Below are 63,720 nucleotides of genomic sequence, written 5' to 3'. Positions count from 1 at the left end.
ATGGATAGTTGATACCTGTCACAACACAGCATTTTATATACTGTTAAGTGAAACTGCAATACAATCTAAGTTTATTTTGGGAGTGTTTGCTGTATCATTGGATTTAATGAAATGTTTAGAGGTGCAGTAGGCATGACTTTGAGTGTATAATGAAAGAAAATGCAAAATGCTTATTGATTCATGATGTGGTTTCATCTTAGCTTGGGCAAACCATGAAGTATTTAGTACATAGTAGCAAAATATTTACTATTGGAGCTTGAAAAGATGTGAGTTCTTTGTGTGCAATCTTTCATTTATGCGTGTGAGAGGGTTGTCTTTTTTTTTAATGTCTTTACATTGTAGTACTTGTTTTTCTTGTTGGTGGTGTTTGCTTATTTAATACATTCCATCAAGGAGAGAAATTACATGCTGTTTTTTTGTTTTGTTTTGTTTTTTGTTTTTTTGTTTTTCCCCTAGGAAGTGTGTCTTGGGTTTTTCCCTTATTATTTTCGTTACTTTTTTTTCCCTCTTTTGTTTTTGGTGGTGGGGATGGTTATGTTTACATGAAGTTGCTTTTACAACACCAAAGACTTAATCATCCATTTCCTATATAGAAGGTAGCTACTTTTTTGCATGGACCTCAAGTATATTGTAGTATAGAGGTGGAATTTAAGGAAAGGTATTAAGCAGGCTATGTTTTAGCTTATGGGCAAGTAATAAATTGTATCATGTATCTTGAATGTATCATAGATAAGCTGCTATATAACAATCTCCACTTCAGATAGCTGTGAAATTAGGTGATTAACTAGCTGTTACATAACCTAATTTCTGTATAAGTCTAATTACATGAAATAGAAGTTGGGGTTTTGATTTTTTACTTTGCTTTTCTGTTTGGAGGGTAGTTGTTACTACTGTATTGTAAATGATGGAAAAGAATTGCATATGTTAAAAAAATAAATAAATAAACAGAAAAAAATAAATAAATAAACATTAAAAAAAGTTTCCAACAGATTCTATTAAGAAATGAAAAATATTGTTCTAGTCTTTCATTATCTTGTAATCTTATTCTTTTTGTAAAGTTTACTTATTTATTTTGAGAGAGAGAAAAGCACAAACTGGGAAGAGGTGGAGAGAGAGAGATTGAATCCCAAGCAGGCTCTGCACTTTAGGGCTAGCCTGATGCAGGTCTCAAACCTACAATCTATGAGATCATGACCCCAGCCAAAATCAGTCTTAACCGAATGAGCCACGCAGGTGCTCCTCGTAATCTTATTCTTGCACATACCTTTTCATTTGCCTCCATGTATATATGCTATTTTATGCTTTTATTTCTTATTTAAAAAATATTTATTGATTTTGAGAGAGAGATAGAGAGACAGAGAGACAGAGAGAGTGCAAGTAGGGGAGGAGCATAGAAAGAGGGAAAAGAGAATCCCAAGCAGGCTTTACTCTGTCAGTGAAGAGTCTGATGGAGGCTGGATCTCACAGGCATCCCACTTTATGCTTTTAACTTATCATACTACATATATTTATGAGGTCAATTTTTCATTTTAACTTTGTAGCTCAGTCCAAATTCAGAAAATAAATCAAACTTAGAATTTACTTCTTGTGAATTGAATAAATGAAGATAAACCGTGTCTGAGTAGAGAAGGTGAAATATTGGAAAATGTTGACTTTCAGAATCATTATAAATTAATTAATATTCAATGCATTACTCAATAGTATCCAGTAAGACTATGGATACTATGGAGATAATTAATATGACAAAGGATTTCAAAGTTTTACCAGGAGTAAATAATAAACAATATTGCAAAGTAAAGATGCAAACAGAAATGAGAGGGATCAGCCATTGTAGTTATTAAAACATTTTATTGAGCTACACAAATTCAAATATTTTACTTGTGAAAGAAACACACACAGGATTTCATCAACCCAAAGACCTCTCTAAAGCTATTCCTTTATAGTCACACCAATTGCCCATTGCCCTATCATCCATAACTCCTGGAAGCCACTAATTTGTTTTCCTTTTCTATAATCTTGTCATTTCAGTAATGTTACACTATAACCTTTTGAAATTGGCTTTCATTTCTTTCTTTTTTTTTTTTTTTAAAGATTCTTTAATGCTTATTTATTTTTGAGACAGAGCGTGAGCAAGGGAGGGGCAGAGAGAGAGAGAGAGAGAGGAAGACACAGAATCCTAAACAGACTCCAGGTTCTTAGCTGTCAACACAGAGCCCTATGCAGGGCTCGAACCCATGGACCACAAGATCACGACCTGAGCCAAAGTCAGACGCTTAAACTGACTGAGCCACCCAGGCACCCCTGAAATTGGCTTTATTTTCATTCAGCCTAATGTTTTTGAGATCCATTCAAATCGTTGTGTTTGTTCCTTTTTATTGCTGAGTAGTGTTCCATGGCATGAATGTACAACAGTTAGTATAACCCTTCACCTACTGATGGACATTTTGGATGGTTCCAATATTTGGAAATATTGTTTTCTTTCCATCACCTTCCTGTGGGTTATTTGAACACTCCTTGGAATTCCATTTTGATTTATGTATAGTGGTTTTTTTTCTGGTTAAAAAATATTTTAATAGTTGATTGTCAAATTGGTTTCCATATAACACTGAGCGCTCTTCCCCACACATATCCTCTTCCATTACCACCACCTCCCTTCCCCCTCTCCCCCTTCAACTCTCAGTTCCTTTTCAGTATTCAATAGTCTCTCAGGTTTTGCATCCTTCTCTCTCCCCAACTCTCTTTCCCCCTTCCCCTTCCCCTGGTCCTCCATTAGGTTTCTCCTGTTCTCCTGTTAGACCTATGAATGCAAACATATGGTTCTTGTCCTTCTCTGCCTGACTTATTTTGCTTAGCATGACACCCTCGAGATCGATCCACTTTGCTACAAATGTATAGTATTTTGAGTGCAGCTTTCTGTAGAGCTTTTAGAGTGTTTAAAAAAAATACTATGGGAAATAGATAAAATATTTCAGAAGGGAAATAGAGCATTGATAAAAAAAACAAAAGAAATTGTAGATGTGTATGTGTCATAAATTTATTCCACATACAAATTTTATATATTCCAATTCCTAGCTCCTATTTCTCTATCTTTTCTCCTGGTAAGTCTTTGTTCTTTGTTGCTGGAGAAGATCATCGGATGGGGTCCATTAGTGTCCAGTTTTAAACATTTCTGTGTTCATATTCTAAACAGTAGAATGCAAGGTAGGAAGATTAGGGAAATTCTGTCATCTACTAAAGGAGTAATTTTCATATTTCAATCATAAATATTCAAATTTAATAAATTTTAATTCTTTTTAATGATAGGGATGTTCTTTTCCTCCCCCTTTTAGAATGGAGAACTGAAAGTCTCAAACAAGTGTTATATTGTCAAAGATGAACATTGTTGATCAGCCTAAAGGAAAATCTTATAGGTCATATTTCTCATGCTGTGCTAAATGGATAATTACAGGGAAAAGTTTCCTGACCTTAATAGGTATAAGTGTAGAAACATCCTAAGAATGTCATAGGCGATAAATATATCATCCATGGGAATAGAATGTAAACTATATAGTAGATGATTTAGTTTTTATATGTGGCAAATTCCTTGATGCATCTGCAAACAAGTTCTACCAGATTCAGTAATTATATTTTATATGCATTTATTCTTACTGAGAGATTTTATAATCCATTTGAAATAGTTTGCTTCATAAATCACACACCATGCACTTTCATAATATCATAAGGATATACTCAAACAATAGCCTTCTGTGGACAACAAATGCTTGTTTTCTTTATGTTGGCATTAGATTTTACTGTTTATACTTTACCAGTACTGCAAGGATCACTGTATTCTTCAATGGTGAATTCCTCTGAAACACAAAATGATAAGACAGAAAGAGTGAAGACATTCAGTAATAGGCTTATGGACAGTTAATTACAAATAAATGGTAAACTAAGAGAGAAAGTTTAAAGCACAGTTATGGAGCTGATGAAAATGAATGACTTCTGTACGAAACCATGTGGGATTGGTGAAGGGGGCAGGAAGAGAAAATTGGGCTTGGATACAGAATTTGGGTCAGGTTTCACAAATGAAAGGTTGTCTTTCTTTGGACACTGTATAGCCTTCTTTGCAGCTGGGTTCTTCTTATTGGAGTTGTACGTTTCTCTCTAAACTGTTTCTAACTCCAGGAAGGAGTAAAGTTTAAATACTACTAGCGTGTTATGATGCTGGTAAGTTTCTAGTTCAAAGTCATGAGCAAATGGAAGAATTTCCTGATATATTACAGAGTTTCCCAAATTTTGTGAGACTACTGAAGGCACAAGCCATAAATGGATCAAACTTTAGAAATCAATACTGAGATACTTTTTAGATATTGCTACTCTTAAATTTCTGGAATAATCCAGTTCAGAACAAATAGCGTTATAGGAGAATTTAGAAACAACTCTTATTGCTTTATGATTGATTTATAAGAATGGTTCTAAGACAAGTTTAGGGGGCACATGAGAGGTTTGCATACAAGAATATGACCATTAAATGACAATAGACTCACGTTCTCTTCCAGTGAACGACTGCACAGTTTTGTTTTCGTTAAGGTGATCCTTTACCAGGTTAGTCAGTGTTTTCTTTTTTCTTTTTTTTTTAAAATAGTTTATTGTCAAATTGGTTTCCATACAACACCCAGTGCTCTTCCCCACAAGTGCCCTCCTCCATCACCACCACCTCTTTTCCCCCCTCAGTGTTTTCTTTTTAAAGCTCAGCGTGTATGAATCCCACTTACCTGTCTCATAATAATCATAGGCTTTTACAGTAGCTGGTTTTAAATTGTTTACTTGGATGTCTTGTTCCACTGAGAAGGAGAAACTCAGAGTTTGATTGGTTATCTGGAGAGACAGAAAAACCAAATTGGAATCAAAGATGAACTTAGTTACTAGTTACCGTCCTCTCTTCTGATGATATCATCAAATCTTATGGTTATGCTATCCATCTGTAACATAACCTATGGGTAGAATGGGGCATTTTGAGACTTGGCTAACACACTCAATGACAGATATAAAAAGGACAAAAAAGATGATTCTATGGACAGTGAAATTTAATAAATTGAACTCAGTTGACTTGTTCATGTTACATTTCCCTCTATAGCTATTTTCTCCTCTTTCACCTGTGTGTATGAAAAACATCATTATCTAGGATCTGGATTGGTGTGTTGGGATATCTGGTAGTGTTCCCACATCTGACAGAGTCACAGAATCTTACCTCTTCAAAGTAAATCAGGACATGGTTGGTGCTCACTTCAGTCCTTTGAATCTGAGGCTTTTCTTGGAGCTGTTGATCAAGAGCATAAGGCAGATATATGAGATGAGGAAATTCCAGGCTGAGAGTACTTTTCAAGTATATATGATCTAATGGGCTGCTCAGAAACATACAAATTGCTAATTGTGATTTCTTCAGGAATAATAGTAACATTTATTAAGCCTTTCTATATTATCTATCATCTGTTTATACCTCTGTATCCCTGTATCTCTGTATCTCTGTATCCCTGTATCTATCTATCTATCTATCTATCAATTAACTACCTGTCAATCTATCATCTATCTAATTTATCTATAACATATATATTTTCCTGATATATGAGAGAGAGAATTATAATTTACATAAAAAGAGAAAAAGGGAGAATATCACATACATATCTATATATATGACATATTTTTATATCATATACATGTATATATGTGTGATATATTTCCCCTTTTTAAAATATATAATTGAAAGATAATTCAGTACCTCTCCACATACCTAGATATCTCAGGACCTGCTGGAGCATCATTAACCATGTCTATGACTTATGTCTTACACTTGAGACCACATAGCAGTGATGGCTCACTATTAAAATGATGTAAACACACTCTAGAAAAGTAATTTTGAGGGAGTAATCCTCTTGAAAACTGAATCAGTAAAACAAAGTAAGGTAAAACTGAATCAGTAAAATAAAATTGAAAAGCATAAATGTCAGCATTTATCATGACTTTGATACTTGTTAAGGGATTCAGGGTTTACCTTTCTCACTGATAATTTCACAGGTATGAAGCCTGATATCATCTTCACATCAACAATGGCCATGTTGGAGCTTGGTCTTTTCCCAATGTAACTATGAAGTCAAGACATAGGGAGAAGGCATTCAAACAAAAATCTTTGGAGTTTATTTAAGACAGAAATCTCCCTTTCTCTTTTATTTCTGGTATTTTCTATCCTTAACCACCAGTTAGCTTCCTTGTCTCCTTTATTTGCTTCTGCTATGGCTGTTTGGAAAACCCACCATTATGAACTCACAATCTGCAGGTATGGCAACATCATATTCTCAATGTTAAGGTTTTCAGTAAGAGTGAAGAACATTTCCTTGTTAGTAAATATTGTAAGAATTACATATACACATAGTGTGATTTTGGAAAATGGAGGTTCCTCGCACAAGAAAATCAATTTCTCAGTATTCTATAAAGGGTCTTACCTACAAAGAATTTACCTAATGTTGATGTGAATCTGGAGTTTTCTGTGAGCATCTACTCCATCACAGTTCTTGGGGAGAGTATCAACCATCAGAGTGAAGGGAACTTTCCTTTCTTTCTTGGGCAGGATATTATATCTCAGGGATGTCTAGAACAAATTTAAAAAAATCTCTTATCTTTGTACTCCAATAGTCTGTCTCTTCTAGATGATTCATATCTCTTCTTAGGACACATTTCCTTTTCCATTTGGAGATTTGTATCTAATTCTTAAGACGTTTTCTCTCCTAGGCAGCATCCCCTACACCCTGGTAGTCTCACCTGGAGGTACACACATCCTGATCCTGATGCTGTTGTACTATATTCCCCTGGGATCTCTGGCAACCTGATTTCCTGAAGCAATAGGCGATTAGCATTGTGTACTTGGAAGTCTTTCGAGAAGGTCTCTGAAGACTTGACAGTGACTACAGCAGCTTTCTCTATTTTGCTGAATGTCACTGCTCCATATTTGGATAGGGCTTGAAGAGCTACCACTGTATCCTGAAAAAAGATGGGGCAGAAATCACAGGAGAGAAGGTAACAAAATCATACTGTAAATCATATCAGCCCTACTCTTTCTTGGAGTTATTTAGTGACAAACACAGACTTGTTATTAATCATAAACTATTCTATGTACTTGGAGGGACATTAAAAAGTTTCCCCATTCAAGTCATTTACACTAAACATACGGAAATTAGACCTAGATATTTGACATAAAGCAGAGGCTATTTTGATAAATTATAAATTTTTATAACAATATATGTGTAAGCATTCAAAGAAAGAAGAATAAATCAGAGCTAGTTTAGTAAGAGATGACTGTGAGGAATGCTAGAAATATGGTTATATATGAATCATGAGAAAGGTTTGTATAGACAGAGTAGATAGGAGTAGTCATATTTACTGGGGAAAGGAAATACCTTGAATAAAATATTACATGATTCAGTTTTTAAATGAAAAAAAGACTTACTTTATCAAGGAAGTAATTTTATGAAATATTACATTAGGAAAATTGATCTATTTTACAGATTAGGGTCAACTAAGGAGAGAAGATAAGAAAGACTATACAGAGGACAGAGCAATAATGAATATATTAAGAAATGAGGCTGGGACCTTTCTGCTGAAGGAGGAATGGAGAAAGCGTGAATTAGAAATATTATCTAATTACTCAACTCCTAGAATATGATTATGTCTACATTTGTATTCATATATTTATTTTTCTTCCCAGAATCTCTCCACAGACCTGAGTGGAGGAAAAGCCCCCATTGGGGTTTTGTTGCTTGGTGATCCATTTCACAATTTTTGAAGCCACAGATAGGTCTTCAGAAGACGGGGTAGGTGAAACAGTAAGATAGGCAAGGAGCAAGTAAGAAGTCATCTCCACTTCAACAGAAGGGGCCCGGGGTTGATAATAGAATGACAGAACTTCTTGAACTTTCTCAGGACGCTGCCAGTGGATTGATTCATCTTTGAAAGGGAAAAGAATATGATCTTAAACTGAAAGAATGACTTTTAAATTTAAGTCATGAATACTCATTATAATTAGAGCTCACCTAATGAACTGATGTAAAAATATTCATCATCAATCAAGCAACTCTTTGCCCAAAAAAGTTAATTTTAATTTTTCAGTGAGTCACATTTTTCTTTGTGTCTATTACATACTTGTGTGATATTAGAGGTTGAACTGTATAATGTGTGAACTGAAAAAATAATCCATGTTGCCTAGATAATTGAAGTGTTGGATCAATGATAATCTTATCATCAATATAATAATATAATGTGATATATGTAATATAATATAATCACGATAGGTCCTCTTCCTTCTTTTGTTCACTGATGATTCTGGAGTTAAATTTTACCTCTTTTCACAGTAGCATCTCTTACCTTTTTTCACAGCATCTTTGTCCAGTGATTCAAGTAGCTCTTTTCGCTTGGCCTGGTTTCCTGCTAGGGCAAAGGCATAGGCCAATAATGCTTTGGCATAGACAAGATTTCCTTGGACCTCTGACTCTGAGATGGATTTCCAGGCATTTTCCAGGCAGAACAGAGCATTGTGGACAACAGGTTCCTATAAAGCAGATGAGAAAAGATCTTTACCTAGCAGTACTAGGCAAATGAATGGTATCCAGGCTAACATCAGATTAATAACATCACAATTCTGATCAGAGAATCATTTCCTCTGCAGCTTCCAAAAGTATCTAGTCTTAAAATATACAAAAATTAAACAATTTAAACACCACAACTCATTCTCCTCAGAGATTCATAATTTCATGATTTGTATTCCTTATATTTGTGAGAGAGGTATAGGGACTGTGCTGGTACATACAGTGATGGCCAGTGGCATCTCCAGCAGAGCAATGGTGATGTAGGCAGAAAGCGTCACTTCGTCATCTACCCCACCCTGTAAAGATCACAGGCAGATATTCTAACATTCCAATATTCATTAGTCAGAGTTGGATAACTCTACTTTGCCCCTTGTGCACTTCTTACTAGAAAGCATCTTTTCTTGTGCAATATGTTTGATTTCCCCCTCTTTCTCTTCCACCCTAAAATTATTGAATCATTTCCAGATCACTTTCCCTCTCTTTTAATAATATATTGGGGTCTTTTGCACTCGATTTTGATCCCCTAGGGAAAAAAAACTAGTTTTTTGTCAGATTTAAGAAGATTTAGAGTCTACCGCCCTACCTCTAATCTATATTACCAAGACTTAAGGAATCCATAGGAGCATCTTTGCTACTACATGTCACTATTTTCAGGGACCAGAACAAAATTAATGGCATCACCTTAATAGCATTGTTTAGTAGTGATCCGGAGCGTTGGAAACACCCATTTTTCTTCTGCTTCTGTGAGAGCCAGGTGAGGGAATCCTTGATGTGTGAGTTATCCACAAAAATGTATGACCGGGCTTGAGCAAAGGACTTGAGTACAAATGCAGTGAGCCTGTCCAGCACAGAAGAGACAGACATGAAGACAATCTCACATTTAAAGCTCACTTTGGGCAAATACATTCAGATATTGGTCTTCGCAACTCAGTGGAGGAAACCGTTGAGGGGATTGTTGGGGACAGGATGTACACACACTAAATTTTTTTTGTTTGTGTGACAAATACCTGAATTTTTTTTAAATCTCTCAACTTTATTGGTTTCTTCAGAGTTGATGAAGACCTTTTTCCTTATTTTCCACTTTTTTTCATGCAAAATGTTTGCACGATAACCCTTTATGTCAGCAAAACTCCCATTTCCTGAATGATTTTTATTACATTATAATATCCTTCTGTCTTTTCCCTCTTCCTTACCTTAATGCATAATATAGAAGCTTCCCTTCCTACCATTCGCATTACAACACTTTCTGCCTTATATTTCCATTTTGGGGGATCTTTATTTTACTGCTATTTCCTGTACTATTGGAGCAGGTGAGTGTTCATACATGAATTTGTGAGATCACATGATAGTGATGACAGACTTGAGGATTATTAAAGGCTAATGCATTCCATGAAACAACTTCAGATATCAGAGAATAAATATATCCAGAATTCCAAAATATAATGAATACACAGTGAGTATATGGAAATGATGACCTTACCAAGTGTTTCCCTCACTTGTACCATAATGTTCTCCAAAGGTGCTGTATGAACCATCTCTATGCTTATAATTCAACTGCTTTTGGTACCCTGAAAAGGAAGTATTTGTAGGTTTATGAAATAGCAGAGACATTGGAGAATTAGTCAGTTTTTCATCAAAACTTGGTAAGGAATCTTAGGAAAATGACTATTTTATCAAAATGTTTCCAACTCTTAATAATGCCATTGAATTTTCTGGTAGTATAGTGGGATATTTTATTGGTTATCATAGCAATAGTGATTTTTAAATCTCAATTGAAGAAAAGCTGATTTGAGTTCAGTGAAAGAACTATTTAGGAAATCAATATTTCTCCTTTTGGGGTAATCTCTCACCACTGACGAGATAGGTGATGGCTTTGGACTTGATACTCTCTGTCAGCTGTCCTGTCTCATTCAGATAGTTCAGGACATAGATGTTAGGGACAAAAAGGATCATATTCTGCTCTCCACAACCATATGGCATCTGAAGAAGATTCTGAAGATTGTGCATTGCAGAGCCTAGTATATCACCTGAGGAATGAAAGACAAAAAAATCAGAGAAACTCAGAGCTGGTCTATGTTGGGATAAGGAAGATAGATTACTAGCTAAGTGTGAGGTCAAATCACATAGAGAGAAGGACAAGAAAGCATAAGCGGTGAAGAAAAACAAGAAATAGGAAGGACAGAGAAGAATAGGGAAAATAAAGTCAATGGTTTAAGGATGGAAAAAAATGAATGGCAGGGCAGATCTTTTCTGATGAACAACATGTCCGGTAAAAGCCAACTGTTAGGATGCCTCCCACCTAGTCAATCTCTTGAAGATGAGAGCACTGAGGGGCAATCTTTGTTACTTTTTAGAGGGGCCAAGGTAGCAGAACATCTATTCAGCCCCCTTTCTAATACACAATGTGATTCTTATCTTAGCACTCTTTCAAACCAATGCCTACAGCCAAAGCCTTCATGAACCATGGCTGGTGAGGCTCCCTGAATGAGAAGAATGAGACAGACAGCTGTTTGCCTCGGACTGGCAGACTCACCCAAAACCGAATATGTCGCCCTGGCAGATCCTTCAACCACATCTGAAGGAACTTTTAGTGACAACTTTTCAGACACTCCAGCTTCTAATGAAAGAAGACAAATATGTATAAGGGAGGTAAAACATGAGAGAAATGTCTTACTTTTGTTTGAAGGTTTCCCCCATTTTGATCAAATTCTTGCCTGCCATTTCTCTTGATCACCATATAATTTTTTTTATGCAATCCAAGTTTCTTGCAGTGAAGTCCTTATTAATTAATGTATGTCTGTGTCAAATATGTATAGCATTCTTAATGAGCACGTACCTTATGTTATGCTTATTTTTAAAAATAACATCTCTTCCATAACTATGCATTAAGTGCATACCATATACTGGATTCTACTTTAAGTGCAATGATGCAACAATTAAAAAAAACTTCCTGAGTTCCTAGAGTTTTCATTTTAATAAGAGTAATAAGATAATAAACAAATATTTAGTGTGATAGATGGTAATAAGTTCTATAGAGAAAATTAAAGCAGAATGTTTATATGGGAGAGCTGGTAAGACAAAGTGAAGTGGCAAGTGGGTGTGTGAAGTAGACTCCCCTCTTCGATAAAATAATAGGTGACTGCAGATTTGAAGTATGTCAAGAGATATGATTTATACGTATCTGGGGGGAAGAGAATTCCAGGAAAAAGGAACAAAAAGTGAAAAGACTCCATAGCATGCTGGCTATGTTCCAAGATGAGACTAGGAGTTCACTGTGGCCAGAGGAGGGTGAGTGAGGGAGAGAGTAAGATATGAAGTCATTGCAGTAGCGAGGATTTGGATGAGACATTGGAGACAAAGGCTGTAACTTTCAGGGACATGAGACATTCTTGGAAGTTGTGAACAGAAGAGGCAGATGATCTGAACTATGCTTTAAATGATCCCTCTTGCTGTCAGGGATCAAGGGAAGATGACCAGGAGACCAGTTAGGGGGTTATTGAGATGATCCAGGAGAGAAAAGACTGGCTAGACATGGTGAGAAGTAAGAAGATTCTGGATAAAATGGAAAGGTGGAGCTTATTTGAAAATAGATTGGGTGTAGAATGTAACCAAGTGATAATGAAGGATGATTCCAAAGTTTTAATCTCAAGCCAGTAGAATAATGGAATTTTTATGATCTGAGATGGATAAAAAATTGTAGGAGGAGGAGGTTTGTGGGAACCGGAAGATGTGTACTTTTGAACATACTGGTTTTGAAATGCCCATTAGCCTACAGGCTCATCAGTGGAGATGATAAGAGGGGAACTGAATACATGAGTCTGAATTAGGAAAGCAGTGAGGATCCAAGTTGTACATTTTGCTATCTCCAGTACAAAGCTGTTATTCATGTTCTGTACTAAAAGAGATTATCAAGGGATGCTTATAAAAAGAGGAGATCTGCACACAAATCATTGTCCTCAAGATGATTCTAGATGGTGCAGAGTTAGACATTTTAATGGTAATTTTTATATGATTGTATTAATGGTATTGGTAAAATATTGGTTTCCTATATATGTTAGTGACTTGAAGTTCTTCTTCAAATCACTTACACGAGTCAGTTAAATTTGAGCACATTTAAACTAGCAATTGAATAATAAATGGTACTCTTGTTACACAGGTATTTCAATTTCTTTGAAAATTATTTAGGGGAAACGTTTGAAAAACACAAATATATTGGAAAGAATTCTGTTCAGTGGTCATCAGCTATAGTTTTCCTTATTAGCCAGAAGCTTTTAGGTAAGTCTTTATCTTCTTTGAGCCTTCGTCAGGAAAAGATTGCTCTGAATCAAATACCCTTATGTTTGCACACGGGAGAGTAGGCTAATTTTTTTCTCCAGAGGAAAACATACCACAGATGGCATTCTAAAGAGCAAGACTTTGGCAAGCAGCAGACCAGGAGAATTTTGTCTATTTTTGACCCTTACCTGATGCACAGAGGAGTGTGTTGAAAGTTTTCTCCTGTTCTATTCCTTCAGGCTTTTCATTGAACAAAAAAAGTGAAAAAGTAAAGTCATATTGAGTGTAGAAACAAAAAAAAACAATCACTCTAAAGGAGAGGAGAAAATGTTAGTAAGAAACTGAGTTACAGAGACATTTTTATTTTGGGGAATGAAATGGCACTGTCACATACATATTAGATCATGCTATATAGTATAGTATAATAAGGCTTCTGAGACCCAGAGGAAGTTTATCCATGTACCTCAACTAATAAGGGCTTCACTACCGTATCCTTCTGTCCAAGCACAGAGGTTGGCACCTCATTTCCACACAATTCCTGAGACTGCAAGGCCTCCACAGTAGCTGTGAAATTCACCTTTCCTGCAGAATAAGATCCTTAAGAGTTAAACAGCGATATATATTGAAAGGTTTCTCTTTTTAAATTTCTCCAGGAGATGTAATGGGTTTCTTTCAGTGCATCATTGTTGAAGGGGGAGAAAAGAACCCTATATATCTGGGTCAGGGTGGAAAGCAAGTCACTACAACATGGGAAGTAGTTGTCAACACATTTATCACTTACCCAGTGACTTTGGAGTCACATCCCAGGACACAGTTTTCTGCCTGTTTCCACAGACACAGTGAGTTGCTTCATCCTTTTTCATGAGGTTGGCTGAGTTGTCAGGAAAGGTTCCCAGCTGCACGATGACCTGTCCCCCGTACCCACACATAAGTGTGAGAAAGAACACAGGCAGAGGGATAATAATAGAGGATAGGGGCTTCCAGAGACCATGCAAACTATTGGATGGGCTTCGAGAAATGGTCAATCAAGGTAAATCCTGTCCAATGCTTTGTAGTTTAGCTGTTGCCAGGAGGGAACTGAAAAACTGATGGGGACTGAGTCATTCCCAGGATTTAGGCTTGTGCCAACACAAGGGAGAGATACTTGCTTTAGTTCAGGGGGAAAAAATAGAAGGAATCAGGTAGAAATAATGTCTGAAATTAGGAATAAACAGAAAATATAAAACCCCAACGAAATACAATGTGACCACCTTGGATGGGTCAGTAGGTTTGCTCTTAGCACCTATTCCATTCCAAAATTAGGCTACATCATTACTCAGCTATTATTTCCTGGGGGGTTACCTAGGAGCCCTAGATAATGAATGGCAATTGTACTCTTGCTTGCTCCCAGAGAAGTGTCCTTACCCGAATGCAGTGGGACAAATAATTGAACACGGTAGCTTTGAGAGTAAAGGCTTCTCCTCGCACCACAGAGTAGGGGAGAGTGAGTTCCACAAAGAAGGGTTGGAACACTTGAAGAGAGGTGATGGGGGAGAGACCCAGCCCTGTGTTTCCAGATAAGCAGAGCGCACTGGCCTTCCACTCAGTGATGGTGTCAGGGACCTTCACTGCCAACTCACTTCTACCTGATAAACTGGAAAAGGGAAAAAGAGGCACACTATGAGTCAATACTGTTTTCAGCACAGGCCATAGCTGATTCTAGAGCATGGTTACTCAGTAACCCAGTGTGGTCAATGCTAAACTAAATACCATTGTGATCAGTGCTAAACTTGGCACTCTTAACAGGTCTCCGGAAATTTTTCTTTTCTTGTTAGATGCAAGGGTAGCTTCCTGCTTTCCATTATTTTAGATATCTCAGGATGAAATTAGAAAAAATTTTGCATTGTTGATCTATGAGATCTATGAACTATGAGCCTAAATGTTTACTAGAAAGAAATGAAGCAGAACTGAAAGGCTCAGGAGTTAAGGGTAATATCAGAATCAAAGAGAAGGAGTTACATCTTGTAAACTAAATTCTGGGCAAAACACAACCTACTCGAGGGGCACCAAGTCCCAGATCCAGGTCTCAGGGAAGTACTTCCGGATTATCTCTTTCACAGGACTGTGTACCATGGATGGAACATTCTCAAGCATTACTGTTGGTAGAATTCCTCCAACACCAGGTGCTCGGTGTGGTAAGAGTTGTGGAAGGGCTGTGGAAAGACAATACAAGGGACCCTATGTAAACCTCATTTTTATCATGAATTTCTTAGTGTCGCCTAGTTTCTCAAGCAGAGTAAGGTCATTTGCTCAGGGAAATGTCTATTATCAGAACAATTTAACCTGCCAACCTCTTAACTTGTTCACTTATCTATTTGTCCTCTTGGAAAGCTAATTCTATGGTTCTTTCAAAGAGTTTGGGGGTAAATGGATATTTCTCTAGAAATGAAAACAAATGTAGTTCTCTGTAAACTGATTATTCAACTGGTAAAGGGAGAAATAAAGAGTAATTTAACACACCAGATATTGCCTTTTCACTGAAATGATGATCACGTGTTCTTCACTTGCCGTGAGACGAAGGAGAAGAATGAATAGTAGCTACAGAAAGGATTTCAGAAACACATTTGTCCTCAACAGTGAATGAGATATGAACACAAACACCAGAACACGGTAGAGTATGTTATAGAGCCCAGGAACTTAATAAAGGACAGAAAATGAACTTTTGAGTGACCAGAGAAGACTTTACCAAGGTAGAATTTTAGATGATCATTGAAAGATGAGAAACAGGAGAATCAAGGAGATATTTGAAGGAAAGGGCTCTAAAAGTATGTACAAGGAGGTCAGAAAGGATACTCCACAGGGAAAAGGGAACAAGATGTCTATTTTAAGGGTTTTTTGAGTAAATAGTAGGTATAGTAGTATAATGAAGTACCATGAAGGTCAAGACAAATAAAGTGGCTCTCTTAATGTAGGTGTTAGCTTGATTTAAATAAAAGTGATACTCTAGAGAGCAGAAGATCTAAAGATCATAGGTGGAAATATATACATATAAGTTAATATACATATTATGTATACATAATATAGTGGGATATGCCTTTTTAAAACTTTATGTACAATAATTCTATGAATTCTGGAAATGGTGACCATCTATGAGAATAAAGTGAGAATAGGGTGATAGTGCCTTTCATAGTATCCTACGTAGATTGAAGTGAAGAAGGACTGGAGGCAAGAAAAGTAAATTAGAGTGGTTTTTAAGATCATTTTGAGACGAGGCACAAGAGTTAGGAGGTGTAACTGAAAAGGAAAAGGTAAGAATGGATAGGTGACAAATACAAATGCAAAGTTTTCACAGAGCCTTACAGAATATTTTGGGTAAGAATATAATGAAACTACTCTGTTTTTAGGTTTTCTGGATCATTCTATCAACATGTTTTCTCTTATGGTTGGAAAGAAAATACACAGTGGTATTAAGAGGGATATGAAAATAAAGTAATAGTGCTTTCCATTTGTTATTATTTTTATTTCTTTATTGAGAGAGAGAGAGAGCGAGTGAGCAGGGGGGTGGCAGAGAGAGAAGGAGAGAGAGAGAAAGGAGAGAATCCCAAGTAGACTCTGTACCGCCAGTGTGGAGCCTAATGTGGGGCTCATACTCATGAACCACCAGATCATGAACTGAGCCAAAATCAAGAGTCAGAAGCCTAACTGACTGAGCCACCCAGGCTTCCCTCTTTTCAGTTATTTTTAAAAAATATACTATTCATGGAATCGTAATTATATTTTTTCATTTATGCTCATAACATATGCTCAGTTATTTATGATATTGTCATTCTGACTTTAGATTTGAAGAGACTGAGCTTTTGAAAGTTTAAATGAGTCTGCGAATTTGCAAAGTCCCATATGATCTACCGCACGAGTGTATGATGAGAACATGTCCGTTGGCTTTTAGTGCACTGCTTTTTTTCTCTATCCAGAATTTTCTTTCTGTTGAGGGAATATTCTGATTTTTTTGTTCTTCTGTCGTCAACTAGAACTTTATTCTTTGTCTTCTTAGGTAAATAATATCTACTGTATTCAAGTATGTGTTACTTTTGTTTTTAAGAAACACTTTAGCACATTTCTTATTAGAAAGTAGGATTCCTGGATACAGAAATATGCAGTGAGAACTTTCCCTAGGCTTGATAGCTATAGAAAAGAATACTCAGAATCTTTTTCAATTTTCCCCATTTCTGGGTATACTCAAAGCATACAAGGAGACCAGTAGTTGATCTGCCAAAAGTTGGATTATTCTATTTTGTTCAACATTTCAAAGTCATTATGACTTTCATGAAAGAATATGACAGAGACAACTTATGTCCATATGATCCTTCACATTTCTCAGCCTTTCTTGTGGTAAGGGCAGATACAACCACTTCCATGGCAGGCCAAAAAAATAATTTCACCGCTTTCCCATGGTAATGATCTTGAATGCCACATTGGAGATAGAGTCACAAGATGAAAGTAGAATGGCTACCCTTAACTCACTGATTGACAAGATGCTGTTCCAGATAGCTATTGGATTCATATGTAGTGTTGTATGAGCAAAATAAGTAAACAAACAAACAAACTGTTATAATCTTAGTCACTGAGATGTGGGAGTTCGGTTGCTATTGCAGTGTAATCTGTCTTATTCTGACTAATTTAGGTGTTGATTCCACACTGGGTAAGGAGGATTTGGAATCACAAGACTACTGAAGGTTAGGACAAAAAATCGGTCAATTTTGATTTCAGAGAGAGAGTAAAAAAAAAACCAATAATGGCTTTAAAAATTCTATTTCTTTTCAAGGGGGTAATGTTATTTGAAGAAAACTCACCAAGAAGTCGCTGCAGAGTCACAACATTTAATACTCAGAAAAATAACTTTTCATCCCAACTCACCCCAGCAAAACATTATTGCCCCCTTATTATCTTAGCAGGCAAAAATATCACACACTTACCTTCTACATAGGCCATAGGATATGGCGGAGGCAGACGACAAAAAGTTGTACTGTAGATTTTTGCATTGGTGAAAACATTTACTCCTGCAGACTGGAAGAAAATGGATTATTAAAGAAAATTGGCATTCCAGTCTTGAGAATGGAATATTTTCATATATTTGTACTATAGAGGCCCAGAGCAGGCTGTCCAAAATGAATATGGCACAATGACTATTTTGAATTTAAACTACTTGGGAAACATCTGGTTCAAGGACATTCAGTCCCTCCTCTGTCCTCATAGCAGTAAATATATGTTCCACAAGAAAGTTACCTTCCCTGTACTAAGAAGGAAAAAAAAATCCTTATCACCAGAGATAGGAACTTTAAAGCCAAGAATGCTGTAGAATAAACCCTGTTATTTTTTTTCTAATCCCGGACCTCAGCCCAAATTCCATTTAGAATTCTAAAGCTCCCAAATATGTTTTCTTTCTCTTTTTCTCTTTCTTTCTTTCTTTCTTTTCTTTTTCTTTCTTTCTTTCTTTCTTTCTTTCTTTTTTCTTTCTTTCTTTCTTTCCTTCCTTCCTTTCTTCCTTCCTTCCTTCTTTTTCCTTCTTTCTCTTTCTTTCTATGTTTTTATTTATTATTGAGACAAACAGAGCATAAGTGGGGGATGGGCAGAGAGAGAAGGAGACAAAATCTGAAGCAGGTTCCAGGCTCTGAGCTGTCAGCACAGAGCCTAATGCAGAGCTCGAATCCACAAACCATGAGACCATGACCTGAGCCAAGGTTGGACAGCAAATTGACTGGACCACTCAGGTGCCTCCCAAACATGTGTTCTTTACCCTGTCAATTTCTCACAATTTTGTTTTCTCTTTTTCTAAAAAGTTTAAAAGCTTCCTGTTTTTTCATTTCTTTAGGTCTCAATTTCATTATTGGGCCTCCATGAGCATAAAACTGTTTTTTCTCTCTTGTTAATGTCTCATGGAAATTTAAGTCTTACTCCAACTGGAATTTTTCCTTCCCTACATGATCATACTTTCATTATTATTATGCATATAGCTCATAGGATCATCCTGAAAATATCACACAAACGGGAAAAGAGCTACTTTATAAATGTGAAAACAGAGTCACGGACAGTCCAGTTCATCCAGTTAGTGGCTAAAAATTGGGATTAGGACCCATGTCTACTGATTCCTATTTCTGATTTTTGTGTGCTATATTTTGATGCCTCTTTATCTTCTAGGAAACTATTTTACACCTGTATATTTACCTTCCCTTACTTTTCTTCAACAAATATTTGTGTGTGTACCTCATGGCTTTATTGTACAGAGTAATTGTTTATGTTTCTTTTCATTTGAAATTATAGGGTTGCATATTTGAGATTTTTCTTTAAAGTTAGTAAGCTTTGTTTTGCTTGTTATATTGGAAAATATGCCTTCCCCTAAATATCTATGCTCAACTCATCTCTTTCTTAATGTATTCTTGCTTTTCTTTCTCATTTTCTTTTAAGTATCTTGAATCTCTGCATCCAAAACATACATGCAGATGCCTACAGTAGCCTGATTCCTCAAGTCCACTCGGTCCCAATGGCCTTTTTCCTTACTATTAGTCACTGGTAAATACTACCTGCTGTCTTATCTCTGAGTACATGGGAAACTGTGGGAGGCTGCAACAAAGTTATGAGTGGTGGTAGTGACATGAAATAGAGAGAAAGAAGTCAGAAATAAATGTTTAAAGATTAAAGAGCTAGCTGATGAACCTAAAGAGTCCTCTTCTTACTCCCCTCCCATCAACTGATTTATGATCCTGTAGGCTCTAATAAAAGGAGATTTAAATTGCTCTCTGTTAAGCTGTGGAAGAAGGGCATGTTTTCCTCAAGATACAATAAGCGCTTTAAATCCTCTTTGGTAGTGTGATAAAATTTAATCTCACAAGCTGGACAAATTCTCCCTTCATTACACTGTCTAGTTACAGTCCACCTGGAAGATAAACATTTTATGTAACATACCCCAGACATGCTAGCATTATGACCTGAGGTTTGTAAATCTTCTCTTTGTGAAAGACTACTTTCAGTTTTCCTGAATTTTACTGCACTAAAGATGATGAAAGTATTATTATACTTCATGTATTCAGTCATTTATTCATTCAGCATTGTATTTACTGTGCAAACAAACTGATATAACAGCCACCAATAAGTACTCACCTTTCACTATGGAAAATGTTTCACTATTCTCACATACTAAAATCTCTTATAATGGGGGTGTGGGATATGACAATAGTAAATAACTTTAGGATCAACTTGGTTAAAGCTGTAGACCCTAAAATCATACCACTTGCACTTTAAACAGTGCAAGATAAATTGATAATTGAATATCTGTAGGTATATAATGTTCTCCATGCCTCTGAGGATCCAGAGTTTTTCTATTAATCTTAGCTTTGTTTTAGGAGGTGCAGGATCAGATTCTAGAGTTTACAAGTCTGTTAGTTCTCCATTTTAACAAAACTTTAACTCAATTTTATTTATATTTTTGGGAAGATGAATTACCGCAAAAATAGTGAAAATGTCATCATCTTTTACACCCCACTTTGGTGTGTAAATCATTCCTTCATGAACTATGTCTTTTGCATTGGTACATTTTTCATCATTTTCATCTTCATAGGTGAAACCACCATACAAAAAGGTAGGGGCCTTCTTCAGTGGCAGCAAATTATAGACCTGCAAAATTGAGAGAACAAAGAGAAAACTTTGTTTTTTAAGTTCATTTTTAGTGTGATAATGTTCAATCTGGGATTTAAAAGATCATGGTGTTTATTTCATACTCCCATGCCAGCATGATAAAAAGAAACATAGACAAATCATGGAGACATAATAAATATTATGCATCCTAATCCTCTTGTTGTACAAAAGAAATCAGTACATAGAAAAATGAAATTAATTGATAAAAGTCTCAGAACCCATTTTGGTTGAGTGAGAATAAACCTCAAGTCTCCTCTCTCCTAGTTTATTTATTTATTTTGAGACAGACAGATAGGTAGACATACATAAGCAGAGAGAGAGAGAGGGAGAGAGAGAATCCCAAGTAAGTGCCATGACTAGTGTGGAGCCCAACATGAGGCTCGATCTTACAACCACGAGATCACAGCCTGAGCCAATATTGAGTCAGATATTTAACCAACTGAACCACCTAAGTGTTCCCCAAATGTCTACTTTTAAAATGAAGCTAAAAATGTGGACAGTACAGAGAAGTATGACAGGAGCAGAAAAGCCACTCATAATCCCAACAGTCATAAATAATCTTTGTAAATTCCCAATTCATTTCTTTTCCCACTTCCCTATGATTAAGTTTTCTTTTTTAACTCTTACTGAGCTTTTTATTTTTGTTTGGTTTAGTCTACTATTTTAGTTCCAAGTCTACAAAAAAACTAAGTGCTCAGGCAACCTAGAAATAAACCAATTGCAGTTCAGTTTTGCCCAGAGCCTGGTGTCATCTGGCCACCTGTTTAGTCACATGGTACCCAGGTCATTAAATAAACACAGGCCTCCACGCAGACCTCCTAATCTGGCTGCATTCACCTCTTGTCTATGCTCCTATAATAACCTACTATTTGTTCCCATTACTTCAATCTTGCTCTCATTCTCTCAGCAGCAAACAGTATCTCCTTAACATAAATTGGAATTGGCCCTCTTCTGTTTACAATTCTTCAATTTTACCATAGCATTTACTGTCAACTCCAAACTCCACTCCAGGTTAACAGAGCTTGTTACAACCTTACTTTCCATTTTACCTACAGTCTCTACCATTCTCTCCTCTCCCCATTACTTATAGGTTATTCTTTACCATTTAGAACACTCTAGTCTTGTTTTGACCTCAAGCCCTTCAGACATGCTGCTCCCATTCTTGGAAACACCACCCCCCTATGCTCTGAACATTTAGGGAGACACTCCTAATCACCATTTGTAACAATGTCCCACTCATTTTTTTTCTTTATCTCATCATCTTTTTTTTATTTCTTTCATTATCCTTACTCAAATTTGGAACTATTATATGTTTATATGTTTTTGTTGCTTGCTTATTTTAATGCCTCATAAGTCTGTAAGTCTAAGATGGTCAAAACAGTTCACCATTAGAACTCCTATTCCCAGAGCAGGATCCAGCCTCTAGTGAAGATGCAATGAAGATTGTTAAATAAGAAAAGGGACAGTGAAAGTAAAATATAGGTACTTTTTGAAAGTGCTCTATTACAAAAGACATCTCTAAAAGACAAGTTTGAATAGAGACTCTTGTCCATATTTCAAGCCAGTGAGTAAGCATCTAGATTTTAAAGAAAGCTTTAAAATGGGACATTTCACATGCTACCTTGATGTGGTGCATTAAAGGCAGCATGGAGTGACATTTGATTCAAATTCCACCTTTAATATATAATATATATATATAATATATATATAGAATATATATATATATATATTCTAGAGTAGTTTTATCTGCCCTAGCTATGTTTTCTTCACTCATAAAATTAGGGTAATCATAATCACCTTAAAGAATTAGTATTCATGTGTTCATTCATTAATACTGTGTTTAGCATCTTTTATACATAAGGTACTGTGCTATGGGGTGAGGGCAGTGGGGAGCCATATTGGTCCCTCACTGAGAATATATTATGAGAGAGAATGAAGTGAGAGGAGATTACATTAAGCACCTTGTGCAATGTCTTTTGTGGAATTGAATTTAAGTCCAGCTCATACATAACTTACTAGAATATGCCTGAGTGTCCTCTCAGTTATAACTGGTCTTAGCATATGTGCATTTTCCGACATCCAAGGCTGAATGGGGACTCACCAACTGAGGCGAGAGTTCATCTCTAGGCTTCATCAGCAGAACACTCTGGTCTACTGCTCGGAGGGCACAGAGAGAATGGGGAGTGGCTGAGACCTCCAGGTTGATATTTGAGGCTGGCAGGCTCTGGGCTGAGGAGAAGCCTAAACTGACCTGTAAAAAGGATATGATTATGACAGCAAATGTTCTAAGCATTTACAACTTCACTTTCTTCTACCCCAGGCAAGGACTAATTCTTTCTACACTTGGTATCCCTTCACCCATTTTGGAGCAGGCTTAAGAGGTTCATACATGTAGGCACTACCAGTTAACTATCTTTGGAATAAATTGGAAATGTAGTTCCAGTTAACTGAGGTTTCCTGGTCCTTATGTAACTGGTGAGATGTAAACTGGCTTTGATCATGAAATAGAACCCTGAAAGGGAATACAAGCACACTGCTAACAAAGTTACATACTTTGCTGTAGTGGACCTGTCTCCTTGCAGTGTCTTTGTGGTGAATGTTTAGTGTTTGCATGGTGCCATGAAAAGTCACACTCCACCTGGAAAAGAGACCAGCCTCCTGAAGTCTCCTGCAGGTCTCCGTCTTAGTCATCTGGCATTCTAAAGGGGTGCAGTGCTGTTTATCAGGAGTGGGGATTTGTTGGCTCATTAAGAAAAACTGAAGATCTAATATGCACCCTACAGTTGACTGGTAAAGAAAATTCAAAGAATTGTGAATAAGGAATAAGAACTATGAAATAACTGGAAATTATGCATAATTTTTTTCAGATTTTTATTTATTCTGTGCTGCCCAGGAGAAACTCACTGATCAGTGAGTCTATCTGTTCCTTGAGAGAGGGGGGACAGAGGGTCGGAAGCCTGCTATACGTTGACTGAAGAGAGTCTGACCTGGGGCTCAAAGTCATGAACCATGAGATCATGATCTGAGCTGAAGCAAGATGCTTAACTGAATCATTCAGGTGCCGCTTAAAAATTTTTTTTAAGGTTTATTTATTTTTTAGAGAGAGAGTTAATCAATATTATCCTTAAAAATAATTCTATCCAGTTAAGAATGACAAGCAATTTAAACTGTTATATCGTATTTAACCTGTGAACTAATCCTGTTTTTTAAAAAGTTTTTTTCAATGTTTATTTTGGAGGCACCTGGGTGGCTTGGTCAGGTGAGGCATCTGACTTCAGCTCAGGTCATGATCTCACTCACTGCTCCTGCGTTTGAGCCCTGCATTGTTATCCTTAATACATAATCATATCCAGTTAAGAATGACAGGCAATTTAAAGGGTTACATGGTATTTAACCTACATACTAAATCTGTTATTTTTAAAGTAAGAAAGAGAGGGAAAAGTAAGAATTTTGGAGGGAAAAGAGTTTTTCTCTATTCCATTGAAGACTGAAGAAAATACTTGAAGTGTACTATTGGTTGGAGGGAACACACATTGCAAACTCACCTGGATCTTCTCTCACCTTCTCAGCCTGCAATTCACTCTCTTCATCAACCTGCCAAGTTACCTACCTTCTAGGGTCCTCATTTTTAACTTTTTAATAAAAATAGTCACTTTTCTTCGAAATACTTTTCTGTTTTTCACAACCTACTCTACTCTTGATGAATAAATTACAAGATATTTGACATGAAAAGACTGAGAATAACATCCAGGGGTTCACGTTTCTATGTAGACATTTTCTGGTGGTACTCAGGGATTGTCCCATGTTTTCCACCAGCAAGAAACCACTGCTGGAATGAGCAAAGGGTGCCAAAAGCTGTAGCATAACATGGCCATTCCAAGGCTTAACCAACAACTACCCACAATAAGCAGCAGGGGCATTGAAGTTTGAGACAGGATATTTATTCTTGGTTCACATGGGACACACCAGAAGAAGCTATGCTCTTGGACACCTGTCCCAGTTTACTAGCATTCTTTAGTAAGATGAAATTAAAGTCTGATATCAGAATCCATTTTGTATTTTTCTAAGATAATTTAAAAAAAAAAAGATAGTCTAATTTGTTTTGTTGCAGAAATGTTCACTTGCTATAAATGCATAGTTTTCTTTTTAAGCTTATTTATTTTGAGAGAGAGAGCATGGGTGCATGCAAGAGGGACAGAGCGAGAGTGAGAGAGAGAGAATCCAAAGCAGGCTCTGCACTGTCATTGCAGAGCCTAATGCTGGGCTGAACTCATGAACCATGAGATCATGACCTGAGCCCAAATCAGGAGTTGGACAGTAAACTGACTGAACCACCCAGGAGCCCCTAAATGCAGTTTTAATCTCCATAAAATTCATGTTAAAGAGTTCTAGGTATAATTTTAAAAAGATAAGTGAAGTTGGTGGGTGCTATCAGATTATTATCATGAAGCAACAAAATTCTGTTGGGATAAAGTCTTCTTGTTGCAACTGCATATTCTTTGAAAATATGCAAGTATGTTAGATTTTTCAGATATGCTAGATTTTTATGCTATAGTCACTATTAGAGTGCCCAGGCTGTGTTTCTCAAAATGGAGCACATACATATATCCCTGTTCTGTATTGTCAAACTGAATTTAAACTCACAATGAGTTACTGGTTTCTGCGATAATACACTGAGGTGTGTCAGGGGTATGATGGGATAAAATGGACACATCTTTGCAAAGCAATATTTTTAACAGAAAATTTGGGGAACAAAACTTGTCAAAATTAAAACTCTTTAGGTTTTATAACAGAATTTTGAACCCCACATGAGTTTTAAGATAAAACAAGAAACTTGTAAAACACTGTCTAGGGTCACCTGCTTCTTCACCACCCCTCAAGGTATGGCATCTCAGCCTCTGCATGTCCTTCCGAAGAACGTTCCAGAAGCACTATATGGCATTTTTAAAATGTACATGGCATCTTTCTTTTCCATGCTTCAAAAGAGGAGATGAATAAAAGGACTGTTTATACAAATGACTCACCTTATTGGCAAAACAGATTTCAGTGTCGATTTTCTTTGTGTCAGCAATAATTTCTCCATTAGGTAAAACAGCGTAAAGGAGCAACTGGGCAGCAAAAGCAATATCCGACTCCACTCGAAAGGAGAAGGAAAATACCCCTTTCACTGTATAGTAAAAAAACGTTCAAGATAATTGATTAGGAAGAGAGAAGAGTTCTCAACTTTGTCAAGAAGAACCTCTCTAATTACTCAACTTCTTCTAACATTTGGAGCACTAAACACTAAAGTAAGAGAAGACTTGCATTGATACAATTGTGGATGTAGTAGTAGTGTTTAGTACCTAAATGCTGAACCAATGACAGTTTTCCTTAAAAGTGTAAGATAAGTTGTTCATTTCCTCTGCTCAAGTAGAAAAAAAATTTACTGCACCTTTCTGTTTTTAAATGGAAAAAAGATTTAAGACTCTTTGCTGTAGAGAACAGAGGGTTGTAGGAGGGGTAGGGCCAGATGGGGGATGGGCATTGAGGGGGACGCTTGTTGAGTTGAGCCCTGGGTGTTGCATGGAAGTGATGAATCACTAAATTCTACTCCGGAAGCTAATGCTCCACTCACTATATGTTAACTAACTTGAATTTAAATAAAATCTTGGAAGGAAAAATAAAAGATTTCTTAATAAAGAAATCAAGAGGGAAGAACTTCTAAATGTCTTTAATTGTCTCTATTATCCAAATCAACACAATTCCTGTCATATTCATGAGGATAAGGCAAAGAATACAACATAATCTCTACCTTTAGGCCGTTTTTCAATACTGCGGAGATACAGGTACAATACATACAAAAGAAGGTCTGACTGATTTTTATCAGCGAATTGCCTATATTTACCTTATTTGTTTCTTTTTCTGTGCATTACATAGTGCTTATATGATGTACACACTTAATTGTCTCATAAATGTTGTTTTTGTGGCAGAAAATTCTCTCAGAATTATAGCTTTCCTGTATCTTTAGAAGATTGGAGGGCAGCTTGGGGGGAAGATGAATAGAAACAGCAGGGTCAAAATAAATTTGAAACTTCAATTTATGTCATCTAGCATAATACCCTCTACATCCATCCATGATGTCACAAATGACAAGATCTCATAGGGAATATAGTCAGTAATATTGTAGTAGTGTTGTATGATGAGAGATGGTGACTATACTTATCATAGTGAGCACTGAATAATGTAAAGAATTGTCAAATGAATACACTGTACACCTGAAACTAATATAACACTTTGTGTTAATTATACTTCAATAAAATAATTTGAAACCATAATACTAAAACCGTATAAAGAACACATGAAAAGCATAACAACAGGGACACCTGGGTGACTCATTTGCTTAAGTGTCTGACTTTGGCTCAGGTCATGATCTCCTGGTTCATGGGTTTGAGCCCCACATGGGGCTCTGTGCTGACATCTCAGAGCCTGGAGCCTTCTTAGGATTCTGTGTCTCCCTCTCTCTGTGTCCCTCCCCTGTCTCTGTGCATTCTGTCTCTCTCTGTGTCTCAAAAATAAATAAACATTTAAAAAAGGTATAACGACATCTTGAAGGCATAAACTTATTAATGTTTCTTTTTTTCCAAAACTCTCATGATAAAGACAGGAAGATATATTATCTTCAAATTGAGTTCTTTTCAAATATATAAACTTCAAATAAAGTTTAGCTACTACAAGTTTAAACAAAGAGATATCTTACCCTTTATTTATGAATTATTTTTAAAATATTTCTGGTGTAACAAACTGTATGCCAAGGAACCAGAAATGGAGATTCAAAGATAAAAAACAAAAATATTTTAATTTTTGTAACGTGTACTCTTCATTTTTTCCTGTGTATACTGACTCATCTTGGGTGAATGAGCTTTTTGATCCCTAAATATGCTGCTAATAAAAGTTTTCCTTTTACTTTTATTTTGTCTTTGTAAAATAATAGCCTAACCTTATTCAAATGAATAAAAAAGAGGGAAGTTATTTATGAGATTTAACCTAGGGACATGTAACAAATAAATAGACCAAATGTATTCATCCTTTTGTAACAGACCTTTTTTTTTTTTTAAAGATAATTATTCTTCCAGGGATAACAGAAATCAAGAGATGTTGATGATTCAAGGAAATTAAAAAAGAAAGTGTCATGTAAGATATAGAAATGTTGTGAACCATGTTGACTTAAATGATGTTTAGAAAACACAGAGGAGCAGAATAATAGAAATTCCAACATTTACCTAGATAGACCATATTTGGGGCCATAAAACATGCATTAAGTTATAAATCACTAAGAAAAGTTTCTGAAAAATATCTCAATATTTAGAAACAAAAAAGTACTTATTTCATGAACCACCTATAGTCCAAAGACGAAATCAAAAGGGAAATTTGAAAATGTTTTGAACTGAGCACAAATGAAAATATCACATGCAAATATTTGTACAATGCAGCTTAAGCAGGATCCTGAAACCTAATGTTGTTTGCCCAACCAGCTTTCAACATTTTGGGGGACTGATGACCTTTTTTTTGTCCTAGAAAGCATTTTGGACTTGAGTTAATGCTATAAAAGATTGAGTCTTTTAGGGCTGTTGAGATGGGGTGAGTGTATTTTGCATATGGGACCTATGTGAATCTTTGGGACCAGAAGGCAGTTTGATGGAGGCAGATTAATGTCCCCCCCGCCAAAGATATCATAATCTGAAAAACTTGTGTTCATGTTATAGCAAAAGGGACTTTTTGAAAATATGATTACATCAAGGACTTTGAGAGGGGAAGATTATCCTAGGTTATCCAAGTGAGCCCAGTGGAATCCTGGTGATCTTTAAAGGGTAGGCAGAAATGGAAAAGGGAGATTTGAAGATGAAGTGCTCCTGGGATTGAAGACAGAGTGGCCACAAACTGGGGAATGCAGGAGGTTCTAAGGAAAAGAAATGGGTAACTTCTTACAGCTCTAGAAGACAGCCAGTCCTGCTGTTCCCCTGACATTAGCCCCATGAAACTTCTAATGTACAGAATGTAAAATGATAAATTTGCACAGTTATAAGCCAGAAAGTGGGTGATAATCTATTACAGTAGCAATAGGAAATGAATACACATACACAGTAAAATTTTTCTTTGGTGATTTTTTTCACTTTTAAATAAATTAGTTAATAAAAATTAATATTTTAATAAAAATATATGCATTTAAAAACATTTAATTATAAAACAAATAGATTATACTTTAGGAATAAAATTTAAAATATCAAAATGTTATAAAAAGAAGAACAAATACTAAATGGACTAAAATGAACCTAGTGTGCCATTCTTCTGAATGTTTGAGAGAGAGAGTATGTTAGTGGGGGGGTGGGGCAGAATGAGAGAGAGAGAATCCCAGGCAGGCTCCACTTCCAGTGTGGAGCTGACACAGGGCTTGATCTCATGACTGTGAGATCACAACCTAAGCTGGAATCAAGAGTTGGATGTGTCACCGACTGAGCCACCCAGGTGCTCACCCCCCATCCTTTAAAAATGTTTATTCATTTATTTTGTATTAGCTTTCTCTTCTTTGGTTGATGAAAGAAGTTTGGTGACCATTACCTCTGTAAAATGTCAGTGTAAAATGTAAAAAGACTCCATCTTGCTAAAATGTTCAGGATTTGAGTATATATGAGGGGAAAAAAAGGAAATTCTGGAAGTACTCACTGTTTCCTTGCTCAATGGACAACACATGGGTTCCTGATCGGGCAATGATTCCTCTTGCTTTGATCTGAAGAGGAAAATATATCCATTATCATTTTAAAAGGCACATATTAAACTTACATGAACATATTTAAAATACATAAATAAATTTTATCACTACTGCAATCTAGAAGTTTTGAACACAAAAGTTTTCTTTCAATACATTCCTATTGTATAGTTACATACTTTAAATAACAAATATATGTCTGGCAATGTTTTGGTATTTTTAATATTTGCTATTTATCTTGAATATTAATACTTCAAATTTGCATGTTCTTTCAACTAGTATTTTAAACACACAAAGCAATATACAGTAAAGACAGATAGATATAAAATATATGTAAGTATTCTCAATTGTTAAAAAACTGAATGTATTGACACTATGTGACAGGCATTGAGCTAAATTATTTAGTTATAGGATTTTATTTCATGTACATAGTATTTCCATGAAGTGGGTATAAATCTCATTGCTAGTATTCAGGTAAAATGAGATCAGGTAATTTGCCCAAGATCACTTAACTAACAAGCAATACAACTAAGATTCCAACTTACTGTCAATTCTTTTTACTTTTCAAGAGACTTTTAAAAATAGTCTACAGTTAATCTTCCTATATAGAATTTCTAACACATAAGTCTTTCTTCCTAAAATGACTTACTTGAGTAACTACCATTTTGGATTACATTTTTAATCTCAGGGTATTATTGGCCTCAAAAGTATCATATCGTTTTATGATATGCTGTCAGTGCCCTTTTCCCCTGCAGTAATACCAGTCATGAGCTTTGTAAGTTATTTAGAAGCTTTCTAGATGTAAAAATGCTACAGATTTATTGTTTTATTTTTCAGTTCTTCAATTAATGTCAAAATTGAATATTTTCCAGAAGATTGTTTATAATTTTATTTCCTATTGAATAAGTTCTTGATTTCTTATCCTTTCTTATTTGTCTATTGAGTTCTAAGAAAAACATTTTTCTTTGTCTACTAAGGCATTTTCCCCTGGCTTTTTCTTCTTTCATTCAATAATTTTTCCATTGGAACTTAGAAAAAAAGCTTAGAAATTCCAGTGGAGACCAGATCATAAATGAGAAATTAAAACATTAATAATGTATTAGGAAGCTACTTCTCTTCATGCATAAAAATAAGGAAAGGAAAAGGTTTACACTGATCTTTTACTAAGAGTATTACTTAGATAAAAACAGTCTTTCTGAGGTTACACAGTTGGGAAGAGCTACTTCTATTCTTACCAAATAATAGAAGGTCAAATCTTTTTCATCGTTTAGAATCTCTTCATTCAGGATGTAGTGTGCCCGGATCTCCTGGGTTTGTCCACAGGCCACAGTACCAGCAACAGATTCAAGGTGTACGTAACTCTTGCTTGGGGAAGAAATATGGCTAACAGTGTGCTGTGCTGGTGTATGAAATTCTTCAAGCCACCATTCATCAAAACAGTGAGTATTCTCTTTGTAAGTGACCTAGTGGAAAAAGTAAAGGTCCTAAAAAGGCCATTTGTTAGTATACATTATGTGTACATAGGTTACTCTTGTCATTTACTGAAGATTTTATGTGAATCATGTTTATTTGGCCCCATGATAGTCTGTTTTCCCAAATAAAGCATGATCTGTGAGTGACTTTTCCTTAAGTTTACTTACGCTTGTGCCATACTGATTCAGGAGATAATATTCACTTACTGTAAAGACCAATTATTTTTTCTCAATACCCTAATGCCTTATAAACTGCATAAACTTATTTGAATCTTCTACAGAAAACAAAAAATAGTGGTTCATCTAAGAAATCAAGAAAATCTAATCTGTAATAAATTTGTGAAAATATTGAATTTTATAAGGGAATGTGAAAATGATTGAATCAATGTCCTGGGCAGGTTGTAAATGGAGTCAATCTAAAGTAAAACTTTTCTGGCAGATCATTTTTTTTTATAACTTAGTTGCTTAAGTTCTATTTTCCTTTGTATCGCCATTTCTTTTTCCCTAAAATTTACGTGCTTCCCATATATCCTTAAATTATGTGACCACAGCAATCTTTTTACAGCCCCTGTTGCCGCTGTCCACCTACCATAACTGTGAATGAATTAAATGTGAAGCCACTGGTATCAAAGGAAATGTCCGCCAAACCATTCTCATCCGTGGTAAAGCTGGAACGGAATGCATTTACATTCACAGTGACGACTACAGTTTTGTTGGGGATTGGCTGATCTTTCTCATTGACTAGAAGAACCTAGAAGTGAGGAAGTGATAGATGGTGTCAAGGGTCACATAGCAATGGTATTTTCCATTCCTTGTTTCGTTCATCTCTTGACCTCTTAGATGCTGTCATTTACTGAAGATCTTAGAATCTGATAATAAGATTTGTTTTCTGAGTTCTAGACTATTTGACGTTTTGATTTAGATATTCCCTAAGCATAAAACAATTGAGAATATCCCAAAATGGACGCATAATATTATCTTTCCTAATTTTCTTCCTCCCCAGTGTTCTCTGTCCTAGTATATGGTGCATCTATCCATCCCAGAGTTTAGACAGCAATATCAAGGGCCTTTTATTTATTTATTTTTGAAATCGTTTTCTTTCTTTGACTGACTGTATCTAACCCTTGGCCAAATGCTATCTCTTTCCCTGTTCGACACATTTTCCCCCTATTTTCTTCTCTCCAGATCCATTTCTACCATGCCGGTTAAACCCTGTGAGTGAAATAAAATGAGGTCTCTTAACAAAAGGTTTAGAGTGGAGCTAGGAGGCTATTAAAGAGATGGGCCTTATGTACATCCTCACCAGAAGAACGATGAACTTTGGAACTGGACCAAACTCAGTTCAAACACCTGCAACTTGCTACAGAAGATTTTGCTCAGAGATAGCCTTAGCAACCAATTATATTTAGTTTAGATTAGTTTTCTGCCACCTATAGCAATCAAAATTCCTCATTAAAAACATGCACAAGAATTTCCCTTCACCTTGAAAAATTCTTGATTTTTGTTCTCGGGGGGAGGGGACACTATTTGAATTGCTGCCCAAATCCATGATTCCTGAATTGCAATTCTGAGACCCCAAGTAAATGCTTTGTTTTTATTTTATTCTCTGAGGTACACAATAGTTTTCTATATCTGGTTTCCAATAGCTTTAATTTAATCTTACACAGTACACCCTCTTCTTCCTTCATGCTGGCTTCAAACCATTCTCTATACTACCTGAGCCAAACCGGTCCTGTTATCTCCTTAAAATCTTCATTAATTCCTCAAGACAAAATTTTGAGCTTATTCTGGATCTGTTCTGGCTTACTTACAACTATACAGTCAGTCAATCCAGTTATATCTTCTATCTCAGCCAGTCACACTGGCTACCTCTTAGTTCTTTGCTCTTCGTTTTTTAAAAAAGTAATTAATTTATTTTGAGACAAAGAGCATGAGTGAGAGAGGGGCATAGAGAGAGAATCCCAACCAGGGTCCTCACTGTCAGTGAAATGGATTATAGAGGCATGTTAGAAGTTAATTAATGAAAGTATGCTTTGTTTTTCTGGCTGTGATGGTATTTGCCTTTTAAGTTTGTCATTTGCCATAATTTCTTTCCTCAATCTAAATAGATATTTATTTTTATAATACTTTAAGGTATAAAAATTCATTTTCTTAAAGGCCACATCGCCCACAGCATGATTCTTTTGAAAAGGTATTTTACCTGTCCAAAAAAAGGGAGCCCACGCCCAAAATACGTATCCACTTTTGTAAATTTCAATTTGCTTAAGGTATTTGTGACTGTACATGATCCATGTCCAGTTAATTCCAACTCTGAAAAATAAATAAGTGATGTTGAACTGTTCTATATATTAACTCACCTCATACCTCCAAGCCAGCTTCACTCCATCATAACAAATTATTGCCTCTATTCTATATCTTCTATTTCTAGAATTTCTCACACTTAGAAAATAAAAGCAATTTGCTCTTCTCACCTCTTCTGTGATCTTGCTCTGTTTTTGTTTCTGTCTTTTTCATATCCCTGCCCTCTCTCCATTACTTTCTGCATGCATTATGATTCTTTACAGTGGAATCATGCTCAAAATATGCTTATTTTCTATCACAAACTACTTACCCAGGACGAACTTTCTTTTCATTGTATGGCCCTTCCACGGTAGAGCCAACACCTGGTGCCTTTCCATTCATCAAAGTGTAATCTGTATTTTATCTTCATCATCGAAAACATTGTTCTACCAAAGAAGTCTATAGGATCCCTTATTTGCTTCCACTATAGTATTTTCATCTCAGACTTCATTTAAATGAATTCTCAGAAATACTTCATATATCAGAACCACCGAAACCTTTCCAGTGTCTTCTAAGAGACCCTACTATTTTCCCCCCAGGTCCCCTAGGATTACTAATTTTATTATTCTGACTGATTTGATACTATGTCTTAATTGTAATTATTTCTGTCCTTGGGCCTCTTCTTGTCTGTCTCTAGCCTCGATTTAGCAAAGCTAAGTGAGTTCACATTCAGAACAATTGCCTTGACACTTACAAAGATATAGATACAATAGGAATTGTTTCAGATTTACATTTCTGGTACTGATTTTGCCCTGGTTTTCTTTTAAAATTATTTTTGAAACTGAATGAATCATCTTTTATCTTGATATTCCAAAACAACTAACTATTTTTGACACAGTCTCATTACCATAACTCTTTCTCATCTACTCCTTATCTTGGTTAATGGCATTTCCATTTTTCCAGGCCCCAGATTTGTAATCTTTAAAGCAATTTTGAATAATCTGATGTATCACACTGTAACTACTTAAAACTGTTTCATCTAGCCTGTCCCCTTCATGTCTGCTAGAATTATATTTTTAAAATATCAATTTATTTAGAATATTCTATTCCAATATAGTTGAAAATATCCAAGGCTTTTCAGAATAAAGTCTAATCTTTTTTGGCATATGATTTACATTTTTAAACACTTTATCCCTGATCTACATTTTCATTTTCTTCTGAGACCAAACACATTTGTTGTATGTGAAGTATGCTTTCCCAGTTCATTGCTAGCTTTCAAATATTATCCATTCTATACAAATCAGTCCGCATGCTACTTTATAAACTTTGTCTATTAGAATTAATTTTCTCTCTTCATGCTCACTTGATCTTTTGTTTTTACATTTTTAAATGTTTATTTATTTATTTAGAAAGAGAGAGAGAGAGTAAAAGCGTGGGCAGTGCAGAGAGAGAAGGAGGGAGAAAGAATCCTAAGCAGAGGCCACACTGTCAGGGCAGAACACAACGAACTCACCAACTGTGAGATAATGACTTGAGCCAAAGTCAAGAGTTGGACAAGAGTGGGTTTACCACTGAGCCACTCAGATGCCCCTAGATTTTACATTTCTTGTGAAAATGTTATTATGATTATAAATATATGCATACACACATATACATATATATATGTATTTTTTCTTTAGATTTCTAAATACTGGATGGCAGGGACCATGTTATTTCCATAGTCTCTGGAAACTACAAAGTGTTTTACCTGGAATAGAAGTTGGATAAAAGGTTAATAAATTAGTAACTTAAAAATTAATAAACCTTAAAAAAACTAACCTGTTCCCTCCTCTTTGACCTTGGCTTCCACTTGTATTGCCATGTCAAACCCCTTTTGTCTCAGTTGGAATATTTTAGTCTTTATGAGTTGTGTGAAACAGCCTTTACTGTTTGCCTGGAATGAAAGAAAGAAAATCCATGGGTCCTCTGATTGCTGCCCAAAAATGTCAGTAAACAATCTATGAAGATTCTGTGTTCAAAATTTCCTGCCAAAGGAAAGTTTACAAATGTTCTGAACATCTTTTAGGTGCTTATCCTTTCCTAAGCCAAAGATGATATCAAATTTCTTTATTGAGCTACTCATTGCCTCTGCCTTCCCTCTTCTCTTCTGAAAGCCTATTCTACTTCTGCCCAAGTAAACTTCTCAGTTATAGTTCTGTCTATCTGCATATGCTGTTCCTCAGATAAAAATGTTCTTTCTCTCATTCTTATCTTGGCTAACAGTTACTGCTCTTCTAAACACAGCTCAGACATAATATGTCTGGGGTACCTGGGTGGCTCAGTTGGTTAAATGCCCAACTCTTGGTTTTGGCTCAAGTCATGATCTCACATTTTGAGAGTTCCAGCCCACATTGGGCTCTGTGCTGAAAGTGCGAAGTCTGCTTGGAATTCTCTCTTCCTTCTCTCTCTGCCTCTCCTTTGCTCTCTCAAAATAAACCAGTAAAACCTTATATATAAAAAAAGAAATAACAGGTTCTCTGTGACCACCTTCATCCAAACATCAACTAAAGATTATATTTTCTTAACTGTATTTCCCCATGCCTAGGACATTAATAAAAACGTATATTCATTGAATAAGTGAATCATTATAGTAATTATATTTCCAAAATAACTATTAGGATCTATATCTTAAGAAAGATTTGTTTTCATTTTTTTACTTATTTACATGAAAATATTTATTGCATAATAACATGTAATCATACTTAACTTACTTCTAATTTACTTAATCCTATTATAATTTACTCAATTCAAAATAAAAATTAATAACTTATCCCAGATATATTAAAGGTTTTGTAATTAAATTCCTCTCATGTTTATTTTACTCATTGATGTTTATTTTGACATTTATCCTCATATTCATCATCCTAGCCTTTTATTTATTTGTTCTCTGTAGCTTTGATAACTTTCTTTTCCATGCACTTACAGTGCCCACTCCTTGTCACTCTCTGGGCTTTTATGTATTCTTGCTCTGAAATCAGTAATTTATACGTTCCTTTTTTAACACAACATATTCCATTTTCTGCTGTTTTCTCTAGTTATTACATTTTCTTTGATGTAATCAAGGATTTCATTGTTCCAGTAGGTCTCTCTCTCTTATCTAATGCTGGTTTTATATATATTCTTCTGTATGCCTTTTGGGTTCTATAGCATGTCATTTGATTCTTCTATTAACCAAAATTTTTTTAAAGTAAGCTCTTCACACAAAATGGGGCTGGAATGTACAACCTTGAGTTCATGTGTTAAACACAACCAACTGAGCCAGCCAGGCGCCCTCTTCCCACTAACCAAATTCTTAACTTTGGCTACATTCTTTTTCTGTTTGATAAAAGCCAACTTTGGATACTTCCTCATTATTTTCTGGCTTTATATCTGGCATCTTGATTGCTGTCAGAAGAAATTATAAACCTGGCCAAATAAATACCAGTATAAATTCATGAACCCAACTCTCAAGAGGGCTTCTAAAATTTCCAGGCAATCTTACAATGCTTCCCTTACTCTACATTTTTTTTTCTAGGTGACCACTTCAAACACAACTGTTTCAAAATACAAAATTGTATTCTGTTGTATGATATTCTTTATTGCATTATAATCCCTGAGAAAACAAGATCTGGTATTAGTGTCCCGGGGAGAGTGGTTTCCATATACCTGTTGACTGAATTCTTCACAGATACTCTGTGAATATCTTCCATGACAGTTGGAACGGTATTGTGAATGTTTTCTGCATGCATTAATTGTCACCAGACCAAAGACTGGATTTCCATATGTGTATCTATGACAGCCAAACAGTTATATACAAAAATATATTTAATAGAAATATGACTTATTTATATTTGAATAATATATATGAAATAATATATATTATTAATTTCCTAATAAATATATGAAAAATCAGATTTTTTTCACATGATTCGATCCATGCATATATCCATCTTGTTCATCTATAGCAGTCATAATTCCTTCCATAACATTTGTACTGCAGAAACAGTTATTCCGAAACCATGTCTTCATTATCTAAGTGGACATACATCTACAACTCTGAGAAAAGATAATTATTGAATCTTTTTGAAACACCTTTAAATGAAAAATTAACAATGTAGTTTTTCTCAGATCTTTCCTCCTTTCCAGCTGAAGTTTTACTGTGTCTTACTTCCTTCTATCTCTGCAGTCAGATTATCTATAATTCTAGCTTTGACAACATCTCCTAAAGTGTCTGGGGGAAAAATTTAAGGGTCTGTAGATAGTGTATTTCTAAGTCATCTCTAATTCATATATATTTTAAGAATATAAATGAGAACTTAAGTGGAAATATATATATTCAAAAGCACTAGCTATAGGACAAAAATGTTACAGATGAACAGTATCATAATGACTGAGTGATTCTACCAAATCTGATGGAAGGATATGCTATGATATACTCTTAATGTTTGCAACCCAAAATTTGTATGTGGAAATCCTAAACACCACGGATGAGGGCATTAGGGGTGAGTCTTTGGGTGGTGCTTAGATAATAAGGATGGGTACCTTATAAATGCAATTTGTGCTTTTATAAAAGAGGTTCCAGAGAGATCTTTTGCCCCTTACACCATATGAGGACACAGCAAGAAGGCTACCAGCCATGAATCAGAAAGAGAACCTTTACCAGAATGTGACCATGTGACCACCTTGACTTTGGATTTCCCAGGCTCTAGAACTGTGAGCAATAAATTTCTGTTGCTTATAAACTAACCATTCTATGGTATTAGTCATGGCAGGCTAAATGAAGATGTGATGCAAGGCCAAATTAGTACGTTCTTTCTCAAAGTATGTTTCATGGACCGTCTAACCTGAAATTATCTGAGATACGTTTCGTGCTTCAGTCTTCAGTCTTTCCTTAGATTCATAATTGTAGTCTCTAGAGGTGTGGCCGAGGAAACTACATTTTAACTAATCACCTCAATAGATTCTCATGCTCACCTAAATTTGAGACCCGTTGCTTTAGCCAAAACTCTGAGATAGGTGAGAGTTGGCTTCAATGGCCCCAATCCTCCTCTTCTTATAGCTTCTCTCCCCCTTCCCAGTTTCTAGAAGTACTGACAAAACAATAAATTATTTACTAAATCTCACTTTGTGGAATCTTTAATCCTGACTGAAAGCATTCCACCTTCAGAGGGAAAGATCAATAGCATCAAAATTGGTGAGAAAGATGAAAATATGGTGATCATCACACTGCTTTAAAAACCAAGAGGTAAAGTGTCTCCCTTCAGTACATGTGAAGGGTGTTTTATTGTGCCAAAAGGCCACTAGGGAAGAAATAACTATGACACATACATACATCTATATATAACTATATATTTATACATTTTAGATCTACATATCTATTTAAGAAATGGTCTGCTTAATTTTTTTATAATTTCCCATAGTTTAAGAATTCAGGAACAATTTAAAAAAAAGGAATTATAGGACACAGAGTAATACAGAATTTAAGAGCATGAGCATGACCTTGAGTTGGAGGTCTTGCATTCAGTTGGCACAGTGGGTTGTAGAAAGTTTCATGAAGCTAGATTTTTAAAAATTGTATAGGCAATATAGGATAAGGGCTAAGAGTTCAAGCTCTGGAGCCTAACTATTGGATTTTAATTCCAGTTTGCCATTTACAAGTTTTTTTTTTTTAAATCCTCTATGTATTACAGTTTCCTTATTTGCAAATTAAGGATAACTATCCCATCTCACAAGGTTAGTGTGAGAATAAAGATGTTAATAGGGGCAAGGCACTTAAAACATGGTCTAGCACGTTTTCAGGAGTCAGTCAATACTTTTATTATTAGCAGTAAAAATGTCCTATGCTGCCACTCCTCCTCCCTCATTGGAGAAAGTCATTCTCTAATTAAAATATCTTGAAGTCCAGTGAACAATTATTTGCAATGCAAATAGAGCAGGGAAATAGCAATGGGATGGAAAAATGTAACTCACACGCCACAGGCAGTTACTACAAATTCTTCATCTAGAAAGCCAATGGTCTTGGGCATTTTCACTTGGACCTCAAATCTGGGCAAAACTGTTGTCAACAAAAGGAAGAAAGAGATGAAGATGAGTGGTATGTCTTGCAAGTCTTAGGAATGATTCTATTACAGAACCTTATAACATAGGATTGCAGGAAATGATTTCAATCACAATAAGAAGCAGCAGAGCTACTACTGATGAGGATGTTTTTATGACATGGGTAGTTTGTACTGTGTTAACTTGGTTAAGCTAAAACTACCTTTCCCTACCTCTTCTCTGAATTTGTTTCAAATGTCAAGGACAGAAGGAAAGATCTCTAAAGATCATCATGGTGAGATGTGTTGACAGGTACAGAGAAGCCAGCTGATTCCAATTTTTCCTAATTCTTTCCCTCTCTGTGTCCTTTTCTTCCCAGTTGCTAGAACTGCTGACTGACCGAGGCACAAGATCTACCACTAGATGCTTGACTATAGAAATACCGGAGTGGTAGATATGAACCTACCAATGCCTCAGGAGAAGTGGTTAGTAATTTCCTTTGATTCATTTGCTCCTCCTGCTGGACCTTTACTTTTCCAGCCTCTCTCACAGTTGTGTAAGATGAGTTGTTTCTACAATAAATCCTTCTATAATTCCTGTGGCAGTTCAGGTGAATTTGGGGAATCCTGCTTTTGTGATGAAAACTCTTGATCCACGTTCAATTTACATTAAAAATCCACATGACTGATAACTCATAAGGTGGCTTCAATGTCTGACTACTTTGATTAGGGTTGTGTAGATTCAGGTCATAGGTGCAGTCATAACCTTCAGTTATAAGATATTGATCAACAGGTGTATGCACACATTTATTGTATTGGTTAACAATTTCTGATTGAAGAGGGTCAAATAGACCTACCAAAATCTTTCTTGCTTCTTACTGGCTCTGTGATTTTGGTAAATTATTAAGAGTTCTACTACTGATTTCCTCATTTGTAAAATGGGAATAATACAGCATCTGCCTCAGATGGTTAGGTGAGGATTAAACAAGATAGTACATGAAAAGCGCTTAGTGAATATTTAGATAAATAGGAAAAAAAACGCTACTTTTCAACTATGATATGCTAGATTTTTTGCTTGTGCCTATGTATAAAAACTCTTAAACTCTTAAGTACTCTGTCTTAATTATCTCAAACACATGAAGAATTCTTACCGTATTCCTTCACCTCAAAGGGGTACTCTAGTGTTCCGCCTGACTCTTTCTCCAGCATAATCTTATAAGTCCCCAGCGTGGGCTCCATCGAGAGTGGGAAGGAGAGCTGGGTGAGTCCCCCTTGCAGTCTGATACTTTGCCATTGGATAATTCGGTTTTTCTTGGGATTCTATGGGTAAAAACATGAGTTCATGGAAACCATTGAAATACATATTTTGAGTAGAGGGACAGCTTTCCAGGGAGGGCACATGGAGAGTCGGATGATAGACAGTTGGAAAATTGACACCAAAAGTGTTGAATAAAGTTTCCTAGGAAATCTATGCTGAGAAAAGGGCATCAAGGTTACTAGCTAAGAGATATTACAGATTACAGTACCTCCTTTGAGACCACGGGTATCTGTTTTGGTCAGAAAGATTGGAAGTGTCACTAAATTGTATCATCCCAGGGAATTTTGTTCTTTCATTTACATCTTAACTACTCTCCAGAGGATTTAAGATAAAATTTAGTTTTGGTGAAGTGCTAGGGAGAAAGGAGGTGGCAAAAGGCAACGGAACTTAATGTGTTGTAAGTCCACATCCCAATGGAGATGCATAAGATCTTACTTACCTCAATGTAAACCACTGAGAACTGTAAAGAAAAAAAATAGTATGAGTTTGGGATAGAGGTTTGAAAAGAAAGCCATGTTATTAGCATTGATAGCCTATCTGGATCAGAGGGAGTCTGTATATAATTTTTATCCCAGCAAGGAAATGTGTCAGAGTTTGGTTCATATGTACTTTACATGTATAGCTTGGGACATATATCTCTTGAGAAGTCATGACTTCCCTTTTATGAAATAATGTACAATGGAGGAAACCTATACTTAGGTAAAAAGGTCAAAATAGTGAGTTTATTTTGCAGATAAAATTTATCTCTGAGAAATTCTCCATCTGTCTAAGAGAGAAATCAAGTTCACTTTCTTTTGTTTAATAAAAGTTACTGGGATTTTTAAAAATGTTTATTTTTGGGGCACCTGGGTGGCTCGCTCAGGCGTCCGACTTTGGTTCGGGTCATGATCTCACAGTTAATAAGTTTTAGCCCAGTGTCAGGCTCTGTGCTGACCTCTGGGGGGAGCCTCAAACCTGCTTCAGATTCTGCATCTCTCTCTCTGACCCTTTCCCACTCATGCTCTCTCTCTCGCTCAAAAAATAAACATTAAGATTTTTTTTTAATGTTTAGTTTTTGACACAGAGCGAGAGAGAGCACGTGCACACAGAGGAGCAGAATAAGAAGGGAGAAGGGTTAGGGAGGCAGAGAGAAAGAGAGACAGAGGATCCTAAGTTGGCTCTGGGCTGACAGGAGAGAGTCTGATGTAGGTCTTGAATTTAGGAACTGCAAGATCATAATCTGAGCAAAAGTCGGACACTTAACAAACTGACCCCCCCCCCGGGGCCCCCAAATTACTGGGATTTTTAAATAGATAATTTCAACTGAATATTTTATTGTAATAATGTAGTTAATGAATGGATCTCATTCTCCAGTAGCAGTACTTTTATGAGATCATATCGGTTTTTATGGTTTTCAAAAGATTCTGTTTTCCCCAGCTCATCCACTGTTAGGAGACTTACCGTTTCATTCACAGGGTGAAAATTGACATCCACAGAGACAATGCGGAATCGCACTGAAACATAGAGATTTTTCCCATGAAACCCTCCAGTGGGGAATCCAAGATAGTAACACAGATAATAATAGCATGCTTGGGTTTTCATGACTGCAGATTTCACCCCGTAAAGTTGCCCTTGCCAATTTGGTTTCTTATATACCTTTCTGTCCTGGTTTGTAGATGGGTTTGTCTGTTTGGGCAATGACAATGCTCTCTGCTCTCTTTATATGTATTTCCTTCTTCTTTATGAACTGCTGGGTTGGCCCATTCACCTCAACAGTAATGAGCCCCGTGGAAGTTAACAGCTTTGGAATCTGTAAAACAGGAAAACGCTGAAAAATCTGCCCAGACTCGCTTCTGAACATCTCAACCTTTCTGATGTTCTTCTTTCTCTGGTTAGTCCCACAGAATTATTAAGGGATAAGTCAAGAATTATAGATGATTCTGTTTCTGTAACATGACAGGAACACTTTGTTGACTTAAAGGGGAGATATCACTGAAATAAAACCAACTAATGATTCAAACAGCCATGACAGTGAGGTTAATAACAAACTCTAATTTCCACAGATTATGATGACATTAAAGTAATTATCATATGCTATTTTCTGATAGTCAACATCCGTGTTACATGTTATCATTGGTAGTAAGCCTTATGCAGTTAAAAGTTACAAGGACAGTACATTAACCATCAACCACTTATGAGATCTTAAATAAGTCATTTAAATTTATGAATTTCAGTGTTTGTAATGGGTAACCACAAGGCCGTTATTTACCTCTGAAGGGTAGGAGCCAAAGAAATATTTCCTATAACTACTACTACGTTTCGTATATTGCACCAGGACTATTTGTAAATATTATGAAAGTGTATTCAGTAGAAACTTTCATTTTTAGAGTCTAGAAATTTACTTTGTATTCTATTTTTCATTATGCTTTTTTATTCCTGGGGGTCAGAATATAATGCATCAGCTAATACGCTCTTTCCCTAACAAGCTTCTGTATCCCAAGGAGTCCTACTGACAATGAAGGGGCTGCAGAAGAAGGCGTTCTTTTCTGTCACTCTCTCTGTGAGAAGGTTACTGATCTGCATTCCATAGTCCAGAATTATTTTCAGTGTCACCGTCTCATTCAGGTGACTCAGCATGACGCAGGCCTTTTCAGGAACCCCAGTGTACAGTTGATATGGGAATACCACCAGGTACTGCCTGTGGAGAAGAGGGGTCCAAGTCAACCATGGAAAGGTTAAAAAGACATCATGATTGTGGCTGTTTTCTAGATAATCTTTCTGTAATCACCAACCATAGAATTATTCCTGAACTATGGATAAGCAATCCGTGAATCATTATGTGCTTTAAAATTTAGAAATGGATCAAGAAAATGAGATGATATATAATGGGATATTATTCACCCTTAGCAAAAGGAAATCCTATTGTTTGCAACAACATGGATGGGCTTTGAGGACATTATAAGTGAAATATGCCAAGGAAGCCTGGGTAGCTTAGTCAGTTGAGCATCCAACTCTGGATTTTGACTCTTTTTTTTTTTTCGTGTTCTCAGACAGCCCTTCACTGCTTTTAATCAGCTGATGCGGTGAGGAAAGTCTTGGTTCTGGTGCCACCATGTGGCTCTGTGCTCACTGGCCTCAGCTACAGTCCATCTCGGGGTCTTCCACATCCGTTTCAGCAGCACAAAGGTCATCCAGGGCTGCCTCTTCACAGTCTGTCACATCAGGAAGCCCTCGAATCAGCATGCTGACCCCTGGCATCACCTGGTCATACTGATGCAGGACCTCTACAGAGTGCACAGTGAAGAGCTTGTCCTTCTGGGAGAGGCTGTGCAGCAGCAACACTGTGTCCCGCAGACACCGCATTGTCTGCTTTTGCTGCTCAGTCCTCGGGGCCCCCCCTGTCCTCCGCACTGTCAGCCACTGTCTGTGCAGCATCACCGTGAGCGCTCTGACCACCTCCACGTTGCACTGGCAGTTAGAGCCAGTGACCGGGGAGGCAGGGCTCTGCACACCGAGCTTAGCCAGGAGCCACACGGCCTCTTGTTCTAGTTGAAGCCACTGTGTCTCCGAGGCCACTTTATCGGGCCTTGACGTGATGTACATGTACAGCAGCAGGAGGAGACAGCCTTCTGAGCTGGAGCAGAGCTAAGGCGCGAGCTGCTCGTGGTCCACCAGGAGGGAAAGGAGCTCAACAGTCAGCAGCACGCTGGGCACGGGGCTCTCTGGGCTGAGGCACTGCGGCAGTACCCGGAACACACCCTGGAACTTGGGCAGGAAATCAAAGGAAGTGTTTTCTGCTAATTTCACCAAAATCTTAAGACACTGGCTCAGGACACTGGCTTGAAGGTGACCTTTGCTCCAGAAGAGAAAGTCAACAGTTGAAGAAGCATCTTCAGTAGCGGATGCTGGTCTTGGTCTTCAGTAAGCCCCTTGGGGGCTGATAACACATCCTCGTGATCTTGTCTGTGAACCACTCAGGGTGGTGGGATTGAACCTTGGGCTCCATGTTGAGGGTGGAGCCAGTTTGGGATTCTCTCCCCCACTCTATTCTTTTGCCCCTTTTCCCCACTCATGTGCACTCTCCCTCTCTCCCTAAAGAAATATATATGTGTGAAATAGGCCACAGAAAGATAATATTGTCGGCTATCACTTTTTTAAAAAAAGGCAAATTCATAGAAATTGAATAGAAAATGGTTGCATGGTTGCCAGAGGCAGGGCTGTGGAGCGGGGAGATGGCTGCTATTGAAGGAAATAGGGAGAGGTTGGTAAAAGGGTACAAACTTTCAGTTATAATAAGGTGAATAAAGTCTGAGGATATAATGTGTAACATGGTGACTATAGATAACTGTGCATTGTATGAATGAAATTTGCTGGAAGTGGAATTAAACTGTTCACACACACACACAAGAAGAGAGATGGATTCAAGAGATAGATTGTTAAGCCAATGAGATGAATCCTTCCATTATATATGTAAATTAAACCATCACATTGTACACTTTAAATATTTTATAATTCTATTTGTCAGTTATATATTTATAAAGCTGAAACGTGTTGGGGTTTTTTTTTAGCAACAACAAAATGTGATTGACCACTTAATTATCATTGAAAGCATTAAGAACCTGTCTACCTGTGGTTTTGGGTTTCATGTAAATCATATTAATTTATTCTAGGATACTACAGAGATGTAGGAGGAGCTGAATTGCTTTACAGTATGATTTCAGAAGCAATTTTGGCTTTTTCCTTTCCTTCACTATGTGAAGATGGAAGCCTAGTGAGACATGTGAGGTTAATTACCAAATACATTAGCATGCACACCCAGAAGAAACTGTCACTTTCCTGTTGTTCTTTACCCATCATTTATGATCACCAAACATGCTGCACTTTTTGATGCTCAGGTTGGCCCTTTCATCTCTCTCTTTCTGAAGTGTCCTTGTCTATCTGGATATTTGCTTCATAAAACTTATTCCCAAACAAGTTTCTCTCCGAAGACTTAGGTGAAGCCCCTTCCCTTATACCCCTCACAGGTTCCAGGTGGAGGTAGGTTTTCTCTGTGTGTTCTCACAGAATCCCGCAATGCTTGCTTCGGTTTTGCACTGTATTTCCTTCTCTGCGTACTATCTCTATTTTCCATACTGTGAGGTGTTGAGGGCAGGGTCCACATTTTGCTAATCCATGTATTCCCAAATCTAACACCAGTCCTTACAGATTTGCTGAAGAGATGTGTGATCTGACACAAAAATCCTAGCGTCTCTGAAAGTAATGCATCCACATTGGTGATCTCTGACTGGGGAAAAATACAGAGACTGGGTTATCTTACAATGGACGGACACTGCAGCTCTTTTCATGAGCCAATAAAGAAGACTTCTTTCTGACAGGAGTTCTATATTATTATTTAACGAATGTTGTTTAATTCTGTATTCTTATTTGGCAGATGTTTCATAAATGTTACTGCCATATGTCTCTGTGTTTCCTAGAATTAGAATATGCTTCTTTCCACATAATCAAAAACAACTTATTGACCTAAGTCCCTTTAAGAGCAGTTAATTTCACAGGACCTCAGCAAATAAATAGAGAAATATCAAGAAGAAGATAAAACAATGGGAAAGAGAAGGACAACAGAATTTTCTGAAAATATTGCTTACGGTTTTGAAGTAGTGGAAACATCTTTGGGAAGAAGCAGAAAAAATAGAATCAGGAGTGGATTGGGCAGTTGATTTCCCCTCATGCTGTGGAGAGAAACAGGAAATAACAGGAATCAGGGCCCTTGATTCCTTGAACTCTGTTCTTGTTCTAGACTCACTGGTTTTTATTTCACCTGATGGGCAGTGAAAGTAAACTGCTAACCATTATGTTTGTAACATATTAACTACTTCCAGTATAAAAAAATCAATTCCAGATTATTTCTATGACCATCAGTACTTTTTACTCCACCTTCTCAAATTCTCTGTCCTTAAAAAATATTACTTTCAAGCTACATTGACTCTGATAATTAATCAGCACTTTACATGTTTTTAAGAAGGAACAAAATAAATTATATGACTTGAGAAAATCAATTAACATTCTTTTTTTAAGTTTTTAAGTCCAAAACAGGCACTGGGCTCTGAAGTGTCAGCACAGAGCCTGAAGCAGAACTCAAATAAATCCCTGAACCATGCCGACCTGAATGGAAGTGGTATCCGTAACCAATGGAGCCATCCAGATGCCCCTCAATTAATATTTTTGACTTTCATTTTTCAAAAAGAGCTTTTAATGCAAATATATATCCCAAATATCTTTGATGAAAAAAACAAATGAAGTTTATGAAAAGATTTTATTTATTTATTTATTTGTTAGTTTATTTTTGTTATGTCTTTATTTTGAGAGACAGAGACAGAGAGTGAGCAGGGGAGGGGCATAGAGAGAGGGAGAGAATCCCAGGTTAAACCTCAGCAAGGAGCCCAACACAGGGCTTGATCCCACTACTGTGAGATCATAACCTGGGCCAAAATCAAGAGTCAATCACTTAATTGACTAAGCCATCCAGGAACCCTTATCATTTTTATTTTTTAATTGCAAATTTTATTAGGTACATTAAAAATATTTGTCATGTGGCATAAATAATTCTTTCTCAGGATTCTCAACTAAACATTTATATAATTTGGTCTTCAACCTTTTTTCTTTTATTCCCTAAAAGAATTTTATTAAACATAAACTCCTCACACTTCCTGAACTTAAAATTTTTAATCATGTACAAAATGACAGAAAGCTTGTTATAAATACTGATATTTTAAAAATAAAACTATGATATTTTTCAAACACGTGATGAAATGTGAATACCATAGTCATTTATTGCTTACCATCATCCATTTAAAACATACATGAATTCCTTTGTTACCAGTTGGAAGTTTTACAACATTATTTCTTCTTGACCTTGTATTTCCATTCTAATTCCCCACATAATTTTATCCTAGTGTTTTATTCTTCAATATACCTTAATGAATACCTTATCATTCATGTAACTAAAGATAATCAGAACCTGTAAGGTTCTGAGTAGGAATACAATATTTTGTGTTATCATTACAAGTATTGTCAGTATGTTACTTATTAAGATCATACATATCTACTACAATCTTAATAAATATTTCAAAATAACTTATTTTTAAATGCTTTTTATTTATGTTTGACAGACAGTGAGAGACACTGCAAGCAGGGGAGGAGCAGAGAAAGAGGGAGACACAGACAGGAGCTGTCAGCACAAAGCCTGACATGGGGCTCTAATCCACAAACTGAGATTATGACCTGAGCCGAAGCCAGACACTTAACCGACTGACCTACGCAGGTGCCCCTGAAAAGAATTTCTTAATGAAAAAGTTGTATATTTTATCCATCTGGTTTCCCCAATCAGATTTTGTATCCTTGGATGAATATTACTTATCGTTTTATTGAGACGTTTCCACTCTCTATTTACATCTTGGTTTTTTCTATCATATGCTAATATTTTTAATGTGTATTTATTTCAAAGAGAGAGAAAGCATGAGCAGGGCAGGGGTAGAGAGAGACCAAGAGAGAGAATCTCAAGCAGACTCTGCACTGTCAGCACAGAATCTGATGTGGGGTTTGAACCCGTGAACCGTGAGATCAAGACCTCTGCTGAAAGCAAGAATAGATGCCTAAGAGACTGAGCCACCGAGATGACCCTATTCTATGCTATTTCTATTCTAGAATATTCCTGTTCTGTTTCCTCTCATAAAAGTGTAGGGACCAAGTCAACTTTTTCACATAAGGAGACAGAAATGAGAGGAGTTCTATTAGAACAATATATCATTTACTTATTTAGGCATCTAGGTTATAAACCAAAGGTCACATTATAATCATTATTAAAATAATTTTAATTACCTATCAGCTGAAAAACAATAGCCTCCTTAATTTTGTGGAAAGCCAAGTACTGGAAACTAGGTCAATTGCTAAAGAATTTGGAATTCAGTCATTAGAATCATCCTTATATTCAGTCTCTAGAAAGTACACAAAAAAGACTTAACAGCCCTTATAAATGACAACTGATTGTTACTTTCTTACTTAAATATACATTCTTAATATACTTAAGAAATTTTGGAAAATTGAAATATTAATTTGATTATACTTTTATAAATATAAAACTTCATAAAATTCTTTAGCTTATTTTCTAAATGGTGACTTACACTCTTAGCTAATTAAATTCTAGAAAATGTTTGCCAATAAAGCTAATTTGCAAACCCAGTTCTCATTGTCAAAATAACTGGCTGAATGAAACATTTCTGATAGAACATATATTGCTTCATTTTTAATTCTAATAAACATAAATATACATCCCTATGACAATTGTCTGACTTGTAAATTCTGGGCATTTGTTGCCTAAGTGAAGACAGTTGGCTTCAGTATATCTTCCCATGCTCTACTTTCTTCCTATGGAACTCTTAGGCATTGACAAGAGTTGCAGAAAAGTGGTGGGGATTTACATGAAAGTTGTCATTGTTTTTGCCACTCATACTTATGAAATGTGTGAGTATACCGAAAATTAAAAATGAGCCTAATTATCCATTTATAATGTTATATTTTTTATACCAGGAATATGTTTAGAACAGATGGATGAATAAGGTCAACAATGAGCTTTGATGTCTTAAGGAAGTTTTTGCAAATATCAATATTTTGAATTTTCCTTTTGGAAGAGATGAGCAAGAACATTTCCATTTAGATAGATCTAAAATACATAAAAATATAGTGAATATTTATATATTAAAATAGATCTGCAAATTACACTTTGATTATATGATCAACATTATGCCCTTGAACTTAGCCCAAGGGCCAAAAGTGATTGCATCATCATTATGATAATAATTTTATATAATCGCTACACACAAAGATCCTAAGTCTATTGATCATACACAGCTTTAGGGATCCAGAAACGATGTTGAAATAGGTTGAGGCCAAAGCTGAACCTTAATGGCAGGTTTTAGCCAAGTGATAAGATCAGAGATCAATGTCACAGCATTCCAATTTTGAATAGTAGGTAGCCCCTTAATTCACATGAATGAACATATCAGAATGAAATCCAGGCATCAGTTTAAAAGACACTTAATAAATATTTGTTGAAGTAATAAAAAGAATTTGACATCATTTTCTTCCTAAAATCATGTTCATATAAGGGAGAAAAATATCTAGAAAAGAAGATATCTGAAATACAACGTGAGAATATTTTACCAGGACTTAAAGTAGGACCAGGTGTTAACACAATAGACTCACTAGTCGAACTGCTTGGAATGAAATTGCATGTTCCTCACTTCCTGTGCTGCCTTGGGCAAACTGCACAACCTCTCAATGTAAAATTGACTTAATAATATTAATTCCTGTATGATTGGATTATATCAGTTAACATGTAAATTATTACTGTTATTTACTGCTATGAGAAAAAGAGAACAAAAGGTAAATTATGGGTCTAATAATGCAATATTAAATATTTACATAAATGAAGTGTAGAGAATAAGTAAACATGAAGAGTTGACTTTGTATCACTGATAATGCTGATATAATGTTAATTGAATAATTTTTTAAAAAATTCTTAAAATAAATCTATTAAAAAACTTTATGAGAGTCATCATTACCTTTGGACAGATTTCTCAACCAATGTTATTTTCAAAGAAAAGTATGTTTACAGAGCATTGAGCAACTGTGTGTGGGTGAAAATGAGTGTCCTTGCCACCTTAGTGTACGTGAAGTAAGGGGTAGAGTTTAGAAGCATTGCCAGGTGTAGAATAAAATTAAAACTCATATTAACACACATGGGACATTCATAGCGATGTTTTTAATTGATAAAAGAAGCAGAAATGTGGGCTGTGATAATTTACCCTCTATAATAACTTAGCTGGTTAGGGTTATCTAATTTTTCTCCCTGTGAATATTTGACTTAGTAGAGAGAAGGCTGAAAAATTCGGGGGCATAAAGACACAATTTCTCCCATTTCTTGTATTTATACATTTTTTATCTTATTTTGTTAATAGCTCATTGCCAAATTGGTGCCAAAGACACCCAGTGCTCTTCCCCACAAGTGCTCGCCTCCATGACCATTACCCCCTTCCCCTTTTCCTCCTCCCTCTTCAAGCCTCAGTGTGTTTTCAGTATTCAAGAATTTCTCATGGTTTGCCTTCCTCCCTCTCCCTTTCTCCCCCCGCTTCCGCTTCCCTTGGTCCCTTGTTAAATTTTTCATGTTAGACCTATGTGTGAAAACACACGGTATGTGTCCATTTTCTGACTTATTTTGCTTAGCATAACACCCTCGAGTTCCATCCACTTTGCTAAAATGGCCAGATTTCTTTCTTTCTCATTGCCATGTAGTATATACCTCATTTTCTTTATTCATTCATCGGTTGATGAACACTTAGGCTCTTTCCATGATTTGGCTATTGTTGAAAGCTCCACTCTGAACATTGGGGTACCTGTGACCCTACGCATCAGCACTTCTGTATCCCTTGGGTAGATCCCCAGTAGAGCTATTGCTGGGTCACAGGGGAATTCTATTGATAGTTTTTTGAGGAACCTCCATACTGTTTTCTAGAGCGGCTGCACCAGTTTACATTCCCACCAACGGTGTAAGAGGGTGCCTGTTTCTCCACCTCCTCTCCAGCATATGTAGTCTCTTGATTTATTAATTTTAGCCACTCTGACCGGCAGGAGGTGGTATCTCAGTGTGGTTTTGATTTGTATTTCCCTGATGATGAGTGATGATGTGCCAGTTGGTCATCTTGGTGTCTTCCTTGGAGAAGTGTATGTTCCTGTCTTCTGCCAACTTCACTGGATTACTCATTTTTTGGGTGTGGAATTTTGTGAGTTCCTGGTAGATTTTGGATACTAGCCCTTTATTTGATATGCCATTTGCAACTATTTTTTCCCATTCTGTTAGTTGCTTATTAGTTTTCTTGATTGTTTCTTTTGCAGTGCATAAGCTTTTAATCTTGATGAGGTAACAAGAGTTCATTTTTGTTCTTGATTCTTGTGCCTTTGGGTATGTGTTAAGTAAGAAATTGCTGCAATTGAGGTCAAGGAGGCTGTTTCCTGCTTTCTCCTCTAAGGTTTTGATGGTTTTCTTCTCAGATTCAAGTCCTTCAGACATATTTTGTTTATTTTTGTGTATGGTATAAGAAAGTGATCTAGTTTCATTCTTCTGCATGTTGCTGTCCAGTTCTCTCAGTACCATTTGATAAAGAGGCTTTTTTCCCATTGTATACACTTTGCTTCTTTGTCAAAGATTGGCCATACATTTGTGGATTCAGTTCTGGGCTCTCTATTCTATGTGTCTGTTTTTGTGCCAACACCATACTGTCTTGATGATGACAGCTTTGTAGTAGAGGCTAAAAGTCTGGGATTGTGGTGCCTCCCATTTTGGTTTTCTTCTTCAATACTTCTTTGGTTATTCGGGTTTTTTGTGGTTCCATATGAATTTGAGGATAGTTTGTTCTAGCTCTGAGAATGCTGGTGCAATTTTGGTTGGGATTGCATTGAATGTGTAGATTGCTTTGGGTAGTAACATTTTCACAATATTTATTCTTCCAATACATGAGTACAGAATGTTTATCCATTTTTTTGTCTTCAATTACTTTCATAAGTATTCTATAGTTTTCAACATTCAGATCTTTTACATCTTTGGTTAGGTTTGTTTATAGGTATTTTATAGTCTTTATGCAATTGTGAGTGGCATCAGATTCTTGATTTCTCTTTCCACTTCTTCATTGTTGGTATATAGGAATGCAAATGATTTCTGTAAATTTGTTTTGTACCCTGCAACTTTACTGAATTCATGGATGAGTTCTAGGACTTCCATCACTATGTTATATAACAGTGGTGAGTGGCATTCTTGTAGTGCTCCTGAGAACACTGAGAACTCTGAGAAGTTTTCTCCCATTGAGGACCATATTAGCTGTGGGCTTTTCATAAATTGCTTTTATAATGTTTAAATAATTTCCCTCTAACCTGACTTTCTCGAGGGTTTTTATTAAGAGGGGATGCTTGTACTTGTCAAATGCTTTTTCTTCATCTATGGAAAGGATCATATGGTTTTTTAATCTTTCCTTTTGTTAACGTGATATATCACATTGATGGATTTGATATATTAAACTAGACCTGTAACCCAAGAATGAATCCAACTTGATCATGATCGATAATTTTTTATATGCAGTTGAATTCGATTTGCTAGTATCTTGTTGAGTATTTTGCATCAGTATGCATTGAGGATATTGGCCTAGTTTGATATCAAAGTGATGTTGACTTCATAGAACAAGTATTGAAGTTTTCTATTTTTTTTGGAATAGCTTAAGAAGGATGGGTCTATCTCTGCTTTAAAATTCTTGTAGAATTCTCCTGGGAAGCCATCCAGTTCTGGGCTCTTGTTCGTTGGGAGATGCTTGATAACTGACTCGATTTCTTCACTGGTTAGGCTTTGTTAAGATTTTCTACCTCTCCCCATTTGAATTCTGGTAGTGCCTGTGTTTTTAGGAATTTGTCCATTTCTTCTAGATTTTCCAGTATGTTGGCATATAGTTTTTCATAGTAATCTCTGGTGACTATTTCTGAGGGATCTGTTGTAACAGACCCATTTTCATTCATGATTGTGTCTGGGTGTTCTCTCTTCTCTTTCTGAGGAGCCTGTTTAGAGTTTTATCACTTTTGTTTAATTTTTCAAAAAACCAACCCATATTCACTAATCTGTTTGATTGGTTTTTTGGGGTTCTATATTTCTGTGCCGATCTTTATTATTTCTTTTCTTCTGCTGGGTTTGGGGTGCTCTTTCTTCTCCCCTTCTAGTGTCCTTAGGTGTGCTGTTAGATTTTGAATTTGCACTTTTCCTAGTTTGTAGAAATACGCCTAGATTGCAATATACTTTCCTCTTAAGACTGCCTTTGCTGCATCCCAGAGAGTTTGGATTGTTGTATTTTCGTTTTCATTTGTTTCCATATATTTTTTAAAATTTCTTATCTAATAGCATGATTGGCCCAATCATTCTTTAATGGGTGGTTTTTAACCTCCACATTTTTGGAGGTTTTCCAGACTTTTTTCCTGTGATTGATTTAAAGTTTTATAGCATTGTGATCTGAAAGTGTGCATGGTATGATCTCAATTCATTTGTATTTATGAAGGGCTGTTTTATGACCCAGTATGTGATCTATCTTGGAGAATGTGCCATGAGCACTTGAGAAGAAAGTGTATTCCCCAGCAGAGTTCTAAATATATCTATTAATTCCCTTTGTTCCAATATGCTATTCAGGTCCATTTTTTCTTTAGTGATTTTCTGTCTGGTTGACCTATCCATTGCTGCCAGTGGAGTATTAAAATCCCCTGTGATAAGCACATTCTTATCAATAAGATTGTTTCTGTTTGAGATTAGTAATTTTATGCCTTATTTGGGTGCTTCCAAATTCGGCGCATATATGTTTATAATTGTTAGGCCTTCCTGATAGAGAGACCCTGTAATTATTATATAAGGTCCTCCTTCATCTCTTGTTACTGACTTTACTTAAAGTACAGTTTGTCCGATACTACTCCAGCTTTTTTTTTGGTGTCCACTGACATGATAGACATTTCTCCATCCCCTTATTTTCAATCTGAAGGTGTCTTCAGGCTAAGATGAGTCTCTTGTAGACAGAGAATAGAGGACTTTGGTTTTTTATCCATTCTACTACCCTGTGTTGTTTGATTGGAGCATTCAGTCCATTTACATTCAGTGTTATTATTGAAACATGTGGGTTGGGGTGGGGAGACAAGATGGGGGGAAGGAAGGGAGCTCTGTAAACTTTGTCCATCCCATCTATCAAACTGAGGACATTACTCTTTTCTGCAAGAGTGGAAGGAGAAAATACAGACTCCAGAAAGAAGACAACCTCAAAGATGCCTGAGTGTGAACTGGGGAGATTGGAAAACTGGCCAGCCCGAGAAAGGCAGAGAGGTGGGCTGGGGCCCAACACAGGGAAAGCACACAGAGCCCCTGTGAGACACAGGGAAGAGAAAGAGAAACTGAATATCCTCATAATACTGTCTCTAGAGAAGAGATAAAGAATTTTTAACCCAGTTAAGAGAGAAAAACTCTCACTCTATATATCACCACTGGGCAGATCGAATCCCGAACCAGGGTGGCACAAGGAAAAAACAGCCCCCAACCCTGCAAGATCCCGGCAGGGAGTTGGCGGCAGCGGTGGCTGTGGGGGCACGCACTTCAGCTGTGGCTGTTGAGCATGCACCTCATTTCCACAGCGCATCTCACCCCTGCTGTGGCAGCACAAATCCTCTATTCTGGGTGCAACCAGGAAAAAAGAGCCCCCCGCCCCACGCAATCCCAGCAGGGGGTGGACATCAGCAGAGGCTGTGGGAGCACGCACCTCATTTCCGGCAGTGGCGGTGTGAATCCCGGCCTGCGCCAAAGGAAACTTCTCCCTCCCCCTATGCGATCTCGGCTGGGAATTGGCGGCAGCAGCAGAGGCGGCTGTGGGGCCACGCACTTCACCTGCAGCAGTGCACCTCGCCTCTGGCAGCAGCATTGCAAATCCCAGCCACGCCAAGAGAAACTGCTCCCTCCACCTAAGAGATTCCGGCTTAGAGGCCAGCCAAAGCGAGACCATCTCATCTTTGGTAGCATAAAAATGTAAGGACTAGGATTTTGAAGCACAGAGGGCCTGGAAATACAGCTTGGCTCAGCCGAGGCACACAGAGATCAGACTCATAAGGGTGGCTTGCAGTGCTTAGTTCCAGCGGAGCCATTCTTCTCGCTGCAATCACAAAGGTGGGGCCTCTGAGAGCAGTCCCCAAGACCTACGTACACCAAACCACGCCTATCCACTAAGGGGAGCTGCTATTTTATTGTACTTACTTTTTATTATTCCTTTTTTACTCTTTTTTATTTTTTAAATTTTTACTCCTTATTTTCCTTTTTCCTTTCTCCCTCTTTTTTTTTTTTAAACTCTTGCCTTCCAGACATATTCTCCCTTATCTCGTCTTTATCTCTCCCATAGACTGGTTATACACTTTTAGACTGTCCACCGTCCTTTGTTTTCTCTGTTCCCCCTTTATTTTTTCTTCTCTTTCCTTTACCTTTTCTTTACTTCCTTTGTCTGTGTGTTTGCATGCTATTGTTCCCTGTGCATTTGTCTGCCTGTTTTCCTTTACAGGGCTACCCCAAGAAACAAGCCAAAGTACACATGTTGGAGAGTCCAAAATATCTCTGAGTAGGGAAATAAAATAATCAAAGTCACAACAAGAGAAACTGAGAGACACCATTAAAAGAACACGTCCTCAAACGACAGGCCCTGGAGAGTCAATAAGCCACCTTTAACAGAGCAATACTAACAGGTGCACAGTGCACAATGAGCATTTAAAACTGACAAGAGATAGAAAACTAGCCAAAATGACAAAACGAAAGAACTCTCCCCTAAAAAAACTCCAGGAAGAAGTCACAGCCACAGAACTGCTCAAAACAGACCTAAACAACATGACTGAACAAGAATTTAAAACACTTGTCATAAAATTAATCGCTGGGCTTGAGAAAAGCATCAGAGAAGCTATGAGACAATGACTAGGGACTTTCAAAATAGATGTGACGAGTTAAAAAAGGTTACAAATGGGGTGAATAATAAAATGGAGGTGGTCACTTCATGTATTGAAGAGGCAGAGAGAAGAGGTGAATTAGAAGAAATAATTATAGCAAAAGGGGAAGCCAAAAAAAGAGGAAGAAAGGAAGGAAAGAAGGAAAGAAGGAAGGAAAGAAGGAAAGAAGGAAAGAAAGAAGGAAGGAAAGAAGGAAAGAAGGAAAGAAAGAAGGAAGGAAAGAAAGAAGAAGGAAAGAAAGAAGGAAAGAAGGAAGGAAAGAAGGAAAGAAAGAAGGAAACATGGAAAGAAAGAAGGAAAGAAGGAAAGAAAAAGAAGGAAGGAAAGAAGGAAAGAAAGAAGGAAACAAGGAAAGAAAGAAGGAAAGAAGGAAAGAAAAAGAAGGAAGGAAAGAAGGAAAGAAAGAAGGAAACAAGGAAAGAAAGAAGGAAAGAAGGAAAGAAAGAAAGAAGGAAAGAAGGAAAGAAAGAAGGAAGGAAAGAAGGAAGGAAAGAAAGAAAGAAAAGAAGGAAGAAAGGAATAAAGAAAGAGAAATTGATCCAGGAGCAGGAAAGGAGAATTTGAGACCTGAGTGATACAATCAAATGGAACAACATCCATATCATAGGAATTCCTGAAGAGGAATAAAGAGAGAGAGGTCCTGAAGGGGTATTATTCCAAAGTATAACTGAAAATTTCCCGAGTCTGGGGGAAAAATATAGACATTCAAACTAAAGAGACACAAACAACCCCCTTAAGACCAAAGTTGAATCAGCCTTCAGCATGACATATCATAGTGAAACTTTCCAAATATAAAGATAAAGAGAGAATTCTGAAAGCAGCTAGGGATAAAAGAGTGAATGATGTAGAAGATTTCTGGGAGATCCCTTGATGGGATACCCTTGAAAAAATAAAAAAAAAAGGAATGGTATTTTTTAAGGATAGACGTGCCTTTTCTACTATACCTTGTCCTTGTGGGTTATAAGGGATTCGGTGATGTGTTTAATGTGTAACTGTTGACAGAATTTAGAGAACACGATTCCAGTATATCTGGGTCCATGGTCAGTTTTTATTTGTTTTGGAACCCCTAACACTGATATGGCAGAAAGCGTGTGTGCTACGACGTACTTTCCTGCTTCCCCAGTTTGTAAGGTAGCATATAGGAAACTGCTGTAGGTATCAACATTCACATGGCCATACTTTAGATTTCCAAACTCTGAAATGTGTGTTACGTCCATTTGCCAGATGGCATTGGGCACTAGTCCCCAAGGATTTACTCCTTAATGATGAACTGGTAAATGCACAACACAAGAAGGGCACTATTTTACTATCTGTCATGCCTGTTCATGGGAGATCTTGAACAGAACTCTTAAGGTGTGGGCAACTAAGATGATGGGTAGCAGGAGCTCTTGAGGTACAGGTATTCCTGTATCTTGGGTAAGTAGGATATTATATATGTATCTTGTGGTTGAATCAGCTTATTGATTGCCCAAAGACAGAGGACCTGGAAGGCAAGTGTGGGCCCTTAAATGACCAATGAAGAAAGGATTATTTCTTTCATGAATTAAAGATTAAGTTGGGTAAAGAGACAAGAGGCCCCAGAACTCTGTTTAATCTGGGTTGCAGTCTCTAGCAAGGTTACAGAGTTAGCTATATAAGCACTGTCTGTGTATAAATTAAAAGGTTCATCATGAAAAGCGGAGAAGACTGCAATAACTGCATGTAACTCTACAAGTTGAGCAGAAGTGGACGAGGTGGGAAAGCTTATGACTTGATTCTCAAAAGTATAAGCCGCAGTGCCAGTAGAGGAGTCCTCAGTAAAGACTACTAAAGCCAGAGATAGTGGCTGTCGAGAGGTTTTTGTCAGGAATATGAATTCACGAGTATTAGAGAAATGTAGGAGTTTGTTAGGTGGGTAATGGTTGCCTAACCTACCTAAAAAAGCACACGCTCACGATAGGCCAGCAATCAGTAGTCTGAAAAAGCCAGTCAAGCTGAATAGGGTGGTATGATGGAATCGGGCTCTTTGTCAAAGTACTTCACACTTTGTTCTATCCCTAAAATAATAAGGTCAGCCAGGGCCAAATAGTAAGGATAATAACCTTCGCAGGTGAGGAGGGGAGATGCACCCACATAATGGGGTTATTTTGCCAGAAGACTGCTGTAGGTACAAGAGAGGTTTTGCAAATAATAAACATCAAGGGTTGATCATAACTTATGGCAGTAACAAATTGGGAGTGGATGGCCTCTTCCACAATCTTTAATGCTTGGTTCCCTTCACTAGTAATCGATGTAGGAGATTTGGTATCTGGGTCCCCATGGAGTATGTCAAACAAAGGTTTGAGCTGTCCAGTGGTGAGCCTAAAATAAGGCCTAATCCAATTAAATCTCCTAGTAATTTTGGAAGTCACTGAGTGTCTGCAGAACGTCTAATCTGAGCTCCAGTTTTTGAATACTTATGTGGGCTCCCGAAATCTGAAAACCTAGATAAGTGTGAGGGTCTTGTAACTGCACCTTTTCAGGGGCTACTTGCAGCCCATGAGCCTGCAGGGATGATTGTAAGTCACCAAAGCATTTTAGCGCCTGTTGGTCATCTCTTCCTGCCAGAAAAATGTCATCCATATAATGTATAATGTACAATTCTCTCCAAACATCACGTACCTTCTGTATGGTCAGTGCCACAAGCTTTGGCATAAGATAGGGCTATTAGCCATACCCTGAGGTAGAACATTCCATTGTTATCTTTGCATGGGCTCTCTAAAATTAAGAGGGCACACTGACAGCGAATTGCTCTTGGTCGCTGGGGTGGAGAGGGATGGTAAAGAAACAGTCTTTAAGATCAAAGATAATTTTATGCTGCCCCAGAGGTATAGCTACAGGAGAGGGAAGCCCCAGCTGGAGCATTCCCATAAGAACCATCGTTTTATTTAGTGCTCTAAGGTCTTGCAATAATCTCCATTTGCCAGATTTCTTTTTTATGACAAATGTAGGGGTTTCCCAAGGGGAATTACTCTCTACTATATGTCTGGCAGTAGTAATTGCTCCTGTACTAGGTGATGTGCTGCTCGCAGTTTTTTAACAGATAAAGGCCATTGATCAACCCACACAGGGTCATTAGATTTCCAAGTGATCTTATCTGCAAGGGATACAGGAACGTCAATGGCCGCTAGAGTAAATTTCCTAAGCCCTTTTTTTTTTGTTTTTTTTCCATCTCAACAGGTTGGGTAATTCCTTTTTCATTCTTTCCTAAACCTTTTCCTGGCCGGAACACTTTGGCTAGCATTTGCACTGTTACTATCTCATTTGGACTGCACATAATAATAACCATCTGAGTCAGGAGGTCTCGCCCCCATAAATTGACAGGAAGTCCTTGAATAACAAAAGGTTGAACGTTTCCCTGATTTCCCTCTGCATCCTGACAGCGCAATAACTTTGCACTTTTTCTGGGTTTTTGCTTTGACCAATGCCCTTAAGGTAGGCGACAGTGGCCACTGTGAAGGTCAGGCTTCCTTCTTAATAATGGTGACATCAGCCCCCGTGTCTACTAATCCCTGGAATTTCTTTCCATCAAGCCAGTGAGGCTTTTGGGCATTAACAGGTTGTACCCAATAAACATTGGAGAAGCAAAAACCTTGGGCTTCTCAGCTCGAGATTTTAGTTGAGTTTTCAGTAGCAAGAAGGGGCAGTTGTGCTATACGCTGCCTTTTGGGTACTGTAGTAATCACCTGGGGGGAGGAGACCATAATTTTTATTTCTCCCGTGTAATCTTTGTCTATTACCCCAGGATAGACATGTAACCCCCTAACTGTGATGCTACTGCGCCCCTGTAGTAACTCAAACATTTTTGGTGGTAAGGGACTATAAATTCTAGTGGGTATAGTTTGGACCCCCATCTCAGGGGTTAATACTGTGTGGGTGGTGGAACAGAGTTCCAATCCTGTGCTTCCTGGGGTAGCTCAACAGAGGTTTGAAACAGATTATTTGCGGGAACAAACTTGATTGCCCCAAAAGCTTGTTTGGGTTTGGGGGACTGGGGTTGGCCCCAATTCCCATTTCCCTGTAAGGGTGGCAATGGGTTACCATGGGAGTCCACTTTTGATTTGCATTCATTAGCCCTTATGGCATTGAGGACACAATCTAGGAGCTGCATTTTGATAATTAGACTGCTTGATGGATCCACAGTCCTTGGCAAAATGGCCTTCTTTACCACAGCTGAAACATCTTCCTCTCTTTTGCTGACCTAGCAACTCTAATTGTAAACCCCTGCAGGGCTGTAGCCTTTGCAAATCCCTGTTGGTAGGCCGAGCCAATATCAGAACACAACCTAATATAGCCAGAGAGATCAGTCTTTTTCCGATAAGGCCTAATGGCCGCCTGACAAGTGGAGTTTGCAGTTTCTTATGCAAGTGGTTTAACGAATTCGGTGCCAGCATCGACATTACCAAAAACACGCCCTGCTGCCATAAAGAAGCCGATGGACAAAGTCAACGAAAGGCTCATCGGGACCTTATTTAATGTTAGTTAAGGAAGAACTGAGGTCCCCTTTGACTGGTAGCTTTCTCCAGGCTCTAGTCCCAGCTGCCTGTACTTGAGCAAACAAGCTGGCATTATATTGCATCTGTACATCACTGCTGGCATAATTTCCTTCCCCCAACAGCATATCCAAGTTCCAATCATTATTTGCCTGTGCATTATGTCAAGCAGTGTCCTTACAGAATTCAGCATATTCTGATTTCCATAACAAATAGTCCCCCCCCATAAAGAAGCTTGAACAAGGGTATGCCAATCACCAGGAGTGAGCCAATTCTCAGCTATTGATTCCACAATCACTATAGTGTATGGAGCAGTAACCCTGTACTGTGCTACAGCAGTCTTAAGCTCCTTAATGACCTTAAAGTCAAAACCTGCATGTTGTCTCCATGCTTGCCTCTGGGCGTCGGTGGTCTCAGTAACAGGAAAGGCCTCAGGGTCCTCGATGTCTATTAGGGAGCCAGCAGCCGGAGGATTTTTGAGAGCCGCCCCTCGTTTTGGGGGTTTGAGCGTTTGCCATGAAGGCGCGACAGTAGACTCCCTTTTGCCAACCTAAAGTTTTTCTAATCCTGATATCAACTCTTGGTGTTCTTCTAATTTTATCTGCTCTTGCAACTGCTCTATTTTATCTATTAGATCCTTTTTGGGATCTATGACGGGCAAAGCTAAAGGAGGTGCCGAGGGTGAAAGGTTATATGGAAGCGGCCAATCAGGGTTATGGTATTTTGCAGCCTCTTCATCAAGATCCTCCCAGTCACTATCTGACAAGTCATCACTGGAAGCTCTTTCTGTTAGTCTCGGGCTTGAGCATTTGGGTATAATCCTAACCTTTTGCTTTATTTTTCTTTTCTTTAGATTAGAGTCTAACTTTTTGGGTCTTAGAATTGAATCATCTGATTTCCTTTCAGTGTCGCTATCTAGGGAAATGAGATCGTCCTCCCCATTGCTATGGGTAGGGGACCCCTTAATTTCTTTTTGTAAAATCTTTTCCCCATTTTCGATTATGTTGGCAATGAGTGGACTCCTAGGCTGTACACTAGTGCCAAGACTAAGACAACCCTACTCTAGGGCATCAAAAGAGTAAAGCAATTCCTGTATTGATAAAAATGGTAGCTCAGTTAGCACCACACGACAACACTTTTTAGAAAGGAATATTCATATCTTGTTTCTTGGGATTTTATGGCTCTAGTTAGGGACTTTTACCTATACCTGAAGTCACATGGGTCAGAGTTAGTTATCATTTAAACCAATGCTCTTCTCATTACCCTCCTTAGGATAAATTTGAAGTGGAAAATATACATGAAAGAACCTGGCACGATGTCTGGTAGGTAATTAAGACTCAATAAATGTTGCTTTCCTTATTTTTTCTAAATCTTTTTTCTAATAAACCTTTATTCCATGTATGAATTTATTACTGTGCTTAATAACGTACATGAAACAACTACATCCCCTCACAAAGGAATAATGATCATCTTACATGATGAAAATATGAAGGATGGATTGACAGATGTAACAGAGCAAGTTTATCCAAAACGTACTGAATATTTTAATTAGCAAACTTGAACGATACCAGTCTTAGAACTTCTTTGAACACAATTTGAAACACCTATTCCTGTCATTATGGTTGCCATATGAACAGCATAAAAACAAAATGGCCACATGACTTGGTACCTCAGTTTCCTGGCTGCCTCCTATTTCACTACACCGTACTCTCTCTTTCTGCGAGCTACCTATTCTAGCCACTCAGAATCCTTGTATTTGCCAGACTTTCCCTTACTTTTAAGTTGTGGCACACTTTTTACCTTCATCTGAGGCCTACTACTTACCCCAACGACATACAAATACATTACAAACGCATACCTATCACTTGTATCATACTTTTAAGGAGGTAGACTTTTCTGATGCTCTGGTCTGTGGTGGACACCTCTCACGCTTGTTCCTTGTACACCTTGTAATCCTATCAAGGCACTTATCACACTATATTACCACTGCTTTTTAAAATGTCTCTCCCAGGGCACTTGGGTGGCTCAGTCGGTTAAGCATTTGACTCTTGATTTCAGCTCAGGTCATGATCTCACAGTTTTTAAGATTGAGCCCCACCTCAGACTCTGCGTTAAAAGCATGGAGTCTGCTTAGGATTCTCTCTCCCTTTCTCTCCCAGTCCCCAGTGTGCATTCTCTCTCTCAATACAAAAATAAACATTACAAAAATTTTTAATAAAAAACAGTAAAATAAAATGTCTCTCCTATTAAGTTGTAAAGCATTCTAGAGTAGAAATCACATGTCTTGTTAATTGTTGAATTCCCAATACATTTTTCAAAGTTTAGCAGATAGTAAATGTACAGTAATTACTTAAATAAATGACAAACTCTTTTAAACAAATTAACCTGCTTTTTATATTCTTACTTAATTCTTTGGAGGACTTTTCAAGCAATACTTAGCTGATAGGCATTGGCAGAAGTCCAAAGACAAAGAGGGAAATGACAAACTCTCACCTGTTATACAAAAGTAGGAGTTTGGTAATTGTGCCCCAGAGGTATCACTGAAAGTTCATGACCAATTATACATGGAGCAATGGTGGAATGGCATTTGAGCCAAATTACTGAAGTATGTCTTATCTTGTTCCCTGAATGTCAGAGTGACAACTCAGCTTGAAATTTACCATCAGAGAGAGTTGGAAAGAAATTTGGACTGGCCTTGGGCAAAACAGACTGTGAGAAATTATATTTGAAATTATAACTCAGGCTGTACCAACACATATTTCCATTTAAAGTGTCTTTCCTGTACTATGTTATTAGAAAAGAGTAGAAAGATTGATTCATAAAATTATATGGAATGATGTGGCAAGCATCATATATAAACCTATTCTTTTAGTCATCGCCATGGTCATCACTATGAGCTAGCTGTCCAGACAAGAAAGGTTATTCAAGGTAGCTTGACCATTGCCCAGATAGTCACAGTGATCACAGTCAGATCCACTCAGCAAAGGATATTTTACTTTATGTTATTATCTCATTTCCCAAACTGAGGAAAGCATACACGGTAAGGATACCGCCTCCCAGGGCCTCCCTTGTTCTTTGAGAAAGTGCCACCTTATTTGGTTTTATCGATCTTGTTGATGATACAAGGAGAAAGAGATTGCCCTGTGTTGGGCTCTGTGTTGTCAGCTCAAAACCTAGAGCCTGCTTCAGACCCTTAACCAACT

At 37.1% G+C, this 63,720-nt stretch overlaps 2 protein-coding genes across 2 annotated transcripts; both read right to left on the bottom strand.

The window, feature by feature from the left end:
* Positions 1 to 3,009: 3,009 nt before the first annotated feature.
* On the bottom strand, positions 3,010 to 46,131 carry LOC115304941 (pregnancy zone protein-like). Its single transcript, XM_029955291.1, has 36 exons — positions 46,049 to 46,131; positions 42,921 to 43,104; positions 42,063 to 42,216; positions 41,868 to 41,920; positions 40,867 to 40,887; positions 40,261 to 40,429; positions 39,045 to 39,129; positions 36,741 to 36,864; positions 34,875 to 34,989; positions 32,977 to 33,086; positions 31,366 to 31,527; positions 30,540 to 30,767; positions 29,262 to 29,325; positions 25,586 to 25,728; positions 22,663 to 22,812; positions 20,370 to 20,540; positions 17,846 to 17,936; positions 14,929 to 15,085; positions 14,298 to 14,526; positions 13,675 to 13,801; positions 13,357 to 13,475; positions 13,082 to 13,133; positions 11,152 to 11,235; positions 10,469 to 10,645; positions 10,099 to 10,186; positions 9,300 to 9,456; positions 8,840 to 8,914; positions 8,398 to 8,581; positions 7,757 to 7,980; positions 6,799 to 7,017; positions 6,498 to 6,628; positions 6,035 to 6,125; positions 5,234 to 5,302; positions 4,758 to 4,860; positions 3,807 to 3,848; positions 3,010 to 3,182 (listed from the first exon to the last, which is right to left on the bottom strand). Exons 1-36 carry the CDS (start codon positions 46,129 to 46,131, stop codon positions 3,160 to 3,162), a joined length of 4,458 nt encoding a protein of 1,485 aa, XP_029811151.1. The 3' UTR covers positions 3,010 to 3,159.
* On the bottom strand, positions 43,451 to 44,259 carry LOC115304940 (ATR-interacting protein-like). Its single transcript, XM_029955290.1, has one exon. The coding sequence runs from the start codon at positions 44,007 to 44,009 to the stop codon at positions 43,542 to 43,544; it is 468 nt and encodes a 155-aa protein (XP_029811150.1). The 5' UTR covers positions 44,010 to 44,259; the 3' UTR covers positions 43,451 to 43,541.
* Positions 46,132 to 63,720: the final 17,589 nt, after the last annotated feature.

The sequence above is a fragment of the Suricata suricatta genome, chromosome 10 (assembly GCF_006229205.1).
Source record: "Suricata suricatta isolate VVHF042 chromosome 10, meerkat_22Aug2017_6uvM2_HiC, whole genome shotgun sequence".
NCBI classification, from domain to species: Eukaryota; Metazoa; Chordata; class Mammalia; order Carnivora; family Herpestidae; genus Suricata; species Suricata suricatta.
Note: the sequence above shows the minus strand (reverse complement) of the source record. Positions and strands in the feature narration are given on the sequence as shown.

Coding starts and splice junctions, on each gene's coding strand:
- LOC115304941 (XM_029955291.1), bottom strand. CDS start 46,131: ATGAGGGGAAATCAACTGCCCAATCCACTCCTGATTCTATTTTTTCTG. Junction 8,915..9,299: donor TACTAAACAATGCTATTAAG/GTGATGCCATTA, acceptor TGATCTTTACAG/GGTGGGGTAGATGACGAAGT. Junction 5,303..6,034: donor TGAAATTATCAGTGAGAAAG/GTAAACCCTGAA, acceptor CTTGATCAACAG/CTCCAAGAAAAGCCTCAGAT.
- LOC115304940 (XM_029955290.1), bottom strand. CDS start 44,009: ATGTACATCACGTCAAGGCCCGATAAAGTGGCCTCGGAGACACAGTGG.